General features: G+C 50.3%; 2 protein-coding genes and 2 long non-coding RNA genes across 5 annotated transcripts in view; 2 read left to right on the top strand and 2 right to left on the bottom strand.

The window, feature by feature from the left end:
* Nucleotides 1-12,398, top strand: part of PELP1 (proline, glutamate and leucine rich protein 1) — a 19,091-nt gene extending 6,693 nt beyond the window's left edge. The window contains exons 2-17 of one of the 2 annotated variants that reach the window (XM_059148628.1): nt 1-23; nt 402-507; nt 4,598-4,747; nt 4,938-5,009; nt 7,728-7,814; nt 8,050-8,200; nt 8,321-8,450; nt 8,568-8,655; nt 9,077-9,165; nt 9,244-9,360; nt 9,464-9,611; nt 9,755-9,914; nt 10,191-10,246; nt 10,379-10,585; nt 10,683-12,146; nt 12,244-12,398. The exon at nt 1-23 is cut by the window's left edge and continues 42 nt beyond it. In XM_059148628.1, the coding sequence (XP_059004611.1) occupies nt 1-23; nt 402-507; nt 4,598-4,747; nt 4,938-5,009; nt 7,728-7,814; nt 8,050-8,200; nt 8,321-8,450; nt 8,568-8,655; nt 9,077-9,165; nt 9,244-9,360; nt 9,464-9,611; nt 9,755-9,914; nt 10,191-10,246; nt 10,379-10,585; nt 10,683-12,146; nt 12,244-12,336 (3,141 nt within the window). In that variant the 3' untranslated portion in view covers nt 12,337-12,398. The remainder of the gene's footprint in view (nt 24-401; nt 508-4,597; nt 4,748-4,937; nt 5,010-7,727; nt 7,815-8,049; nt 8,201-8,320; nt 8,451-8,567; nt 8,656-9,076; nt 9,166-9,243; nt 9,361-9,463; nt 9,612-9,754; nt 9,915-10,190; nt 10,247-10,378; nt 10,586-10,682; nt 12,147-12,243) is intronic. The other variant, XM_059148629.1, reaches the window with a different exon arrangement.
* A 30,922-nt stretch (nt 12,399-43,320) lies between these two features.
* LOC131816255 (uncharacterized) lies at nt 43,321-49,354 on the bottom strand. The gene is made up of 3 exons (XR_009347988.1): nt 49,306-49,354; nt 48,873-48,961; nt 43,321-43,449 (listed from the first exon to the last, which is right to left on the bottom strand). It is a non-coding gene; the product is annotated as an uncharacterized LOC131816255 (long non-coding RNA).
* Nucleotides 49,355-51,337: 1,983 nt separating this feature from the next.
* LOC131816378 (uncharacterized) lies at nt 51,338-57,136 on the bottom strand. Its single transcript, XR_009348032.1, has 4 exons — nt 57,049-57,136; nt 54,224-54,397; nt 53,076-53,149; nt 51,338-51,450 (listed from the first exon to the last, which is right to left on the bottom strand). It is a non-coding gene; the product is annotated as an uncharacterized LOC131816378 (long non-coding RNA).
* Nucleotides 57,137-65,664: 8,528 nt separating this feature from the next.
* Nucleotides 65,665-69,958, top strand: part of LOC131815658 (proline-, glutamic acid- and leucine-rich protein 1-like) — a 12,646-nt gene continuing 8,352 nt past the window's right edge. The window contains 1 exon segment of the mRNA XM_059147433.1: nt 65,665-66,678. Coding sequence (XP_059003416.1) covers nt 65,665-66,678 — 1,014 coding nt within the window.

Raw genomic sequence — 69,958 nt, 5'->3', positions numbered from 1 at the left:
CGGCTCGGTTCCATCAAAACTCGGTGAGTCTTTAAGCCTCATTTTTCCAGGGGGTGGTTCCTCAAGAAGCAGGCTGTCCATCTGTCCATCCATCCATGGTCAGCACCCTGTGGACTCAAGGGGCTTCTTGTCGAGAGGGTGGAGGGTTTCCTTCTTCCCGTGGGCTCCCATGGGGTGAGCTCCGCCTGCCCCGGCCCCAGCTCATCCTACCTGGGACCACCTCCATTCCCAGCGTCTTCGCTGCTCGCATCTCACCAGAGCCCTCCAGGCATTTCGGGAGTCGGAAAGCACTGAGGGTCTGGAAGGGGCATATGCTCTGGCCCCTGGTGCACCAGCGTGGTGACTGGTGTTCTCGGGAGCGTGGCTGCCGCTGTGGGCTGTCACTGGCTGCTTCCCTGCAGGTTTGAGGGCCTGTGTCTGCTGTCCCTGCTGGTGGGAGAGAGCCCCACGGAGATGTTCCAGCAGCACTGCGTGTCCTGGCTCCGGAGCATTCAGCAGGTGCTGCAGGTAAGGGGTCCTGCCCCCGCCAGGACAGGGGCAGGAGAGGCAGGGTCCTGACAGCAGGGAGCACGAGCGTCAGGTGTAAACATGGTAGTAAACTTTCTGATGTTTTTATCCAGGGGGTGTTTTGATTCATTTGACCTTCACACACTGGAACCACTGATGGATTTCACTTCCTCGCTAGCTTTTCTAACAAGCGATATCGCGAAAGTTCCTTTTTCCGGGTGTTTTATTTTTATGTATTATTTGCTTGGGTGTTTTTTTGTTTTGTTTTGTTTTTTGTCTTTTTTTGCTGCTCCCTTTTCCTCTTTCAGCATTTTCAGTTTTTTTCTAACCTGCTTTGATGATCTCCCCACTTCATTCTTGCGCAAGCACATTCTGAGCACGGGGGCTGAGTGGTCCACGGGGGCTGGGTGGGGGCACCGTGGTCGGGTGACCCTGGCCCCCGCTGGCATGGTTCTCAGAGTCTAGCACAGGGCTTTGAGGGACTTTCCAAGAAGTAAATGTCTGCAGGAAATAAAGAAAAACAACACAGCATAATTTTACTCAGAAAATGCAGCATGTGAACCATGCCCAGTTAGCTGGTACTCACGTTTCCAGAGCATGTGTTCAGAGCAGGTCAGTAAATTGCACTTACCTGACAGCCGCCGTGGAAATCCGTAAATCTGTGTACCGGCGGGAGACGTGGTGCAGTCCTCCCGTCTGAATTCCCCCATGGTCAGAGCCTTGTCCTCCACACGGCCCTGGCAGTTCGTCGTCCTTCATTTGTGTGACTGCAAGCGTGTGTGATGGCGTTCGGATTGCAGCCAGGTTTGATCAGTCTCTGAATTTTTAAGCTACTGAGAACAACTTCAGGGGGTTGTACCGAGTAGGTGCTGAAGGCCTCAGTATGACAGGAGTCTGTCTGTCCAGTAATTCTCTAAATACACTGCTGACTGTGTGATCAAAGGCCGTGTTTTGTCTCTGGCCAAACCTTTTTTTTTTTTTTTTTTTTAAGATTTTATTTATTTGGGACGCCTGGGTGGCTCAGTTGGTTAAGCAGCTGCCTTCGGCTCAGGTCATGATCCCAGCGTCCTGGGATCGAGTCCCACATCGGGCTCCTTGCTCCGCAGGGAGCCTGCTTCTCCCTCTGCCTCTGCCTTCCACTCTGTCTGCCTGTGCTCGCTTTCACTCTCTCTCTCTCTGACAAATAAATAAATAAAATCTTTAAAAAAAAAAAAAAAAAAAAAAAAAGATTTTATTTATTTATTTGACAGAGATCACAAGTAGGCAGAGAGGCAGACAGAGAGAGAGAGAGGAGGAAGCAGGCTCCCCGCCGAGCAGAGAGCCCAATCCGGGGACCCTGGGATCATGACCTGAACCGAAGGCAGAGGCTTTAACCCACTGAGCCACTCAGGTGTCCCTCTGGCCAAACCTTCTTTAGGAAAATTTTCATCGTTCAAGTGCGGCTGACATGCAGGGTTGTGTTCGTTTTGGTGTGCCCACCGTGGCTTGAGGGTTTCTGTGCTCTTCTCCGGGGTGTAGATAGGAAGTGTTCTGGCTTTGCAAACCACGTATGCTTTTTGTTGCATTTTCTTTCTTTTTTTCCTTTCCAACTGTTTAAAAATATAAAACTCCTGTTCTAGCTTGTGGGCCGTGCGAAAATAGGCTGTACAGACCATACAGTTGCTAATGCCTTTTGTAGCGGGAGAGGCTTTTCTAGAATAATCGCACAGCTGGGGGCCCGGCCAGCCCGTCAGGAGAGTGTGTGACTCCACTCGGGGCATGCTGTCTGGCCTGGTGGGGCGTGGAGCGGCTTACAGACAGAAGGGAAGGCGCCCTGGGTGTGGCGCAGCATGCCGCCCGGGACGTGGGTGAAGAGCACAGTCTCTGTGGACCAGTGGTTCATGGAGGGCTTCTCTGAGCTGATGGGGCTAAGAACGTGTTGATAAGTGTGCAAAAGCCCCGAGAGGACAGGAGTTTGGCCCAGTTGGAGAATTACCAGCAAGCTGGTGTGGCCGAGTGTGGTTGATGAGATGCCACTGGGGACGGGGGGTAGGGAGGGATGTCGGGACCGAACAACGTGTGGGGGCCTGGGGCATGTTAGGGAGCTTGGTGTTTGTTGTTGGAACACTGGGAATTCATGGAAGGTGGGTTTTGTTTCTTTTTTAGATTTTATTTACTTATTAGAGAGAGAGATTGAATATGAGTGAGGGATAAGGGCAGGGGTAGAGGGAGAAGCAGACTCCCTGCTGAGCAGGGAGCCTGACACGGGGCTTGATCCCAGGACTCAGATCATGACCTGAGCCAAAGGCAGACGCTTCACCCACGAGCCCCCCAGGTGCCCCTCATGGAAGGTTTTGAGTCGGGGTGAGGACGAGATGATGGTGGTGGTGACGTGATCAGATTCTCAGTTGGAAGTACTACCTCGGCTGCTGTTTGGAGAAAGAACTAGAAAGGAGCCAGATTGTAAGCGGAAAGACCTCGTAGAGGGGAAACCTCCTGGTAGCGTCTGCTACCAGGGAGGAGCAGAAAGGACGGGAGGAGGCTGCAGAAAGGATGAGAAGTTGAGTCCAGGAGAGGCTTAGAGGCAAAGTGGACAGGTCCTGATGGTGGAACAGGTATGTGTGAGACAACCCCGGATTTCCGAGCACCAGGACGGTCAGGCTCAGAGGGGAGGGGGGCAGCCTGGGGAGCCAGGCCTCGGCGACTCCCTTAGTGAGCATAGCCCTGAGCAGGTGTGAGCGGCAGCCCGCAGGCTCGGTGGGTTTGGGGGGCAGTGGAAGCTCAGGTGAGGGTGTACTCGGGCACTTCCACGGACAGCGTGGGAAGACGCGCCCCCCCCGGACACGGCCAGGTAGCGGAGGGGAGCCAACAGGACGGGGCACTGCACCACAGACGGCATGGCAGGGCTGTGGGTTGGGTGGCGTGGAGGGAAGGGGCAGGACCCGTGTGTGTGTCTCTGCGGCTCAGAGGTGGAGCGAGGTGTGGACGGAATGCTGGGTTTCCGATTGAGCAGCTCAGGGGTTCGGAGAGGGGCAGAGCACAGACATGGGTCGGGAGCGGGAGCACGTGGGGGAGCCAGGCAGTCCCCATGCTGGGCTCTCATGGGAGGGAATTGTGCAGTGACTTCGGGCAGGTGCGTGGGGCTGGGGAAGGGTATTTACAGAGGGGTGTTTCTCTGCGGGATTAGCGGGACAGGCGCTGGGGGACAGTCCACGCACAGGGTGACAGGATGGGGGAGAGGGCTGTGAGAATGAAGGGACGGTTTCAGGTGTGGCCGGGGACTCTTTCCCGTCCCAGGGCTTCCTTTGTCTGTGAAGGTGAGGAGGGGTGACCAGAGGGGGCATTAATGGGACCAAAATGCAGTGTCAGAGGTCCCTGTTCTCACTTTCTTTTTTCTAATTTCTATTTTATTTTTTAACTTGAATTCAGTTAGATAGCACACAGTATATCATTAGTTTGCAGATGTGGAGTTTGGGGTTCATCAGTGGTGTGGAACACCCAGTGCTGATCACATCATGCGCCCCCTCCATGCCCCGCACCAGTTGGCCCAGCCTTAGCCCTCCCCGAGCTTACTTGCTTACTGATGAGCTGTACTTGTTTCGTGGCTGCACGGCCTCGGGTCTGGCAGGAGGTCGGTGCCAACTCTGCTTCCCGTGTACACGTTGATTTTCCAGGGCAGTCCTAGATCCACTCTGTTTTTTCCTCCACGAGTCCAGGGTAGGTGCGAGCCAGGCCGAAGCCTACTCGGCGACATGGGGCGGCTGCGCTATGGCTGTGGCTGTCCCTGGGCGAGAAGGATGCTCCTCCGTTCCTAATGGGGGAGCGCAGTCAGGAGAACTACTTGCCATCTTCCGTTAGTCAGATCTGTAAGGCCTGGCTTTGTTTCTTCCCAGCACATTCAGGGCCTCAGATACCCGTGGTACTAAAGCCTAGACACGTGTCCTTTCTGTAGACACGCTACATCCCCGTGTCCCAGTGGGTAGTGGGTGTGTGGGCAACAGTGACAGTGCGGTGTTCCTCGGAAGCTCCATGCTGGCCTGCCCCTCCCCGGGCCACCGCCTCTTGGTGACTGCGGAGGCGAGCTCAGGAGCGTGGGGTTCGTTGCTTTTAGTCCCAGGACCCGCCCCCCACGATGGAGCTGGCCGTGGCTGTCTTGAGGGACCTGCTCCGCTATGCAGCCCAGCTGCCTACGCTCTTCCGGGACATCTCCATGAACCACCTCCCTGGCCTCCTCACCTCCCTGCTGGGCCTCAGGCCGGAGGTGAGACCCCTCCCAGCCCCCTGCCCCCAGCCCGAACAGTGCTCTCCCTCCAGCGGGTTGGAGTGCAGGGAGCAGGTGGGAGAGGGAGGAGAGGTAGGGCCGAGGACAGTGTGGCGGGGGATGGTGAGCCTGTGGGGTCCTGGGGGCGTTGGGCTCTGCGCCTCAGCCTGACTCTCTGTTCTGCCCATAGTGTGAGCTCTCAGCGCTGGAGGGCATGAAGGCCTGCATGACCTACTTTCCTCGGGCCTGTGGGTCTCTCAAAGTAAGTATTCCCCGAAAGGCCTTTTCCACCCACGTAACCCTTGCTCACTGTCTTAGCTCAGAGCCCACAGCGGAGGATTCGGAGCACCCGTCTGCCGAGCGCACGGTCCTGTCCCCGCGGCTGGCTCTCTGGGCTCACAGGGAAATTGACTTGCCGGTGCTCAGTGAAGATCGGAACCCGCGTCTGATGCCAAAGCCCTTAACCCAGACTCCTTCCCCTGTCTGCCTTGTCCGTTCTCCCATCCTGTCTCACTTGCTGCCTACGGCTCTTGCCGTTTCCTCCAGGAAGTCTTCCTGACTGACTGCTTTTCTGTATTAACACGTAGTTTCGACTAAACTATGTCATGACCTGTACGGGGTTTTTTGCTTGTGGTTTTTCTGTTTTATTTTTGTTGTTGTTTGTTTGTTTGTTTTTTTGAAGGTTTTATTTATTTGACAGAGAGACAGTGAGAGAGGGAACACAAGTGGGAGAAGCAGGGTTCCCGTGGAGCAGGGAACCTGATGTGGGGCTTGATCCCAGGATCCTGGGATCATGACCTGAGCCAAAGGCAGATGCTTAATGACTGAGCCACCCAGGCGCCCCTTTGTTTGTTTTTTTAACCAAAGTTTTACCGAGTTCTGTAAACTCTCCCTTTTTTCTAAAATGCTCTAAGGGAATTGCTTGCGTGCCGCAGGCTGGGTCCCTGTGCCTGAGCTTGCTTTTGGTCGGTGGTCAGGGCGAGGCGTTCCTGTGGGGCTTATTGGTTCAGCTCCCAGTGGGCATGTCTGTCTGCCTGCACCCCCCCCCGCCCCCACCAACCTTTGGGTTCAAACCGTTGGGGCCTCTGGGATGCCCAGTGTTCCCTGCACTGGTGTGTCTTGGTTGTCCCTATGAGCGTGGAGGAGAATTCAGCCTTGAGTTTCTGAGGCCAGGCCCGAAGTTCCAGGGCACTTTGTAGAGCTCTAAGACCTTTTCCAGATGTTGCTACAGGGCGGGATGGGTGTGCTTTTATTTTGCTAAGAATAAGGTGTCCTGTGGAGAAGGGCCATCTGCGGAGGGTTCTGGCTTTGTGGGCTGCCAGCGTGTCCGTGGGAAAATGCAAGGCTCCCGGGCGGTCTGTACCTGGAGGCTCTTGCTGTGGGGACAGGACAGGATAGGTACTGTGGGAGTGTCTGTCCTTGGCTTGGTGTGGAGGATCCCAGGGCAGCCACGGTCTCCCAGGTTCTCCCAGTCTGGGCTGCTGCGCCCCTGCCTTCTGAGGCTGGGAGGTGAGTCCGCAGGGCCTCTAACTTTCCTCGCCGAGGAGATGAGTGCTTTGTGGCCTGAGACATGGGGGCCATGTCCCATGGGCACACTGCTTGCTCGCAGGTCAGGTGGAGTGTCTTGCGGGAGCCCCCACTCCTGTGCATCTCCTAGGGTTGTGCTTTGCCGCACTTCCAGACATGGCCCGCAGCCTGCCCTGTGCCTTGCTCTCTGCAGGCGGAAGTGGGAGCAGGAGTGGACCGAGAGGGCAGGGCACTCTGGGATCAGGCCTTTGGCTGCCCTCCAGGAAATGTCCTCGGGGAAGCGGAGCAGTCAGGAGACATGTGTGCGGTTGCTGTTGGTCTGAAGCATACCGAAGCCTCCCGCATTGCTGGGAAGGTGCCCTCCAGGCACCCCCCGACCCTGGGAGTGGTTCCAGGCCTTGTACCCTGGGGTCAGCGAGAGCAGCACTTGGCTGGCTGGCTGTGAGTCCTGAAGGGTGACATGGGAAGCCCCACGCAGTTCCCGCTGCGGGGCAGGTGTGGGGGAGGTTGGGAGGCTTGGCCTCTGTCCGGAAGTGCCTCTGTGTGTCTGCAGCCCATGGTTCCTCTGTGAGTTCACCATCGTGTGCAAGATGCCCCGTACTCACTGGGTCTCTATTCCCCAGCCTGGGGTCCACGGCCTCTGTGTGCTCCCGACCATGCGTCTCCCTGCTGGTCCTACCCTGTGGGTGTCCTTCCTCTCAGCCCTGCTGGCTGCCGGCCCGCCCCCGGGGCTCACGTCTCGGGTCCTTCTGATGCCCTCTCACTTCCCCTGGAGCCGGGGGCCCCGTTTCACACCTTCCCGACTCTGATGAGAACGTGCGTTCTGAAGAGTGTGATAGAGTCTCGTGTGTCACTGTTAGCAAGTTAGATGCGGAGATCGTAGCTCTAACAGCGCCTAAAATTCCGAGTTAGTGATGTACGACGTAGACCAGTGTTTCCAGATGCCTGCGAATTAGAACCAGAGGTGGAAAGGCGTGATTTCACCTGGTGGCAGGCAGAGATGTTGCTGCCGCTGCTGGGTTCTCTCTGTCCGCGTTTGTAGTTATCTTACAGGCTAGTGAAACAGAAAATGTTTCTTGCCAGCTATGTTTGCAGGCCCCCTGGATTCTAGGTGGCTTTGCTGCGGCCAGCTGAGCGGTGTTTGCCTATGGCCAGGCTGCTCTGACCTGTGCTGACCAGCGCACCCCTGCCTGGGGCCTCTCTCCCTGGCTCACATCTTCGCCTGGTCGAAGCTGGAGGAACAGGACTGTCATTTTGCAGAAATGGGCCTGAGGGAGCCCCGTGTCTGTGGGGCGGGACCGGGAGGTGAACTGAGGACGAGGGCCGACTGTCAGCAGGTCTGCTCACAGGCTGGGCACTGCGGGTTCTGTGTCCGCAGGAGACAGAAAGCTGGGTTTCCGTTCTGCTGCTGGCAGTGGACCAGAGTGTTCCTCTCTGGCCCTTGACTCACCAGCCTCTTCCTCTCTTTCCCCCGACCCAGGGCAAGCTGGCCTCGTTTTTTCTGTCCCGGGTGGATGCCCTGAGCCCCCAGCTCCAGCAGGTAAAGGGAAGAGAGGGAGGCGGAGAGCTGGAGCAGAAGCTGGAGCTTCTGTTATCTCTTGGCTTTTCTCTCTGTTGCCGCCGTCGGATCGGGTTCTCGCTTCCCGCCTGTTTCGTGCACAAGATGCCTCGTTGTCCTTTCTGCTCCACTCTGAGCTGTCTTGGCACGTGGGGGTCGTTGGGCTGCGGGGCTGGGCCGGGGTCCCGTCTGACCGCATCCGACCTCTCTCCTGCAGCTGGCCTGCGAGTGCTACTCCAAGCTGCCCTCTCTGGGCGCCGGCTTCTCGCAGGGCCTGAAGCACACAGAGAGCTGGGAGCAGGAGCTGCGCAGCCTGCTGGCCTCCCTGCACAGCCTGCTGGGGGCCCTTTATGAGGGCGCAGAGACCGGTACGGGCCGGGGGTGGGTGGTGGGGAGGGGGAGTGGGTAGTGGGTTTCCACCTCCACAAGGAAGGCAGGAGGGGTGGACGAAGGGTGTCAGGGTGCGACGTCCTTGTGTTTCCGTGCAGCCCCCATGCAGTATGAGGGCCCTGGCGTGGAGATGCTGCTCACGCCCTCGGAGGACGGGGACGCCCATGTCCTGCTGCGGCTGCGGCAGCGCTTCTGCGGACTGGCCCGCTGCCTGGGGCTCATGCTCAGGTGTGTGGGGACCAGGTTCCGGGGCCATCCTCATCGGGACAGGGTGGAGCCGGGGGACGGGGGGCGGTCAGGCTGGGGAGCCCGCACTGAGGACTGGTCTACTCTCCTCCTCTTTAGCTCAGAGTTCGGGGCTCCCGTGTCCGTCCCTGTGCAGGAAATCCTGGATGTCATCTGCCGGGCCCTCAGCATCAGTGCCAAGAGCATCGTGAGTGGAGCTGGCGCTCTGCATGGTGTTCTCTGGCTGGACAGGGGGTGGGGGCAGTGCGGGAGCCGCCACTCCCACAGCGGCGTCTCCTGAGGCTGTCCTGGCCAGCCCCCTTTCTCTGGCCGGGTGCCACCGCGGTGCTTGTCCTGATATGTGCCCACTGGGGCACGTTGGCTCCAGTTCTCAGGACGCATCCAGCGGGTGCTTCCCCAGGGTGGGGGTGAACCTGGGGCTCAGCGGGGTCATGGCTGAGAGGTCCAGCCACGCTCCCTGTCGTCCTCTCCAGGTCTGTTTTAGAGGACGGGGTCTTTCCTGGTGGGCCAGTGGGGCGTGCGGGCCCCTTTCTGTGTGCACACATGTCTCTATGTCCCTCTCTTTCTCCGCGTGGCCGCTCCCCCACTCCTGCCGTGTTTTCCCGCAGAGCTTGCTTGGAGACGGCCCCCTGCGGCTGCTGCTTCTGCCTTCTATCCATCTGGACGCCCTGGACCTGCTGTCTGCGCTCATTCTCGCGTGAGTGGGAGAGGACGGGGTGGTTGGGAGACGAGGACGCACCGGGAGCGGAGCTCACTGTTCTTTCTTCACTCTCAGGTGTGGAGGCCGCCTCTTGCGTTTTGGGGCTCTGATCAGCCGCCTGCTTCCCCAGGTCCTCAATGCCTGGAACCTTGGTAGGGATACCCTCTCCCCAGGCCAGGAGAGGCCGTACAGGTGACCGTGAGGGCGGGCGCGTACCGGAGAGCATGGGCTGGGAGTTCCGAGGGCGTCCCCCTCATGGACTGCTCTCTGTCCCCCCCACCCCCCACCGCCATAGCACCGTGCGGGCCAAGGTATATGCCGTGCTGGAGCTGTGGGTTCAGGTGTGCGGAGCCTCAGCCGGAGTGCTGCAGGGGGGCGCCTCCGGAGAGGCCCTGCTCTCCCACCTGCTCAGCGACATCTCCCCGCCGGCCGACACCCTGAAGGTGAGTGAAGGCCCTGCTCCTGGCCCAGGACTCTTGTGCGGCACGCTTGCTGGAGTGAGCCTGCCTGCCAGACGCTGTCTCCTGCTGCCCTCCCGCCTCCTTGTTGGCCCGGGGCCGGCGACTTAATGTCTGTCCTCCACCAGCTGCGCAGCCCGCGGGGGAGCCCGGATGGGGGGCTACAGTCCGGGAAGCCCAGCGCTCCCAAGAAGCTGAAGCTGGACATGGGGGAGGCCGCGGCCCCGCCTAGCCACCGGAAGGGGGACGCCAACGCCAATAGTGACGTGTGTGCAGCTGCACTGAGAGGTGGGAGAGGCCGTGCCCTGCGGCCCTGGGCGCGGGGCAGGGTGGTGTTGGACGTGCAAGAGTCCTGCCTCGTCGGTGCTCTGGGCCCCGCTGCTGGCCCTGTAGCCTCTCGCTCGGCTCTGGCTGCGTCTCTGCTGGCCACGGCCTTGTGTACCCTGTTACAGAGGGCTGGAGTGGGGTGGTTTGCCTGCACCAGCCGAAGTGGGGGCTCAGTGTGGGCTGCGAACACCCGACCCACAGCCAGCCTGCCCTTGTGACCCCCCTCTCCTTCCCCAGGCCTCAGCCGGACCGTCCTTATGTGTGGGCCCCTCATCAAGGAAGAGACTCACAGGGTCAGTGGGTACGGGGGCGCTATTTGCATGGGGGCCACCCCCAGGGGTCAGGTGTCAGCCCTGGGAGCCAGCGCTGTGGGGGGATTGGGTGGTCTGAGCGCTGTCTCTGAGTGTGCTCCGTGTTCTTTCCAGAGACTGCACGACCTGGTCCTCCCCCTGGTCATGGGGGTCCAGCAGGGCGAGGTCCTGGGCAGCTCCCCGTATACCAGCTCCCGCTGCCGCCGGGAGCTCTACCGCCTGCTGCTGGCACTCCTGCTGGCCCCGGCTCCCCGCTGCCCGCCTCCCCTCTCCTGCGCAGTGCAAGCCTTCTCCCTTGGCCAGCGAGAGGACAGCCTTGAGGTAGCTGCCCCTTGGCCCTCCCTACCCCCTACATCTGAAGCCAGGGCCTCCCCTTCTGGTGCCTGATGCTCACACCTGCCCTTGGCCTCTTCCTCAGGTGGCATCTTTCTGCTCGGAAGCGCTGGTGACCTGTGCTGCCCTGACCCACCCCCGGGTCCCTCCCCTGCAGTCCATGGGCCCTGCCTGCCCTACGCCTGCTCCAGTCCCCCCACCTGAGGCCCCATCTCCATTCAGGGCACCCCCCTTCCATCCCCCGGGCCCCATGCCCTCGGTGGGCCCCATGCCCTCAGTAGGCCCCATGCCGTCGGCGGGTGCCATGCCCCCGACGGGCCCCTTGCCGCCAGCGGGCCCCCTGCCTCCGACACGCCCTGGACCTCCAGCCACAGCCAACCACTTAGGCCTCTCCGTCCCAGGCCTGGTGTCTGTGCCCCCCCGGCTCCATCCTGGCGCAGAGAACCATCGGGCAGGCTCCAACGAGGACCCCGTCCTCGCCCCTAGTGGCACTCCTCCACCCCCCATACCCCCGGATGAGACTTTTGGGGGCAGAGTGCCCAGGCCGGCCTTTGTCCACTATGATAAGGAGGAGGCATCCGACGTGGAGATCTCCTTGGAAAGCGACTCTGATGACAGCGTGGTGATCGTCCCCGAGGGGCTGCCTCCCCTGCCGCCCCTCCCCCCCTCGGGCTCCACACCCCCGCCTGTGGCTCCAGCCGGCCCGCCAACTGCCTCCCCTCCCGGGCCGGCCAAAGAGGAGCCCGAGGAGCTTCCCACGGCCCCGGGGCCTCTCCCGCCCCCCCCGCCCCCCCCCGTACCGGGCCCCGTGGCGCTGCCGCCTCCCCAGCTGGTCCCTGAAGGGACTCCTGGCGGCGGAGGACCCCCCGGCCTGGAGGAAGACCTGACGGTCATTAACATCAACAGCAGCGACGAGGAGGAGGAGGAGGAGGAAGAAGAGGAGGAGGAGGAGGAGGAGGAGGAGGAGGAGGAGGACTTTGAGGAAGAGGAGGAGGAGGAGGAGTATTTTGAGGAGGAAGAAGAGGAAGAAGAGGAGTTCGAGGAGGAGTTTGAGGAAGAGGAAGGAGAGTTGGAGGAGGAGGAAGAGGAGGAAGACGAGGAGGAGGAGGAGGAGCTGGAGGAGCTGGAGGAGGTGGAGTTCGGCCCCACAGGGGCACCGGCAGAGGAGAGTGGGCCCCCGCCGCCGAGCCCGCCCCCGGCGCTGCCCCCTGCCCAGTCCCCGAAGGCGCAGCCTGAGCCCGAAGGGGAGCCCGGGCTGCTGCTGGAGGTAGAGGAGCCGGGGGCCGGGGAGGGGCCGGGGGCCGAGGCTGCCCCCACGCTGGTCCCTGAGGTGCTCCCCTCCGAGGGAGAGGGTCCGCCGGACCCGGAGAGCGTCCCAGCTGGGCCACCTCCCCAGGAGCTCGAGGAAGAGGAGCCTTTGGCTCCCCCGACCCTGCTGGAGGAGGGGACTGAGAGCGGGGGTGACGAGGTGCCGGTCCCCCCCGAGACACCTGCCGTGGCAGATGTGGAGGCGGAGGCCGAGTCAGAGACGGCCGCCCTCCCCGAGAAGGTAGGCGGGCAGGGGAAGGGGCTCAGCTCTGGGACTGTCCTTTTGTGTGCCTGTGTGTGTGTGACCGTTTCCAATCTTACGTCTTTTTGCCGAAAAGGTGCAGGATGACACGGCCGCCATGCTGGCTGACTTCATCGACTGTCCCCCTGATGACGAGAAGCCACCACCGGCCCCGGAGCCCGATTCCTAATCCTCTCCTGCTCCCCTTTCGGTTTCTAATAAAGTTCTGTCGTGGGAGATCACCTGCCGCCCGCCTCTTGAACCGCTGCGTTCCTGGCCTGAAGCCCCATCGCCTGCGGGCTTCCCAAGGTACTCGTAGTGCTCCCTGTGCTTTTGCACAGCGGCCCGTGCTCCCCGGCGGCCCGACTGCCCTGCGTCATCCCACCGTCCGCCCTCGGCGCTGCTGGCGGTTGAGACCACGAGTAAGGAGCGGGGCTGCTTGTCAGAGCCTAGGATGGGTGTGTGGGAGGTCAGAGCACTGTGTGTCCCAGAGAGTGAGAGTGTGTAAATATGCGTGCTCCCGTGTCCCCAAAACCGTGGGCTGGAAACCATGTGACTGGAGGTAGACAAATGTGAAAGGTACGGAGGTATGAGCCCTGTTCCCGGGTTGGGCCTTCTTGTGACTGGATCTGCGCCCCCCCGCCCCTCCCCCCGGGAGCTGTGGCCACGGCCCAGCTGGTGTCTGGTCCTTGCAAACACGTCACGCCTCGGCCTCTTTGGGGGCTCTCGTGTGTGTGGGAGCAAGACGGGCTTCCGTCTGCTGTGGCATGAGCACAGGTCTGTCTATTGCGGCATGAACACAGGCCGGAGATGTGGGCAGGGCAGCTCGTCTTCCCGAGTGTACGTGTCCTGAAGACCCTTGTTAGTGAGGCCAATTTTTGGCAACTTACTCAGGTTTACAAAACTTTTCCCCCAACCTGCTATCTTGAAAAACCCGAAGCCTGTGGAAGGGCTGGAAGAAGAGTGTGACCATCACATAGACTCCCCGGTCGCAGACGTTAGTCCGCGTTCGTCTCTGTGCAGCTGTACTCTGTGTAGACCCGTGCGTCCGTGTGCACACGCACCTCTGCCCGTAGCAGTGTGCTCACATCTGGACCTACCTTTTTTTTCATAGCATCGTGTAAAAGTCTGTTTGCAGACCTGGTCCTTGTCCTCTGAATTTGTTAGCGTTCTCTGCTGAGATTAAGGTCGTTTTTCTAGGTAATCACAATACCACCGTCAAAGCTGTGGTAAGAGCCCAGGAGCAAGGGTGGGCGCCCTGAGACGGGTGCGCGGGCGTGGACAGGGACGTGCCCACTGGGTCATGTGCTCCTGCGGGGACGGGTGACCGTGTGGGGACAGGGATGGGCGTGCAGGGCGGGGCTGAGGGGGCTGGTGAGTGCGTGGGGCAGGTGTGTACCCTGGGACAGGTGCGCAGAAACGCGCGGCCTTTCCTTCAGCTTTCCCGGGGAAGGTGGTGCCTTACCACCAAGGATAGACCCATCTCATGGAGTCACGATGTGGTTATTCATCAGACACTGAGTACCGGCTGCATCATGGCTGCTGCTTTCTCCTTAATCTGGGTTTTAGAAATGCCTCCGGGTCACAGGAGATTCTGGAGGAGCACATAGGGTGTGGGGCCAGCCCCCCATTTCCTCTTCCAGTTGTCTTGCGTGGTTAGGGCACAGTATCGAGACTAGGGTTTGCTGCTGATACGGTGATGGGCCGTTTCACTGGCAGCAGGCAGGGCAGTGCACGAAATGCAGAAACCCTCTCCCTCCAACCCTCCGGGGCTGAGCTTCCAGATGCTGCGTGGCAGGGCAGAGAGCAGATGGGTGCTGAGAGTGAGCAGGTGCTGGGTTTGCAGCAGGGAGAGGGGAACTGGGCTGTGGGGGCGTGTTTTCAACATTTGATGAGAATTTTCAGACCTCGAAAGTGCAGGATTCACACAGTGCACGCACGCACCCACCGTGTTCCTGCACCTGGGCACGTGTGTGTGCGCACCTTTGTGTGTGTGTGTGCATGCTTGTGTGCGTGGGTTTTAGGTAGGAGGGTTTGGGGGGTCTCCCCGAGATGGGCAGTGAATGAAGGGCTGGCAGGAGGTGATGTGAGGGCTGTGCAGGGCTGGGGGGGCTCCCAGCGTCGCCAGTAAGACGTCCTGAATCGGGAGCCCTCTCGGGGTGCGGAAGGTGGCCAGTAGGATGGGCAAGGGGGATGGGGTCGGGTAGGTGGCAGGCTGGGAGCAGGAGAGGGTGGCGAGGGGGTGTTGCAGGAGGCATTGGGCAGACCACATATTAGGGGTTTTGTTTGTTTTGTTTTAAAAATGTTCTTAATTTAAATTTAGCTTAGTTAACATGGAGTATTATTAGTTTCAGAGTAGAGGTCCGTGATTCATCAGGTGCGTGTAACACCCTTGTTACAGGTGCCCTCCCTCCATGCCCGTCCCCCAGTTACCCAGCCCCCCAACCTCCCCTGCGGCAGCCCTCAGTTTGTTTCCTACGCTTAAGAGCCTCTTATGGTTTGTCTCCTCTCTGTTCTCATGTGATTTAATTTTTCCATTCCTTTCCCTGTGATCCTGTTTTGATTCTTAAATTTCACGTGTGAGTGGAATTCCTTCCTTGCGGTGGTGGCGGATGCTCTGGTGGGCACACTGCCTCCGTACCCGCTCACCGGGCAGCGGGCATCTGGTGTCTCCACAGTGCGGCTGTTGTGGGTGTTGCTGCTGTGAACATTGGGGGGCAGCTGCCCCTTTGAATTAGCGTGTGTGTGTTTGTTGGGTGAGGACCCAGGAGAGCGGGAGCTGGGCATAGGGCAGCTGTTTTCAACTTTCTTCGGAACATCCATCCTGTTTGCCGGAGCGGCTGCCCCAGCGCGCGTCCCCACCAGCCGTGTGTAAAGGTTCCTCTTCCAGCGGGAGTTCTGTCGGCCCGTGTGACATCTCTCGGAGGGTGAATGCGAGGGCGGGTCAGGCTGGGGACACACAGAGGCCAGGCTTCGGCTAGACGGTGTGGGAGTGGCTGGAGCCCAGTCGGGGTGTGTGTTGGGGGGGAAGCAGGTGGGTTTGCAGGTGACACACCTTGTGGCTTCTCAGCCTCCTCCCTCTGCCTGCGGTGGCGGCCGGCGCTGTCCTTTGCTTCCGCTGTGTGCCCAGCGAGTCTCTGCGCTGCTTCCCTAGCTCTTGCTGGCACACAACAAGCAGGCATGTGTGTACAGATCACGTGTGCACACGGGTATGGATGTGGGGTCCAGCAAGCGTGTATGTGTGTACAGAGGTGTGCACGCGAGTATTGATGGCGGGATACAGATCTGACTGTACTGTTCTGTCCCCATGGGATCTATCAAACAGTCCATCTTTTCCTGGTTTGAAGCCCCAGCTTTGCTAGATTTCTGAATTTCTGCCTGGGTTTGGGTCTGTTTCCTGATCTCGTGCTCTCTTCCTCTGATCTGCGGGAGCCCGCTTCCTTACTGTGGCTGTGGTCGGTTCCAGGGTCTAGTCGTGGGGCAGGTAATTAGAGCATGTTTGGCTCGACCTTGGGCCAGGTCACCGTTCTGGGCTAGAACGGCTTCATGGTTCAGAAGAGGGTCGGGCAGAGGAGCCCCCCGGGTTTCTGGATTGATGCCTGTGGAGATGGGGGAGCGCTTGTTCTCAGCGAGCTTTTCAGCAACGTGCCTCCATGCTCGGCGGCCAAGGGAGAGTGTGCTGACCAGACAGCAGGACAGTTGATTAAATTTTCCAGGCGGTTAATGATCCCTCGCGGACAGTAGCGATCAGCGCTGTGCTCTGGACCTTGCCCGAGATCCCTGTAAGCAGCTTGGGTCTGTGAATTACCTTTTCACGGGAGCACTGAGCTGGAAGGCTAGCGTGTGCTTGCCTGGGAACCGTTCAGAGGGATCAGGAGTTGGTTGTTTTTGGGTCCCTCTGTGGTTAGTGGACAGGGGGATGTCAGAGGTGGCTGGGGGAGGCGGCGCAGGAGAGCCTGGCTCCTGCGGGTGACTTTGGTCCAGGGCTGGCGCAAGGACAGGTGAGGACGGAAGCAGGAGTCGTGGGGATGCGCGCACATGGGTTCTGGGGCCGCGGGAGGCTGTGTCGGGGTTTGGGCTTTGTTTGCCACCGGCCAGGGTTCTTCTAAAGTTGAATCTCCCCGAGAGAAGTGATGAGCTCTGTCTCCCATGAGCTTTGGCTCAGAGATGGTTCAGGGAGTGTGTGGTGGTCTCCGTGGAGGCTGGGGAAGGTGACTTCGGGCCATGGCCAGCAGCAGGGACCGGAGCTCAGGCTTTCCCAGCATCTGAGCGCCCTCTGGCGGCTGCCTGGGCCTGGGCTGCTGCGGGGGCGGGGTCGTGAATGCTTCATTTGGGGTGACCCTTGCTAAAGGCTGGCTGGGCCTCACCTGGGAGCAGTCCCTGAGTCTGCTTGTTCTCAGGAAGCCCTGTGACTGGCCCAGGCCATAGCCTCCCTCCAGTGTCCTTCGTGCTGACTGTTCTGTAGAAATGGGGTGGGGTGAGGTGGGGTGGCTGGGAGCTGGGAACTGTAGCTAATCCCCAAATGACAGGGCCTGTTGCCAAGGACGGAGTGGTTTTGCGTTATGAAATGCCTAGTGGTTTTGGCCTAGAAGCAGGGTGGTAGGCATTGGGGAAGTAATGCGTTATTTGAGGTGTTTCTCTAAAGGAACCCACACTCTGGCAGTATTTGAAACCCCGAGCGAGCAGTGTCTCTAGGAGGCCACGCAGCCAGAGCTGTAGGGCCCAGCACGGGAGTGTGGGGTCGAGGAGGGCAGAGAGATCTGGGGGGACAGGCACACAGGGACGGAGGTGATGGAGGTGGTAGGAGGGAATGAAGTGGGGGGCGTCCAGAACGTTGTTCACACCTACATTTTAGGGTCAAAGGAGCCTTTAGCGGGGAGAGAAGAGACCACAGAAGGGCTGATGTCCTGGAAAGTGAGAGAAGAACTTCAAACGGGAGGGGGACACGGTGCGGTTGAGAAATGTCCATAGGGTTTGTCTGCCATCAGTGGGTTCAAGGAGAGCCGCCTCACAAGCCTGGTAGGGGCCCCGCTCCCCAGGAGAAGAGGGAGGGAGCAAGACTCTGCAGGGGGAGGGGAGAGGAGCAGGTGGTGTCGCGAGGGGACCCTGGGTTTGTACTGCCGCCTCTCCATGCGGGGCTGGCGGTCACCCGTCAGCTGCCTCGGTCCTGCTCACGTTCTCAGTGGCTCCCGTCAGTTGGGGATGGGCAGCCTCTTGGCCCCATCCCTGGGAAGGGACAGTTCCCGGGCAGAGCTCAGGTCTGGGCAGTGGCCACCGGTCACAGGGACAGAGATTGGATGTTTTCAGAGGCTTTGGACCTCCTGCTAACCCCCCTCTTGCTAACCCCCTGCTCCTGCTAACCCCGCTGCTGCTGCTCGTACTAACCCCCCATCCTGCTAACCCACCCCGCAGTCTTTTCTCACCAGGCCCTTACTCTGCTCCCCAGCCCACTCCACTTCGTAGCCCTCCTCACCAGCCGATACATATTCTTCACTATGACTGTTTGGAGCTCGTCTCCTCCCACAGAGTGTGAGCACCTCGAGAGCAGAGACGGCTGCTTTTGCTCTGTCCCCCGCTATCCCCAGCCCCACACCTGCTGCTGCTTGCGCCATGGCTAGTACTGTTGCACGGTGGGTGGTTGGGGCAGAGTCCCCGCGGGGCCCCCGGACACAGGCTCCAGTCCCCTGAGGAGCACTGAGTGGGAGATAAACAGACCATCCCTACCATGTGATAAGCTCCCCCAAAGGCAGGACGCCCTGCTCCAGCCCATCGATGTGCCTCGAGGGAGGGGACCTGAATCTGAGGTCTCACAGGGTGTGGCGTGGCCACGGATGTCATCAAGCCATCTTTGCTTAGCCGACGGAAGGGGCAGCCAAGTTTGCCCTGCCTGGGGTCTGTCCCTGGAATTGCACTGCCCCTTGTGCCCTGCCTGGGCCTTTGTTTCCTGGGGTCCTCTTGGTCCACAGCCCAAGTGCCTGGTTCCCTCTGCCCTTCACTCCCTGATTCTCTGCCTGGGCCCTACGAGGGATGCGTGGGGTCCCTGCAGAATCACTGTGGGGGCTTGTGGGGGGTGCTCCTCTGGGTCCCTGGCAGGATGTGCAGCCCAGAGTGATCGCAGATGGTAAGTGGCTGCAACCATGTGTGGCCTGAGTTCAAGAGGAACCACGCTTCCTTGCCCCTCTGACCCCTTCCAGGGTGTGTGGCGCTTGGGCTCCAGCTCACCTGTGGCAGGCAGCACAGTGCCTGAGCCCCGTTTTGGGGTCCCAAACACCAGGAATCTGAATCTGTTTACACTTGGACCATTCCAGTCCCTATTGGCCAGTCAGGAGGTTACCTGCGCTTTGCCAGGAGTCCGGGAGGACAGGGAGGATGCCAGACCCGTGGCCACAGCCCCTCCCTCTGCGCAGATCTCCGTCTCCCAGGAGAGAGGAAGGCACAGTGGGGGCCCCGAAGGAGGGCGGTGGGAGACAGTGCCAGCGGGCAGTGGTGCCAGCTTCTGGGGGCAGGCGTTGGGGGCAGAACGTGGAGGAGTCGCACCAAGCCCCCAGCAGTGGCCGTGGGAGCCCAGGGGCGGGACGTATGGACACTCACACTTGGATTATTTATAGCAAAGAAAGTACTTGACTTAGGAGGAATTTTTAGAACTTCTAACTTAAAATCTGAAAAATGGAGAAAAGGTAGCAGTATCAGTACCTTTCCGTTAAAGTAGCCACACAGTGATACCCCACCCCCCGCGCATCCTGCGTTTGAGAGTGAATTATATTGAATTGGCCTGCTTCTCTCCCCTTAAACACTTGCATAGCCTCAAATATTTACATAGTATCTCCTCAGACAGCAGTTGTCTGCTCAAATTTAGCAGTGGGGGGCGCCTGGGGGCTGGTGAAGCATCCTGCTCGGCTCAGGTCATGTCCCAGGGTCCTGGCATCGAGCCCCGCGTCCGGCTCCCTGCTCCAAGGAAGCCTGCTCTCCCTCTCCCTCTGCCCCTGCTCATGCTCTCCTGTAAAGGAATTAACAAAATCTTCTAAGAAAGAATTTAACAGCTGAAAGAACACTCTTACTAACATTTTGCCCCTGTTCGAATTTCCTCGCTTGTGTCCGTAATTAGTCAGTTTCAGTTGCTTGTGAATTTCAGCCTCTCACCTGCAGAGTCACAGGGGCTCTGGTCCCGCTCCCAAGTGCACCTCTGCTGCGTCTCAGGTCCCTCGGGCAGGTCTGCCTCCACCAACTCCCGCAGAGCAGTCTGAGCACCCGACTCCAGGGTTAGCCCTTACTCCTTCCTTCCTCTCCAGTCAGGAGCAACACGGTCCCGCTGACGGGAGGCTTATAGCTTGTGACTGGCGAGATGCCTGTTGTCAAGAACGCCGCGAATGCCCTGGTGGCAGAACTGACAGGCTCTCGGGCTCTGGGCATCTCTGCTCTCACCTGTCCACGTGGTCATGGTGAGGACGCTTGGCCGCCAGGGTGCAGACACATGCACACTGGCCCCTGCTTCCACGGAACACTGAGGCCCGCACCCCAAAAAGACCTCTGAACCTAGGGGTGACACAGGTGCTCTTGTAACAAGATGGTCGCCATGGGAACACGGAGGAGGGCTTGGGGAAGCCGGGAAATGTCTGGGCAGTAGGTGCAGGAAGAGAAAGTCTTAGCGGGCGTTCCAAATGGAAATCAGAAAACAGGAAGAAACCGCGGAGGCTGTGTGGGGGGAAAGCCATGCTATTCCCGATCTTCTGTTGTGACGTCTTTGTAATAACCTTAAAATATATCTGCATATAAATCTTAGTGTATATTTCATCAACGGAAGCCATTCATTCGTTCACTCATTCGTGGAAGCGAACTTACCGTTTCCTCCTGGAGTCCTTGTTCTCTGGACCCACTGTCAGTTACCCTGGAACCTTCCAAACCCCCTATTTACCTGTTACTCTGGAACCTTCCCGGCCTGTTATTTATTTATCTAGAAGATTTCATTGATTTATTTGAGAGCGAGCACAAGTAGGGGGAGGGGTAGAGGGAGAAGCAGGCTCCCCGCTGAGCAGGGAGCCCAGTGGAGGACTTGATCCCAGGACCCTGAGATCATGACCTGAACTGAAGGCGGACGCTTCACCGACAGAGCCCCCCGGTGTCCCCGGACCGGCCGTTTGACTGTTCTTCTGGAACAAACCTTCATCATCACTGGGAATGCTCTGCATCTCTCCTTCGTTTCCTGGGGCCCATGGGTTCCTCTTTCTTGGCTTATTTCCTTATTTCAGCGGAGCATATCCTCTTAGCAGTTTCTGGAGAAAAACTGCGTAGGACATGAAATGTTTTTACTCCTTGCCTGTCTGGAAATACTCTTATTTGATCGAATATTCGGTCGCGTACGGGGGTGAGACACTGTTTTCCCCTCGAGATCTTGTAGACATTTCCCCATTTTTCTTGGTTTCTAGTGTTGCCATTCAGAAGTTTGATGTCATCTCGAGTCACTTAGTGGCCTGGCATTTTCTTTTGAAGGTTTTAGGATTTGTTCTTTGATCCAGAATTCTGAAATCTCCCAGTGGCGTGCCTGGGCCTAGGTGTGTCCGTTCTGCTAGCATCTGTGGGTTGTGTCGATACGGAACTAACTCTTTGGGTTCTACAGAGTTTCTTTATATCCTATCCTCACCTTTCCCTGCCCTCTCTCACTCAGGAAATCTAAACTATTCTTCGTGTCTTTCTGGGAAATGTCATGACTTTTTCAACGCTTCTTTTAGAATTTTCATTTCTGCTCTCGTACTTTTATTTCCCAGGGCTCATCTCTATTCCCTGAATGACCCTTTTAAAGAAATTAGTTCTTGGGGCGACTGGGTGGCTCAGTGGGTTAAGCCTCTGCCTTCGGCTCAGGTCATGATCTCAGGGACCTGGGATCGGCCCTGCTTCCTCCTCTCTCTGCCTGCCTGCCTACTTGTGATCTCTGTCAAATAAATAAATTGTAAAAAAAAATTAGTTCTTGTTTTGTGGCTACAATATCTTATCTATTTTTTTTAATTTAAAAGATTTTATTTATTTATTCGACAGAGAGAGATCACAAGTAGGCAGAGAGGCAGGCAGAGGGAGAAAGAGGAGGAAGCAGGCTCCCTGAGCAGCACAGAGCCCGATCCGGGACCCCTTATCTATTTTTTTATTTTAATAATTCTTTTTAGGGGTGCCTGCGTGGCTCAGTGGGTTAAGCCGCTGCCTTCGGCTCAGGTCATGATCTCAGGATCCTGGGATCGAGTTCCGCATTGGGCTCTGTGCTCAGCAGGGAGCCTGCTTCTTCCTCTCTCTCCCTCTGCCTGCCTCTCTGCCTACTTGTGATCTCTCTGTCGAATAAATAAATAAAATTGTTAATAAAAATAATTCTTTTTAAGAGAGAGAAAGGAAGATGACAGGGGGGAGGGGGAGGGACAGAAGGAGAGGGAGAGAAAGAATCCCAAGCAGACTCCCCGATGATCATGAAGCCTGATGTGGGTTCCGATCTCACAACCCTGAGATCATGACCTAAGCTGAAACTAAGAGTCATACGCTTAAACCACTGAGCCACCTGGGCGTCCCATTATTTTTTTTTTAGAAGAGTTTCCTCAGCTCCCTCTTTTCTCTTTTCTCCAAGTTCCCCTCCCATGTGGTCTCTGTATCTCACCCCGGAAACTTCCCTCCAGCACCTGCTGGTGCTCGTCCCCCTTTCCCCTGAGAACTAGGGCCCTGGAGACGCTGACTGCAAACTCGTGGACAGCGCTGGGACTCTGTGCGGGAGGGCTTTGCGGAAGGGGACCAGGTGCAGACCTGCTTGGCTGGTGCCGCACTTTGCAGACTTGGCCAGGCTCAGTTTCCTGGAGCAGGAGCCCTCTCTCGTGCAGCCCGTGTGTTGGCGTTCTGGAAGCTTGGGTTGGGGGCTGGGCGTCCCCCCGGGCCGGTGGGTGATTTTCAACATAGAAGGCACCCAGGTTCCCAGCCGTGCCTGGTATGCCCAGGACGTGACCTTGTGGCCCAGAATTCATTGCTTGGCTGTCCAGATGCGGGGAGAGGAAGTCCCCTGTCCTTAAGGAATCTCAGCGACTTTTCTGTTGTCCCGGCCTCCTCTATATCTGGGTCTTCAGAGCTAATGGGTGCCTTTGATTTCGGAGCCTTTCCAGGACAGTCTGTGTCAAGAGTTGGCTTGCTTCTCGGGGTTTTAGAGCCCACCTCCGCCCCTCTCCACGGGCCCGGGTCACCTTTTCCCAGTCGGTTGTCACCGTCGTGCCTTGATTGCTCTCAGGTGGCAGAATCGGTTGACGTCTTTCATCTTTGGTTGCCCCTCTCCTGCTGTCTTTCTTCTTGGGGGTTTATATGTTTCAAAAACTCCTTCACAGTCGCAGTGGGGCTTAAGGGGGGTGTGTATGAAGAGTTGGGTCATCCGTTCTTTATCAGGAGCATTTGCAATATCTCTTTGGACCAAGAGGAAGTGCCCTGGTGGCGATCATAAAACCCGGCTTCCCCATGCCCAGTATGGAGTGGATGGATGGGGGGGATCCCTGGGGGGAACATGTTTCTTTTGTATGCCATGTGCTATGTTTGAGGGAGGCCGTAGAGACCTCTCCACAACCCTACTTCTTCTTTTTTTTTTTAAGGTTTTATTTATTTATTTGACAGACAGAGATCACAAGTAGGCAGAGAGGCAGACAGAGAGGGGGAAGCAGGCTCCCTGCTGAGCAGAGAGCCCAATGCGGGGCTCAATCTCAGGATCCTTGATCATGACCTAAGCCGAAGGCAGAGGCTTAACCCACTGAGCCACCCAGGTGCGCCCCCCCCCAACCCTACTTCTTGACCTATCCTCAGCTCTTAGCCTCGGGGAGGGGGGGCTGCCATTCTTCTAGGACTCCCTCCTGTCTGTGCTCAGGGACCACAGACTAGAAGGATCGCACTGTGCCTCAGCTAGCCGGAGTCTGGGAGCAGTGAAGTGGGAAGGGTTAGTCTGGGCTTCGGGAAACAAGGATGTCAGAAGCAGCAAGATAAAGCTTTCCTGTGGCTGGATGGATGTGCGATGTCTCCCAGGACGGGGGCAGGATGGCAGGAGGGAGCGCCACAGCCGGACCCCGGACACCTCCCCCCAGGAGAGGCTGTTCCCGGCGAACTTGTCCTTCAGGAGAAGTCTCGGCCCCAGCGGGACGGGGTGCTTCTTCCCTACGTGAAGCTCACGACGTGTTCTAGATCGGTGGTAGGCTGTCCCCGCGGTCCGGCTGGTGTGCTTTCTTCCAGTCCCCGAGTCTGCAGATCGACAGACGTGTTAGAAACGCTCCTGGCACAAAGGCCCCATCTCTGTCCTCGCAGACCTGTCAGGTGGTGACATTAGTCAGAAATCCCGGTGAACGTGTGACCTGACCTGTTCTTCTGGCTCCTCTTCCCAGGATTGTCGTCTGTCTTCTGTCAGGACATTGACAAGGGCTTTGCTGTCCTTCATTTTGTCTCTCAGAGTCTCGGGGCTCAGGTTACCTGGGATTGAATCCCAGGTAAGGTGTTTGCAGAATTCTCGGCCACGCGTTCCTGATGTCTCAGCCTCTTCCTCATTCAGTTTTAAACCCGCGCCTTATACTGAGTCCACAGGGACGCGACCCAACGGAAACCGCCTAATTCCTTGAGACTTGCTTGCAAGATTGTCGTTTTCTCAAGTTATGCCATGTGACTTGGAATTTCACTTAAAAAGACAACTTCCATTGGCAGCTTTCTCCTGGGTTCTGGAGTTTGCCCAAAACACCCTGTGTCTCCCTTCCCAGGTCACTGGGCTCTAAGGCTCTCAGAGGCTTGGTTAGAGCCTGCTGTGGCCAGCCTGCACCTTGTAATAGCACCTCCGGACGACTCACTTCCCAGTGACCCCCTGAGAGCAATGCAGCGGGGCCGACATGACGGTTCCTGCTGTCAGCGTTTTGAGTTGTGCCCTGACCGTGACCAGTTTTGTTCGCATAACAGACACGCACAGATCTTACCCACCAGGTAGAGCCAGATGCATAAGAAATTAATGCCTTCAATTCTCTGTATCTCGCCATTCCATTTGAAGATGAAAGTTCCATTCATATAACCAATGCCCGGACTCCACTCCCACGTTGAAACGCCTGGTAAACCACGCCACCTCCCTGAGCCCCACGCGGCCGGACAGCGGGGACCCCTCTGTGGGGTCTGTCACTGTCCTGCCCGCTGAGCCTCAGGCCGGCGTGCTTTCCTCGGAAAACCCTGGAGATGTCGGCGGAGAGAGTGTGAGGGCCTTGGGCCTCTGTGGATCCTTGTGAGCCTTGAACGCTCTTCGTGAACCCCCGGCCACGGAGCCCGGGGAGCCCACGGAGCTGCCACAGAGAGCCCCGGGCGGTCGAATGGCCCTGGTCATTCCTGCCCCTCGCATGAGCCCCGTCCGAGTCGCGGGGTGTGTTTCTGCGCATTCCAGACCCGGGAGGCCTGGTCACGCTCCGCTCGCTCCTTCTTGCGTTTTCGAGTTCCAGATGAAGTAGTTCCTTGTGTGTCGAGGTTAGCCCTCCTGTAACCACACAGCCCTAAAAGTTCCCAGGTTGTGAAGTTGGAGTTCACCTATGATTAAAAAAAAAAACAAAAAACCCCGTGCATCTTCAGCTTGCTCCTTAATTTGGTCTTTCCTTGGAATGTGTGACGATTGTCATCGTTTGACTGCCAATAAAGCACAGGGTCCGATTGCTTAATCATCTCCTCATCTCTTTTTTTGCCAAGACACCACACCGTTGGGTAACAGCGTGAGCTCTGCATTTAGCATCCTGTGGCCGATGAGTGAACTTTCTTTTTTCTTTTTAAAAGATTTTATTTATTGATTCAACAGAGATCACATGTAGGCAGAGAGGCGATCAGAGAGAGAGGGGGAAGCAGGCTCCCTGCTGAGCAGAGAGCCGAATGGGGGGCTTGATCCCAGGACCCTGGGATCATGACTGAACTGAAGGCAGAGGCTTAACCCACTGAGCCATCCAGGCGCCCAAGTTAACTTTCTTTTGATTCTGAAAGATTCAGAGCGAGAAACATCCCAAATCTCAAACTATAAATGCATTCTCCAGCTACTGAGACACAGAAGGATGTCGGTATCTGTGCGGTCAGCACTTTCTAGCCGCAGAAAGAGAAGAGGTCAGTAACTGAGCTCCCGCTGGTGTTGGCTCTTTCATCTGCTCTGTTTTCTCTGCTCGCCGCTGTGTCCCGGAGGTCTGCTAGAACCTCCCGCCCGTCCTTAAGGTTACGTTGCCTTGACCTGCCTCCCAGCGTACAGGTTTCGGATATGCGCGAGGTCCTCGAGACTCTATCGACAGCCCGTGGATGTCATCTCAAGGTGCCGTCCTAAGAAATTCCCTAGGAGGCATCCACTCAGCTGCTGACAGAGGACAGTCTTGATCCCTGTACCCTGATCCATGCTCTCTTGAAAAAATATTTTTCGTCGCTGCAAGCCTGCTACGCACATTCTGGCCTGGAGAGATGGGCGGGGACAAGACTGGGCACAGAGTTGCTGTGACCCCTGGACCCTACCTGCCACCGCCCAGTGCTTCTCCCTTCTCTCCAAAGGGCGGGACAGGACCCTTCCCGGAGGCCTTCCTTCCAGGGTATTATTTCCTGCTTCCTCCTGATTGATTGGAGACGGATTAAAGTTTTCATCCCTCTTCCCTGTGGTGTCTCCTTTGCAAAATATACTCTACACCGTCAGCCTGACTCTTGAGCGCGGAGATGATCCGCGGATACTGAGCAGGGGTTGGGAAATCGGCTGGCGGCTGACCTGAACACCAGTTGTGTTTCCGTTCTGTGTTTTGCGCCCCCCCCCCCCCCCACCACCACTTGATTCAACGAGAGGCTCCACAGGCATCTTGACATCCAGGATGAGGACACCATGGTGTGGACACATGCCCTGTTTGCCCCCAGGTGCCCTGTCCGGAGAGTTCTGTCCCGTCCTCAAGAGCTCGTTAGCCCATCCTGCGGCAAGGTCTGGGGGAGCGCTCTGCAGGCTCTCTGCTACCTCCTGTCCTGAGCTGCTGCGTCTGTGCCAACTGTCTGATTGCACAGTGATTCATCCCCCAACCCCGTGACCGCAGACCCTGGTGGTCACGTCACTTATCTGCTGCAGCTCAGGCAGTTGGCCCGGCTGGGGCTACCTCAGAACCTTCCTCATTCGCCTCATCTGGCGGTTGATACTGGCTGCTGATTGGCATCTCGAGTGAGGGCTGTTGACCAGAGCATCTACATGTGGCCCGGGTTCTGCATTCAAGGCTCTCCAGATAACACGGTGCCAGGAAGAGTGTGGCTTTTAACCTAGTTTTGGAAGGGGAACGGGGGGAGCCGGACCCAGCGTTCCGCGGGAGGAGTATGGGTGTTACAGAGGAGCACGCGGATGTGACGCGGCGGCGTGGAAATGTTCGGAAACAGCCTGGCACAGTCCACGCCCTGACACCCGCTGTCCCCTTCCACATGCGAAGTACTATCATCCCATTAAGGTAGCAGTCTAGAATCGGGCTCTTGTCCGGGTCTTGTCCCTAGACCAGGTGTCCAGATGGTCTCGCGGGTGTGGTCCTGGGTTAAGGATCAGTCCCGCTGCCCTCGAGCCCGCCGTGCCTCTTGGCCTTCCTCTTGGAGGTCATCTTTCCTTTTCCATAAATAGAAGCTCATGTTGGTAGGTGTGTCCTTTTCTTAGCCTGATTCTCGCCTATTGAAGAAGTTTGTGGGTCCAATGTTCTCTTTCCTGTTTGTACTGTTGTTGTGCTTTTTAGTTCAATCTCATGGAATCAAAAAGAAACCTTGTGGGCGTTGTAGGTATAAGCTGTCATGCAGCCCAGTAGACGATGTCCACATGCAGACCTCCGTGCTAACCCTTCCCTCTAGCTTGGACTCCTTGCCCTTGACGTTCTTAAAAGCTCTATTATTTTAACAGAGAAATTTTGCTGGACCTACCCTTAAGTTCCTTAAAAGGCCTTTGGCTGAGGTCCCACCTGGAATCTTTCTGAGGTTTTACCTTTATGTGACAGTCACACCTTCGTCTTCTTCTCGGGACCACATTTTCCTGAAAATGCCCCGAACTGGATCTCTGCCCACAAGACATCTTCTCGGTCGTGGTGATTATCTGGAGCGGATGAGATGAAGATATTTCGTTAGCGCCCAGCTAGTGCTGGATTGCTCACACGTAACGTTTTTTCTTGACCTTAACTTCTCTCCTCCTGTGTGTCATCGCGGGCAGGGAGGGCCCTCTGTGCGGGGGTCTCCTTGTGTCACACAGTCCACTAGAGGCGGTTCCCACCCTCCAGGGTGCCTTGGGTGGACGGAGTTCCCTCTATGACATAATGATACCAGACGAATGACAACACTTGCCCTCCTCATATAATCCCTTCCTGGAGTTCCCGCTAATACTTCTCTGACTTTAGGTCAAGCTCCTGCCTTCTTGAAGGCTTTAGGTTCCCGCCCAACCTCGGGTCCTGAGGCCAACACGATGCCTTGGGGTCTTTGTTTCATCAGCGTTCCACTCTTGGTACCAAAATCTGTTGTGGGCACCTGATGCTGGTAACAAGTCATCCCATAACATGGAGACTTGAAATCCTGACCATGATGGTTCTGGGGGTTACCAGTGCCTGGGAGTCCTCACGTGGAAACTCTCACGTAGTTAGAGTCCAGCTGCGACCAGAACCGGGGTGCTCTCGAAGGCTTCCTCACACATCCATCGGCTAAACGTGGGTGTCCTCGGGCCCACGGACGTGGGCCTTTCTGCGTGGCCTGGGTTTCCTCGCAGCATGGCCGCCGGGTTCCCAGAGAACCAGGTGGAAGGGAGTGCCTGAAATTTTTATGACCCAGCTTCACACGTCACCGAATGTCATTTCTTTTGTACCCTCTTGTTTGAGGCAGTGTCGGGGGGTCTTCTCAGGAGCAAGGAGGTTGAACAGAGTGAGCACCTCGGTGGGACTCAGTGTGGCAGCCGTGGTGGGAAGTGCAGCCCGTCCCAGTGTCCGTGGTGACCGCAGGCTGCGTCCTTGCTGCCGGCCGCACTCAGGGCCGTCTGTGCACTCGACACCCAAAGCACATCCATTGTAGAGTTTGAGTTGTCCTGAATTGAAAGGGGTCATTATAACAATGACGGCTAGGAAACCATTTGAGACAGTGACTTTCTTTCATTGAGCTTTATTGAACTCTCTTTACGTAATGATGCCAGCATACTTTTTCAAATGAAGAAGTGAAAAATTACAGTAAAAGGAAAAGTTTTGAATTCATACTTCGCATTCTTTATTTTTTGAACCTATGCTTTTCTTCTTAGAAATTTGATTTTTTTTAAAAAAATGAAGCACTTTCTTACATTTTGTTGTCCCATACCTAATGGCCTTCTCCGTGATGTCTGTGGTCAGTGTTCAAGGAACCATTTAAAACTTGGCGCTTTTTTTGTGCATTTAAGGCTGATTCCAGCGGTTTGCAGAAATCTGTTTCTGATGCATCGTACTTAAAGCTTCCCCAGAAGAAACAGACGATTCTGGAAAGAAAAGCTGCAGGACTGAGCTAGTCCTCTTGTGTGTGTTTATTTTTGTTTGTGTTTTCATCAAAGTGTACTCAGGGGTTGGAATTAAACCTTAAAAAAGTTGTCTCAGATGTTTGCACAGTTTGACCATGGGTGCTCTGGAATCTGGGTTGGAGACACAAACCATGTTGGAAGCAACCTTGAGCCCCAGATTGCCACCGAATTTGCTCTTGGAATGAACATGTGCATTCGCTTAGTGTTAACTTACAACCAGGAATTCTTAAAATTTACTTCCATGTAGAATACAGCATCGGTTGAAAATGAGTAATAAAAAGCCCTTAAGTGTCCAAATACGTATTTTTTTTTTTTAAGATTTTATTTATTTATTTGACAGAGAGAGATCACAAGTAAGCAGAGAGGCAGGCAGAGAGAGAGAGAGAGAGAGAGGGAAGCAGGCTCCCTGCCGAGCAGAGAGCCCAATGCGGGACTCGATCCCAGGACCCTGAGATCATGACCTGAGCCGAAGGCAGCGGCTTAACCCACTGAGCCACCCAGGCGCCCCCAAATACGTATTTAAATAACAACTTCATTGAGATCTAATGCACAGTTCAGCCCCTATCAAGTGTCTGTAATTCGGTGTTGTTACGTATGTTCACAGAGTTACACAATCATCACTACTAATTTCAAAACACGCTGCCTCCCAAAAAGAGAGCCCAGATACCGGTTTCTTCCAAACAGAACCCCCTCTCTGGTTTCTTCCCCCCACGCTTCTTCCTTTCCTCTCAAACCTGGGAAACCATGGTTCTGCTTCCTTTCGCTGTGGATTTGACTCAACATTTCACTTACGTGGATTTTTTGGTCTGATTTCTGTCACTTGGCACCATATTTTCAACACTCACCCGTTGGACATGTGTTATTACAACTTAACAATAGCTTCCAGCAAGTCCTAATCACCGCGGGAAACTAGAGCACCCCGATGACCTGGGGAGCCGGTGAAATCAACAAAGGCGGCTGACTGGGCCGGGAGCCCGAACCCCAGGAATGATATGTCACCGGGACCTTCCCCGCTGACTTGTTCGCTTGTGTTTATGCTGACACTGACCTGAGACTGACTACATGTGGGACTGCGCAGCGGGGAGGGGCAGCCAAGATACAGAGAGAAACACTTGTCCTCTTGGCCATAGAACTAAGAAGAGAAGCTCCCTCAAGCCCGGGGGTGTGGCAGTGACGCTCCTTCTTAAAAAATTTTTTCTTTTTCTCTCTTGGTTTTGGCCCAGTGTGGCTGGTGTCGCAGAGCGCGGTGAGGGCCCCTCACATTGAGAAAACCCACATTTGTGGCCGGAGGAACTGGAAAAGGGAGACTGTGATAGCGGAGGATGGTGAGTCTCGGTGACTTTCTGCTTTGTTTTCTCTCCCCTCTTGGCACCGAGGGCAGCCCCGTTGTGCAGATCAGCACAGGGGATGGACCCCTGAGGAGAACCCCCTTCTTTCTAGCCAGAGCATGTAACAGTAGGTCCCTGGAGGGTGACGAGGTCAGGGAACATCCAAGGGAGAGAGCGCCCGAGCAGAGGGAGCCCTAGTTGTGTGTGTGCATTTACACATATCCTGGCTGCTTCGCAGAGCTGCCGTGCGTAGGGCAACCCCAGAGCGGCCCAGCAGAGGTTTTGGGAAATCAGTTAGCACTGACGCCGTAGCTCACAGACGGCGCGGCAGAGCCTGATTCCCGGGCCCGACCAGGTCAGTTGTCTGCTGAATCGAAACACCAGTAAATACCAGCGTCCTCCGGAGGATTTTCACAGGACCTGGAGTCTCACAATGTCTAGGGAACAATCTGAAGTCTCAGAAAGATGAAATGTGATGCAGAAAATATATCTGAATAACAGATGAATATGCGCCAAGTTTATCAGATGACAAAAGTGGAAGGTTCAGAAGGCTCCGCAAGCCCCAGACCGGGTGAACTCAGTAAAACCACGTCCTGGGTCGCCTGGGGGGCTCAGTCAGTTGGGTGTTTTGCCTTCGGCTCAGGTCATGATCCCAGGGTCCTGAGATAGATTCCTGCATTGGGCTCCCTGCTCAGTGGGGAGCCTGCCTCTCTCTGCCTGCTATTCCCTCTGCTTGTGCTCTCTTTCTTTCTCTCTGACAAATAAATAAAATCTTCAAACAATCAAAGTCCCAACAAGAGATTATTGAAAATCAAAGATTAAGGGGGGAAAAAGCCCCTCTTTAAAGTTGCCAGAGAACAAGGACTTAGAGTGACAGTTGGAATGACTGTGGGTTTCTCATTAGAAGCAAAGAAGCCACAAGACTGTTGAATGAATCCTTCAAGTATGTAAAGAAAAGACCTATCAACCCACGGTTCTATTTCCAGCGAAAATGCTTCAGGAATAATGGCAAAAGGAAGATACCTTTATTTTTTCAAAAATATTTTATTCTTGGGGCGCCTGGGTGGCTCAGTGGGTTAGGCCGCTGCCTTCAGCTCAGGTCATGATCTCAGGGTCCTGAGATCGAATTCCGCATCGGGCTCTCTGCTTGGCAGTGAGCCTGCTTCCTCCTCTCTCTCTGCCTGCCTCTCTGATTACTTGTGATCTCTCTCTGTCAAATAAATAAATAAAATCTTTTAAAAAAATTTTATTGTTAAAAAAGATTTATTATTTTAGAGAGTGAAGAGAGAGCCTGGGGACAGGGGCAGTGGGAGACGGAAAGAATTTCCATGAAGTCTACTGAGCGGGGATCCCATCCTGGATCCCAGCATGGGGCTCAGTCTCACAACCCTGAGATCATGACCTAAGCTAAAGCCAAGAGTCAGACTGAGCAACCCAGGTACCCCTAAACGATTTTATTTATTTATTTATTTTTCGATTTTTATTTTTTGTAGAGATTTTATCGGAGAGAGAGAGACAGCATAAGCAGGGGGAGCTGCAGGCAGAGGGAGAAGCGGGCTTCCCGCTGAGCAAGGAGTCTGATGCGGGGCTCTATCCCAGAACACTGGGGTCATGAACTGAGCCAAAGCCAGAGTCCCAATGGACTGAGGCATCCAGCTGTCCCTAAAAGATCATATTTTTAACGCAATCTCCACACCCAATGTGGGGCTCACACTCATGACTCTGAGGTCAAGAGTTGCACGCTCCACGACTGAGTCAGCCAGGTGCCCCAGAATGAATACATTTTTAGCTGAAGGAGAATGATGAGAATTTGTTGTCACAAGACCTCTTCCATAAGGAATGAAAAGGGAAGTTCCTTTGGGCTGATTATCAATGACACCGGAGGGAAACGTGTAACTTCGGGAATGAAGGAAGAGCAACAGGAATGGTACATATCGAGGTGATATATTTAACTATAGTCTTTCTTTCCAGTTATTAAAAACACGTTTTGGATGTCTGAAGCAAAAATTTGCACATTGTCTGGTGGGGTGTAGCACGTAATGTAGATGTATATATGATAAGTAAAACATTAAAGGGATTAAGGGACTTATGTGGTTGGAAGCCGCCTATTTTTACTTCAAGTGGTAAAAATACTAGCTCTAAGTAGAATGTGAAAGGTTAGAGATATCTACTGTAATTGCCACAGCACCTCCTAAAAAACAGTATGAAGTGAGACGGCTCGAAAGCCAATGGGTAAATTAAAATAGTAAAAAATACCCAGATACCCTAAAAAGACAGAAAAGGGGGAACAACATTAAAGGGAGAACAGAAACAATAAAATTATAGACTTGAATTCAACCATACTAATAATTAAATGTAAATGGGTTAAAATACCAGTTAAAGAGATGATCAGACTGGATTTTAAAAAGACCCAAGTATAATCCACTTATAATAATTTTGCACTTTAAATATAATGACATAATAGGTAAAAAATACAGGAGTTGAACAAGATACAGAAGGAAAGTACTAGTAGAAAAATGGAGTGACTATATTAATATTAGAAAAACTAGGTTTTCTGATAAATGAATTCAGTAAGGTGGTGGGATCAACATATAGAAATTGTTGCATTTCCATATGCTAATAATGAAGCAGCAGAGAGAGAAATTGAGAAAACAATACCATTTACAATTGCATCAAAAGTAATAAAATGCCTGGGAATAAACTTAGCCAAGGAGGTGAAAGACATGTACTTTGAAAACTATAAAACAAAGATCGAAGAAATTCAAGACAACACAGAGAAATAGAGGAACATCCCATGCTCATGGATCGGAAGAACAAACACTGTTAAAACATCCGTACTACCCGAAGTCATCTGCAGATGTAATGCAATCCCTATTCGTATGCCACCAACATTTTTCACAGAACTAGAATGAACAATTCTAAAATCCATATGGAACCATAGAAGACCCTGAATAACCAAGGCAATTTTGAAAAAGCAAAGCAGGGGCGCCTGGGTGGCTCAGTGGGTAAAGCCTCTGCCTTTTGCTCAGGTCATGATCTCAGGGTCCTGGGATCGAGCCCCCGCATCGGGCTCTCTGCTCCACAGGGAGGCTACCCCCCCACCCCCCGCCCCCGGCCTGCCTCTTTGCCTACTTGTGATCTCTATCTGTCAAATAAATAAATAAAAATTAAAAAAAAAAAAAAGGAAAAGCAAAGTTGGAGGCATCACATTCCAGATTTCATGTTATACTACAAAACTGTAGTGCTTTTTATGTAGTGATCAGTTTTACCCATAGAGCAGAAATCAGCAAAATCATAAAACAATAAAGAAAGAAATCAGAGAAACTGAGAGCTGGTTCTTGGAAAAGATCAATAAAGTTTATAAACCTTTAGTCATGACCTAGAAAACAAGAGATAAGTGACCGGTTAGCAGTATCAGAACTGACACTGGAGACATCACATTGAAACATCAATGGCTGGCATAGGCAGTGGAGCATGTGACTCTTGATCTCAGGATTGCGAGTTCAAGCCCCACATTGGGTATAGGGATTTTTAAAAAATTAAAAAAAAAAACAAACCCACAACTTTGGGGTACCTGGCTGGCTTGTTGGTTGAGCATCTGACTCTTGGTTTCATCTCAGGTCATGATCTCAGGGTTGTGGGGATTGATTCCCACATCGGGCTCGACACTCAGTGCAGAGTCAACTTGAGATTCTCTCTCCCTCTGCCCCTCCCCGACCCAGCATTTTTTTTTCCTCTCTAAGATAAATAAATCTTTCAAAAAAATCAAACAACCATTCCTCACACCTCATACAAAAATGAACTCAGAATGAATCACAAACCTAAGTATAAAATACAAGATATGACATAATGCTTCTAGGAGAAAACATAGCAGAGAGTCTCTTGGCCTTTTGTTAGGCAAAGGCAAACATGATACACAAAGGAAAAGAATGATAAGGTTTACATCCCCATAATTATAATTATTATAAAATAAATAAACACATCTGTTCTGCGAACAACACTGGTAAGAGATGAAAAGGCACCCTTGTTCCTCAGTTTTCATTGGCAGAACATATTTGCGGACTGGGCATCTTATGGAAGACTGACATCTAGAATGTATGTATGTATGTGTCTTCAGACTCAATCATAAGAAAACAAACAGCTCGACAAAACGTGGGCAACAGGCTAACAGGAACTTCACCGAAACACATAGATGTCAAATGAGAACCTGAGAGGACACTTGGTGTGGTGCGGTGCATCATTAACACCATGGACATGCAAAGTAAAGGCACAGAAGCACATGATCGTGCACCTGCTAGAAACCCAGGCACCCCCAGCCCCATCTCCCCTGGGCAGCCCCATCTCCACCGAGAGCAGGCGAGGGTGCAGAGCGACTGGAATTCACACACTGCTGGGGAGAGACCATTTACTGAAGGACTGTGGCCAGAGGGACATAGAAAAGTAGAAGTCTGGTCTACAGCCCCTGCAGCCAGCGGTTCAGGAAGCCAAAGCACCTCCTCTCAGCAACTGGCCCAAACAGTCAGGATATGGCCCGTAACGACCAGCATCTCTTGAGTTCTGCCCCTGCTTCCGATTTAGCCCCAACTGGAGAAAGACAAATCCCATCTGCCCCCCACCCCAACCAATCACACGGATGCCCCGTTTCTGGTTAGTTTGCCTACAACTTTCCCATGCCAGCTGCCTCCCATCAGAAGAGAGCTGAACCCTCCCTTCTCAGACTATAAGCCTTCCGTCCACACGGCCTGCCTTGGAGTCTCCACCACCTGCACATGATGGTGGTCTACTCCCTTGCAACACAGGACGCTCTCAATAAACAGCCTCTCTGGGGTGCCTGGATGGCTCAGTGGGTTAAAGCCTCTGCCTTTGGCTCAGGTCGTGATCCCAGGGTCCTGGGATCGAGCCCTGCATCGGGCTCCTTGCTCAGCAGAAAGCCTGCTTCCCCTTCTCCCTCTGCCTGCCATTCCCTTTGCCTGTGCGCTCTCTCTCTCTTGCAGTCAAATAAATAAATAAATAAAATCTTTAAAGATTTTAAATAAATCTTAAATAAATTTAGTGATTTATTTAAATAAATTTAAATAAATAGCAATCTTTAAGGATTTTATTTATTTATTTGACAGCAAGAGAGAGAGATCACAAGCAGGCAGAGAGGCAGGCGGGGTGGGGGTGGGGGGCAGGCTTCCTGCTGAGCAGAGAGCCTGATGCGGGGCTCAATCCCAGGACCCTGAGATCAAGACCTGAGCAGAAGCCAGAGGCTTAACCACTGAGCAACCCAGGCGCCCCAATAAGTAAAATCTTAAAAAAAAAATTGAAAGTGGACCTGGACTGGGGTACCTGGGTGGTTTAGTTGGTTACGTGTCCAACTGCTGATTTTGGCTCAGGTCACGATCTCAGATCGTGAGACTGAGCCCCTTGTTGCACTCCACGCTCGGCCGGGAGTCAGCTTGAGATTCTCTCACTCCCCCTCTGCCCCTCCCCACTGCCTACACATGTCCCATCTCTAAAATAAATAAATAAAGCTTTTTAAAAATAATGAAGTGGATTTGGAAGAGTTATAAACATATATTGCAAACTCTAGGGCAACCAATAAAGAAAGAAAAAAAAGTACAACTGATATGGTATGAAAGAAAGAAAATGAAATCATAATAAATTGTCAGTTAAAACCACAAAAGGCAGAAAAAGAGTGGAAGACAAAAACAGGAACATAGAACAAGGACAATGAAGAGAAAATAGTAACAAATGTTAGATATTAATCCAGGTTTATCAATAACACTTCTAACGTCACCGGCCTAAATGCACCAATTAAAAGGCAGATTTCAGAGCGGATTAAAACACACAACCCAAATACATGTTGTCTATTAGAAAATTACTTTGAATATAAAGACACACAGATTAAAAGTAAACAGATGGAGAAAAACAGACCATGCTACCGCTAACATGCTTACATTAATCAAAAGAAGGCCGGAATAGCTATATTAATTTCAGACAGAGCAGACATCAGTGTAAGAAAGGTTAGGGATGAAGAAGGGCCTTATGTAATGATATATTTATATTTACATAACTATAAATTCTCCAAGAAGACATAGCAATTCTTCCTTAACATTATGCATGCCCCTAACAAGGCGTCAAACTATACAAGGTAAAACTCACAAGTAGAAACAGGCGAAACCACTAACGTGGCTGGAGACTTCAACACCTATCCCTCAAAAATGGACAGATCCAGCAGGCAGAAAAGCAATAAGGACACAGTTGAACTCAATAACACCATCAATCACCAAGAAATAATCGACATCTACAGACAGCTTCATCCAACAACAGCAGGATACACATTTTTCTCAAACTCACATGGAACATTTGCTAAGATAGACTACATTCTGGGCCATAAAACACATCCTAACAAAATTAAAAGAGGTGTGCCTGGGTGGCTCGGTCAGTTAAACGTCTGCCTTCAACTCAGAGCCGTGCATCAGGCTCACTGCTCAGAAGGAGTCTGCTTCTCCCTCTGCTCCTTTCCCTACTTGTTCTCCTTCTCAAATAAATAAATAAGATCTTTTTTAAAACAAACAAAACAAAACAACCAAAAAATTTTTTTAAAAGAATAGAAATCAGTTTCTGTTTGTAGACTATAACGAAATTAAACCAGAAAGCAGTAACAGAAAAGTAACTGAAAAATCCCCAAATACAGGGAGACTGAAAACATACTTCTGAATAACAAATTGGCAGAAGAAGAAATCTCAAGAGAAATTTTTAAAGATTTTGAACTAAATGAATTTGAAAACACAACAATCAGTAATCTTCTAGCCAGGTTAACAAAAAATGGGAAAAAAAAAAAAAACCCAGAAAGGGGGATACAAATGACTAATACTACAAATGAAAGAAGAGACACCAGTAGGGATCTCACTGAAAAGGATAATAAAGGAATACTATGAACAACTCTATGCCTACAAATTTGACACCATAGATGAAGCAGACCTATTCTGTGAGAGACACATCTGCCAAAATTTACTCAGGAAGAAACAGGCAATTTGAATATAGGTCTTTATATATTAAAGACATTGAATCAGTAATTAATAGCCTTCTAAAACAGAAAGCATGAGGCCCAGATGAGTTCTCTGGCGAATTCTATCAAACATTAAAGGAAGAAACTATACCAAGTATCTATTTTCAAGCTCTTTCTAAGGATAGAAGCAGAGAGAATATTTCCTAATTCATTCTATGAGGCCATAATTACCCTTATGCCAACACCAGAAAAAGACATTACAAGAAGACTGCAGACCAGTATTTCTCATGAACACAGATGCAAAAATCTCCAACAAAATAGTAGCAAACTGAATTCAGCAATGTATAAAAAGGATTATATGCCAGGACCAAATGGGATTTATCCCAGGTATGCAAGGCTGGTTCGACATTCTAAAATTAATGTGATCTATCCCATTGATAGGCAGAACATCACAGAAAAAGAATTTGACAAATCCAACCACCATTCATGATAAAATCTCACAGTAAACTAGGAATGGAGGGGAACTGTCTCAACTTGATAAAGAATATCTACAAAAAGCTACCGCTAACACCATACTAAAGGGTGAGAAACTTGAAGCTTTTCCATCAAGATTGGGTAAAAATATCAGGATGTCTTCTCTCTCCTTTTTTCTTCTATTGATTTTTCTATTGGCCGTGGTTATTACAGTTTCATAATCTGAAGGAAGTCCTATTTCACTTACCACTTCTTTTCAACATAGCTCTTGAAGTCCTTGCTAATCCAGTAAGTTAAAAGGAAATGAGAGGTATGAAGCTTGGAAAGGTAAACATGAAACTACTGTTCGAAGATAACATGATTACCTATGTAAAAAAAATCCAAAAGAATTGATCAAAAAACCTCCTGGAACTAAGTGACTAAAGCAAGGTTGCAGAATACAAGGTTAATATTTAAAAATTAAATTGCTCTCCTATATCTCAATAATAAACAACTAAAATTTGAAATTAAAAAAACAACACCATTTATATCAGGACCCGCCAAAATGAAATATTTAGGTATAAGTCTAACAAAAGTCATATAAGACCTGTATGAGGAAAACGACAAAACTCTGATGAATGAAATCAAAGAACACATAAAGGGAAAGATACTCTATGTTTTTGGATAGGAAGACTGAATATTGTCAACATGCCAGTTTTTCCCAACTTGATCTATAGATTCACTACAATCCCAATGACAATCCCAGCCAGTCATTTTATGGATATGGACAAACTAATCTAAAGGTTAAATGGAAAGGCAAAGGACCCACAACAGCCAACAGAACACTGAAGGAGAAGGACAAGGGACTGACACTACCCAACTTCAAGACTCACTATAAAACTACAGTAATCAGGACAGTGTTCTACTGGCAAAAGAACAAACAAATAGATCAATGGGATGGAATACGGAGACCAGAAAGAGACCTTCAAATATTTAGTCAACTGATTTTGACAGAGGAGCAAAGACAATACAATGGAGCAAAGACAGTCTTTAAAAAATAATGCTATAATAAGTAGACATGCAGGGGCGCCTGGGTGGCTCAGTGGGTTAAAGCCTCTGCCTTCGGCTCAGGTCATGATCCCAGGGTTCCGGGATCAAGCCCCATATCGGGCTCTCTGCTCAGCTGGGAGCCTGCTTCCTCCTCTCTCTCTTTCTGCCTGCCTCTCTGCCTACTTGTAATCTCTGCCTGTCAAATAAATAAATAAATAATATTTAAAAAAACCCAAAAAACAAAACAAAAAAAATAAATAGACATCCACAGAACAACAACAATAACAAAATGCATCTAGATACAGACCTTTCAAAAAAATTAACTCAGGGGGCACCTGGGTGGCTTAGTCGTTAAGCATCTGCCTTTGCATCAGGTCATGATCCCAGGGCCTGGGACAAAGCCCTGCATTGGGCTCCTGCTCCACAGGAAGCCTGCTTCTCCCTCTCCTACTCCCCCTACTTGTGTTCCCTCTCTCACTGTGTCTCTCTCTGTCAAATAAATAAATAATATCTTTAAAAAAAAAAAGTTAACTCAAAATGGGCCACAGACCTAAATATAAAAGAAAAAAATAGCAAATATTGTAGAAGACAACATAACCTAGAGGACCCTGGGTATTGTGATACCAACACCAAACATGCAATCCGTGAAAGAAATTTATTTAATGTTTGAATTAATCATTAGTGATGAACTTATTGAAATTAAAAACAACTGCTCTGTGAAAGACCATATCAAGAAAATGGAATATAAGCTACAGACTGAACAAAGATATTTGCAAAAGACACATCTGATAAAGGACTGTTATCCCAAATATACAGAGAACTCTTAAAGCTCAACAAGATCACAAACAACCCAATTTAACAATGGGCCAAAGATCTTAACAGACACCTCACCAAAGAAGTTATACAATGGTGAATCAGCACATGAAAAATGCTGAACATCAGATGTCATCAGAGAAATGCAAGTAAAAATGAGACTCGACTGCACATCTACCAGAACAGCCCATTGCAGAGCACTGACATCACCAAATGCTGGTGAGGATGTGGAGCAACAGGAACTCCACTCATTGTTGGTGGGAATGCAAAATGGTACAACCACTTGGAAGAGTTTGGTGTTTTCTTACAAAACTAAACATTCTCTTAGCATACCAGCCAGCAGTCATGCTCCTTGGTATTTATCCAAAGGAGCTGCAAACTATGTCCACACAAAAACCTGCACACCGATGTTTATAATAGCTTTATTCTTAATTGTCAAAACTTGGAAGCAAATTTTGTCCTTCAATAGGTAAATGGAGAAACTGTGGTACAGAAATGTAGAGACAATAAAAAATACCGGTGGTTTCTGAGGGACAGGTGGGGAGCACAGAGGATTTTGAGGGCAGTAAAAATGCCTTGTATATTGGGGCGCCTGGGTGGCTCAGTGGGTTAAAGCCTCTGCCTTCAGCTCAGGTCATGATCCCAGAGTCCTGGGATCAAGCCCCACATCGGGGTCTCTGCTCAGCAGGGCGCCTGCTTACTCCTCTCTCTGACTGCCTCTCTGGCTACTTGTAATCTCTGTCTGTCAAATAAATAAATGAAATCTTTTTAAAAAATGCCTTGTATATTGTAATAATGGATAAATGCCATTATACCTTCCCCCCAACCCACAGAATGTTCAACACCAGGAATGAATTCTAAGTAGACTATGGACTTTGGGTGACTGTGATGTGTCAATGTAGGTTTATCCTCAGCAACACATGTACTGTTCTGGTGAGTGATGCTGAGAACGGGGAGGCAAGGGATATGTGGAACCTTGTACCTTCCTCTCAGTTTGGTTATAAACCTAAAACTGCTCTAAAAAAAATAAAATCTTTGGGGCACCTGGGTGGCTTGGTCGGTTGAGTGTCCAACTCTTGATTTCAGCTTGGATCATGATCTGGGTCATGAAATCGAGCCCCATGTTGGGCTCAGTGCGGAGTCTCCTTGGGATTCCCTCTCTCTCCCTCCACTTGCTCTTACTCTCTCTAAATAAATAAAATGTTTTTAAAATATAAGCATGATGTATTTTACAATAACAAATTTTTAATAAAGAGAAGGGTGTGTGGACACCTGCCTTTGGCTCAGGTTGTGATCCCAGGGTCCCAGAATCCAGTTCTGCACTGGGCTCTTTGCTTGGGAAGGAGCCACTTCTCCCTCTGCCTGCCTCTCCCCCACTGCTTATGCTCTCACTCTCTTTTTCTCTTACAAATAAACAAAAAAATATATTTTTTTGAAATAAAAAATATAAAATTTAAAAAACAGGTCGGCCAACTATAACAAATGCCGTAAATACATCAAAAAGCTGAAGACTGAGAAATAACCTGAGATTTGGAAGCACAGAGACCTTGACAGGAGTGGTTTTGGGAAAAAAAATCATCAAATACAGTATTTACACAAGGAAAAAAAAAACAAAGGTAACTAGAATAAGACAAAAGATGTGAATGTCCTTTATGTAGGAAAATAGAAATATCTATCAAAACACATTAAGGAAACCTAGATAAGTAGAGAAACGCATACTCTTTTTTTATTATTTAAATTCGAGTTCATGTATAGTGTATTACTAGTTTCAGGGGGAAAATTTAGTGGTTTATCAGATGGCTAAAAGACCTAGTGCTCATTCTATCAAGTCCCTTCTTTAATGCCCATCACCCAATTACCCCACCTGCCCACCCATCTCCCCTCCAGGAGCCCTCAGTTTGTTGCCTAGAGTTAAGAGTCTCTTATGGTTTGCCTCCCTCTCTGTTTTTATTTCGTTTTTCCTTCTCTTCCCCTATGATTACCTATGATTTAGTGAGAAACACCTTTTCTTGATTTGGCAATTTAATATTGTAAAGATCATTAACTGTTCCTGTATAGGTCTTACAAAACCAAGCAATCAAATTCACATCAAAATTGCCAAATGTTTTTTTGTAGGATTTGCCAAGCTGAAATTAGACTACATGGGGATAAAAGCGGTCAAGAGTAGCCAGGGTGATTCCAAAAAATACTAAAATGCTCTCTACCATCACCCCCCCCCCCGCCCCGCCACACACACACACACACACACACACACACACACACACACAGACACAAATTTAAAAATGATTATAATACAGACAAATAGACCAACAGAATAGAACACCTTAAAACAAACCCAATTCTTTATATAAACCTAACAGGACAAATCCAGTCTATCAACAGAGAAAGGACAGAATGTTCAATACTAAGATCCCTACCTTATTCCATCTACAAAAGTGAATTCCAGGTAAAGTTAAAGATTTAAAGATGAAAAAAAAATTCTTTAGAAGTCACCATTATTCCATTGGGGCAGCATGGCACAAACTACTGATTGCCTACAACTTGTCTGTACCAATATTTTATAGATCTGAAGTTGAAAATTTCTAGAGCATCCATGTGGAAGAAACTCTGATTCGTATCAGACATCTGTTACAATATACTTTGAACAGTGAAAAGATAGAAATTATCCAGGTCGACCTCAGCAAAAAATGGAAAAACGTGTGGTTAAGTTGTATTATAAAATATAGCTATACTGTAAATTTCAGATATTAAAATGAACTGCATACGTATCTAGATATGTATCTAGGTATGTAACAGAAACATGAATAAAAAACCAAGCTATAGAAACGTTCCTTATACCATTTACTTAAAACTGTAAAAACACAAGAACACTGTACGTCATTTATAGATACAGGATATGCGGAAGTATAAAAACATCTACAGTAAGAATTAGCCTCTGGCAAGAGTGGAACAAGGTAAAGGACTTTGGCTGTACCTATACAGCATTTCTCATCCTTCAGAAAAGACATCTGAAACAACATGGCTGAACACTGACATAAATAAAATTAGAATGGGGGTGGATTTGCGTATCTGCTGTATTATTTCCTGCTTGAAATGCTGCATAATTTTTAAAGTCTTACTTCCTTTTTTAAAATAGAAGAAAACCACCGTATGTTGGAGTTTTACAGGGAACTCCCAGCTGTCGGAGCACCGATGGTGAACCGCCCCACCTTCTCCTGCAGCCTTGTCCTGCTCCCCCTTCCCCAGTGGATACATCCCCAAAGCGCATGCTCTGGGGATGACGGCCTTCACACCTGGCATGATGCCTAACAGTAGCAGCTGTGCCATTGGTATCTGACAAACTACTACACAGACCTCTGGACATGAATTTCTCCAACCTGCACATGGTCAACTTGATACTATTCAATCATCGAAGGAACCCAATTTCTAGTTTTTCTGATCCCGTTCCTTTACCACCAAACCACAGTTCCTTCTTTCTTGATGGTTTTCTCTAACTTCTTTTTTGTAGGTCTTCTGGTGCCCTTTACTGCTCCTCAGAGCCCTCACTGTATTTAGTCAACTTGGATTCTGCTTCCTTTATAAGAATTCTCCCCATGTATTTGTGAAACTCATTCCTGACCTCATGCCAGTCTCTTCTGAAGGGCATCCAGACTGGTTTTAAATTCCCTTGACTCTTAAGGTGGTTTTTGCAACAGAGGTCTTCCTTTAATTCTGCTGACTTTCCTATTTCTTTCTGTGTGGATACAAACAGAATTTGAGATCATTTCCTGCAAACTTCTCATCTACCTTCAGAATTCAAAGTTACTGCTTCATGGAAGATGACTGAGCCGATTTTAGAATGGTAGGTATATAGTTCTGATAATTCACACAACTAAATAAAGTGCCCCTTTGAAAAGGTGCCCTGCACGAGAGAGCATGATATAAAGGTTAAAAATAAATGCTAGTCTAGTAAATTAAGAAATATAATGTGCACAAGTAGAAAAGATTCTCACATGAGTGGTCTGATGAGATGTGTGGAACCAAAACAAAGTCATCCGTGTCACAAGAAGAGTTCTTGCTACTAGTCCTGGCAGAATCTTTGGACACTTGTAGATAGTTGGGAGGACCCAATGGTGGGGAGGATAAGTTTTCTTCCTGAATATGCTGCATATCTGAAAGGGACTAAAATTAACCACATAAAATTAAAACTGGCCTAGTAATAAAATGCACATCAGAATAGCCCTTAGACTAAGGAATACTGTCTTCATAAAAGTGGGCATAAAGTTAATTCCATCTTAAAATTTTGGAAAAAAGAAATCTCTTTGGAAAATCTTTCCCTTAGAAAAGCACAGTTTAAAGTGTCTTCATATAAAGACTTCTATCATTTTTTTTACAAAAATGATACTTAAAAAAATATATCCTACCACTTATCACGTACATGTCTCCCTCTCCTGAAATTTCTGAGGTGTGTTTTCATCATCTCAACATGCCCCGTTTTGGCTCTTGGCCTAGCAAAGCAGGTACTCAAAAACTATTCACTCGATGACTAAAACACTATGTCCAGGGACTTTAGACTAACAACATCCTGCACACATTTTACAAAGTTTTAAACCTCTAGTGAAGAAAACATTATAAACAGGAAAGCAAGAGACCACGTTATGCAAAAAAGTAAATAGATCCATAAGGATAGCTACATTCAAGCCTAGAGATTTATGTTTGCTCACAGAAAGCAAGATCTGGAAAACCTTCCAGGCTGTGGGTACATTCCTTTTGTTCTTCTCTTGTTACGAGGAGGAGTGGGTTTGCAGGAGCTAGGACAGGAAGGAAAGGAAAGCATATACAAGGTATACAAGCAAATACACAGATGTAAGCAGTTGTATGTCCTGTGGCATTTGCCTAGTTCAGGGACTCAAGTGACACCTCTAATTAAATGTCTTGGTTACACAATGGTTATCTGAAACAATGAACTTCCTAATTTATTATGGTAAGTCCTCTATGACCTTGTTTAACCTTCGTTTCTAGTTAAGAAAAGGAAAAATACTACAGAATGCCCTTTGATCTTAAACCCATGTCCTAAACACCCAATTCACTGCTAGGGCTCCTTCGAATGTCACTGTGCAATGAAATCTGTATCAGATCTCCTATCATGTATGTGTGTGTGTGACACATCATCACTTTTTAAAGAGACCTTGTGTGTCTAGGTAATAGAGGGAAGAGACAATGGAAAGCCTAACATGACCAACCGTCTACCTTGGACTAGACCCCACTGGGTGCTTTCCATGTCTTTCCTAACCCCAGTCCTGTTCTGAAACCCACGTCATACATGGATACAAACAACTCAGAAGCTTAGGAAATTTGCCCAAGATCACACAGCTAAAAAGTGCTCAAGCTGAGGTGTGATTCCAAGCATCTAACTCCACAATTTCTTTCCAGTGGTTTAGGCAGGCCCTTTCTCAAGCTCTTCCATGCCTTCGTCAAACCGTCTGCAGCCACAGCATCTGAGTGGAAGGGACCTTCTCCCTGCTGGTCTCTCCACCGTGTGCTCTAAGTCCGGTCCCCTCCACCTCCTCAGAGACCTGGACCAGCTCCCTCTGCCCCTTACGGTCTCACCCTCTCCCTTTCCTCTGGTTTTCTTCCCCTCTGTGCATAAACACATTCCATTTTCTCACACTTCAAATCCCTGCAGTCCTTTTAATCACCGTCTTCTCTCACTTCTTTCCTTTGTAACGATGTCTCTCGAAATTATCAATCTTCACTGACACAAGCTCCTCACCTCCTACGTATCGCTCAACCCACCATAACCCCTTTCTGCCTTCTCCTGTGCAGTCACACGGTCTTCACCAGGCTGGCCAGGCTTCCCCCTGCCCCGTCGTGTTACCCGCGCTCTGCTTCCCCCGCGCTGCAGACCACTCGATGCTCAACCCCTTCGTTCAGTGAACCGGCTTCTCCTCCCACTTCTTAGTCTGTTCTGTGGGTGCCTGCTTCTCTTCCATCCCTTAAAGGAGAGGGATGGAGTGTGGAGTTCCCCAAGGTGCCACTCTGGACCCTCTACGCCTCACATTTTTAAAAAATTCTGTTCAGTTAGCCACTGCACCGTACGTAATTAGCGTCCGATGCGGTGTGCATCACTGGTTACATGGAACACCCAGTGCTCATCATGGCCCGCATCCTCACATTTTTATCCGCACCGCAGCGACCACTCTCACCCTCCAAGTACCCCCTCACCTCTGCGGCCTAGATCTCTCCAGTGAGCACTGGACTAACTCACTACCTTCCTGGTCCAAAGCGTTGCTCCCCGCGCTCCCTGCCGGAGTGACCTCACCATCATCCATCCGTTCGGTTTCCCGTTCAAGCAGCTCCAAGCTTGGTGAACTCTACCTTTCTCTTACCTGGCCCCCACCTTCCCTGCAGCTCAGGCCCTCGTTCTCGGAAAAAGAAAAAACAAAACAAGAAAGGTGCAACAGTCTGTGGGTTCTCCGTGCTCTAACAGAGCGACCACTCTACTCTCTATTGCTCTCAAGCCCCGGCTTCCACCCTGCGGCGGCGTACAGCACACCTCCACCTAAAAGCACTCTGATGGCTCCCACAGCCAAATCCCGTCAAGAGACAGCAACCCCCTGCCTCTCTAGCTGCACCTGCTCCTACGAATGCCACCAGTACTCTGTGTCCCCCAGCCTGGACTGCTCCGAGGAGCCTCGTCCACAGAACTTCCAGCAATGATGGAGACGGTCTACATCTGAGCGCACGGTGTGCTGGCGACCCACTAGCCACAGACAGCTATTGAACACTTGAAATGTGGCTAGCCTAAGTTACAAAATGTTAAATTTCACTTAATTTTAACAAACTTAAGTGGGCCGAGAGAGGCTCCAGAGTTCCTTTAGGGCGTCATGCTTCCGGAACTTCATGAATGAGAATTCTTCTGCCTATAATACCATTCTTTTACTAATTCACCTTGCTAGGTCTTTCTTCAAAAGTCAGCTCAATGCCCTCCCCTGAGCAGCCTTCCTGAGTTCTTGCTCTGATTTCATGCTCCCCATTCATGTTCCCACAGGCAATAATGAGACACACACATAAGCTTCCAACAGTGGTTGCTTTATCTACCTCATCCCCACACAACTAAATTCAAAGCTCCTTAATGTAAGGGATCTGGTCGTTTCATTCATTAGTATCAACCAGAACCTTACACAGACGAGGTGTTTAATAAATGTTATGAAACCAAGAAACATGATCTAAACAGCATTTAACCTATAGCCTCTATCGTAACTAAAAGACTGACTTGGATTTTTTTTTCCTTTCAAGATTTCTCTGGAATCAAGTAGCAGCTGGGTATTTGTGTGAGAATGTAAAAAGAGAATGCTGTATGTGCATGCCTGTGTGTATCAACCCTCCACATGAGTCCACTCCAGTCGTAGGAAGAAAGGGGAGGCATGCATAAAACCATCTTGTTTTTGGCAGTTTACATTAAAAGCAAGGCCTATTAAACCATCTCATTTCTCACTATCTGGAAATTATACAGATTCTGGATTTCCTTTTACTCCTCAGCTTTCCTTTTTCCCTTTTTATTTCCATTTCAAAGTGCCTTTTTTTTTTTTTTTTTTTTTTAACGTCGGCTCCACGCACAGTGTGGAGCCCCACACGGATCTTGAACTCACGACCCTGAGACCAAGCCCTGGGTTGAGATCAAGAGTTAGATGCTTTATGGACTGAGCCACCTAGGTGCCCAACCATTAGCTTTTAATAAAAGCCTTCTAAAAATGGTTTTCCCACCAAAGTTTCTAGCATCTAAATATGCTTCCTCTCTCCCCCTGGCATGTCCTCACCTCTCTTAGCACTCCATCTCTTGGCCAGCAGCCTGAGCCGAGCTCTGAGCGCTCTCCCCTTCAATGCTGCCCCACACAACAGAAAACCCCAACTGGCTCTCCCAGTCAAAGCAATCTCCAAGTCAATGAACCTCCTACTGGACCCCCTCTTTCTCATTCCTTGGTCATCCTACAAACAGGCTCCTCTCTTCTTGCTCTCTCCCAGCTCTTCTCATAATTAGATTCTTCCTTGTGGTTCCTTTCTCAAGCATCAACTTCGCTTTTCACGTCTCATACTGCATCAAATATAGACTTCATAATAATAGCTACAATTTGTCAAGCACCCCCCAAGGCTGCTGTTCATGAAGCCTACCTTACAGAGGAGGGGGCCCCGGCTCAGCGCTGGAGCTGAGCTGCTCCAGGTGAATCATGAGCCAGTGGCCTGGCCAGTGCTGAGGCCAGATGGGCCTGACCCCAGATAAAGCCAACGGTCTCTCCATGCCAGTACACTTCCTCCACGTTTCTCCCCAGTCACTCCAAATCCAGTGTTTTCTAATATTCCAGATTGAAGCAGGAAATCCACAACACTTTGTTTCCCCTCTTAGCTTTTAAAAAAAAATGTAGGGGAATATAATGTCTTATTATCCCGTCTGCTTTTTCTAACTTAGTTTAAGTCTGGAGGGTTAGGCAAAAAGGTTTTTTTTGGTCTGTTTGCAATCGGCTGCTTCAGCATCTGCCTTAGCCATGGGCTGTTAGGTTTTCCTTGAAAACAATAGTCTAACAGCAGTTGCCACTTACTGAGTACTGTGTACCAGACATTATAGTAAAATGCTTTTGCTCATTTACACTTAAAAGAACCTATGAAATAGGTCAATTACACTCGCTTTCCCTAGGAGAAACAGGCTCAAAGAGATTAAGTCATTTGACCTGGCTAATGCAGCAAGTACGGGGTGCAGAAGCTCCCTGTCCCATGTTCTTAAACCGCTAAGGCGAACCCACTAATTACACAATCACTTCCTCTTATGACTGCCCCACCCTCCACTGGCAGAATTCAAGAAATTCACCTCTGTCAGGCTAATCTGGAAAACAGTCACCAGAGCTGAACCAAGAGCCCTTGGAACTTCAGCTGATGGGAAAGCCTCAAGGTCACAGCCCAGAGCAAGGAGTGGGGGAAGGGTCGGAAGACAGCAGAGTGAAACCTTGGGAGCACAGAGCAGAAATTCTCAGGATCTAGAAGCACTTAGGCTGGAGGAAAGAGAACCACAGAGAAAATGGCCAGGGAAGCCCAGAGGAGGGAGGCGGCTGGGGTGGAGCAAGTCCTGAAGGGCTGGGAACTGGCATTCAGGGAACTGAAGTGTGAGGAATGTGGCTCCAAGGTCACTCACCACCAATGGAAATTCTACGTACGATAAAAACCCAGACGGATGCGATGATAGTTGGAGAAAATGAAGTTACTACCTCCCTGCCTCCGATGGGTACTCTGCAGCTGTCATCCTTTCCAACCCACGGGGCATCAAAAGTTGCGAGTACGATACTTGCTGTTGAGAGGAAAATGGCCCGGGGGGTGACATTTCTTGCTGAAGCTTACACAGCTACAGAGGGCAGAGTGCAAATCTAGGTCCATCTGACTCAACAATAATGTTCTCTGTCCAAAGCTCAGCAGTAGCACTGGAATGGGCATGTCAGAATGTAAGTTCTAGTAAACACTGCACATCAGAAGGGAATCCACAATGTATCCCAGGCTCCCTTAGGGACAGAGGCAATAGCACTCACTCTGAAATTATAGTTAATAAAACCGAAACTTACTGGTGGAGAGGCAAAGCGACAGGATGGAGAGCTGCCACAGGAGCTGCCAGAGACGGAGCCAGCATACACGGGCACTGGAACTGGGCAGGCTGGGGGGAGAAACACAGGTGAAGAGAGATGTGCGCTGCAGAGACTTACACAGCTCGTCTAAGAGACGACATCGCTGTGCTGACCAGATTCATTTACCTACTTATTACAGCTCCTGTGGGTAAAACTAAACCTGCAGCAATTACTACAAATATTTCAACTGGGACTTGGGAAAAAAAATGACTGGAGTTCAATAAATAAAGCTCAATGAAATCTTGAGAAGCACAATCAAAAATTAATTTGTGACACAAAATACTAATTTTTCCTTTAAGTCCGTCTGCCTTCACTCTTCAAGCAAAAATGCAAAAATAAATAAATAAATAAATAAATAAATAAAGGTACTCACATTTTTTCACTGGAACTTGTTCAAGAAAAGGATGGCTAAAAAATGCTTCTGTAATGAAAAAGGAGAATGCAACCCTTAAGCTCAGGTTGAGTAGCAGACGGGTTAATCTTGTTGATGTATTGAACAGTGTTGAGATCAAAAATAATTATTATTAACTTCTTTGTGTAGCCTCCATCTCCTTCCACTGTAGAAGCCTATGATTTTTATAAATCCTCTATAAAAATTATCAGATTATAAATAAATCTTAATCCACGAAAAATTTAAAATAATAATTGTGAGTTTTGCAAACACGCATTCCCAACGTGGCAGGCTCCACGAAAGCAGGCATGTTCGGGGACCCGCCCTGTCCTCCTGCAGGGGGCAGGGGGCTGTGAGCAGGCCCCCCAAAGTGTATACAGAAGCATGGCTGGGGTTAACTGTCCTAGAGGCAATCCAGGCAGCTGATTTATATAATAAATCCCATCCTTCTATGCCAGAAGAGATATTCCTGCAGCTGGTTTCACGTTTTTTTAAAAAATCTGTAAGTCTGATTTAATTTCTTTGGCTGTCTACCAAGGATAAAACCTACATAATAAGTCTGCTAATTAAAGGTAAAGAAGTCAGGAGGACATGGCCGTTCATTATTTTACTTTAGCTTCCTGTGTGTTTAAAATATTTCATTAATTCTTTAAAAACCCATAAAGCTAATCTCCTGTCCCAGACCTGTATGCTAGTAAATCTCACAGAGCTGGCAAGGAGTGCGGCGTGACACCAGCATGGGATTTAAATGAGGAGGTGCAAGATCAGGAAAAGCTTAACTCAGGGTCAGGCTAGCGTGTCTTCCACTCTGAAGGGCCCTGGGGGTCTTACTGAAATAAATCACCAAAAGCCACTCAGTGTAAATATCAGTTGCAAGACTGGCTAAGGAATAGAAATGTGGAGGGTTTTGAAAAAATATATATTTTCTACCAGAGATAATTTTTGGAACAAAAATTACTATACATATACATAAATTCTGGTTTGACATATAAGATTTTTAATGCTAATTTTTACAATGAACATCATAGGGATGAAACAGAAAAGAACTGAATGTAAATGCTCTGATACCACATCCCAAATCCATTGCTATGGCAGGGAAAATATACAAATACTTCATATATAATCTAGTATTTTAAAACTATTATTGATGAGTCTATTGTTTCAGTATTGACCCCCATTTCTCATGGTTACAGAGCAACTCTCAATTTAATTTCTCCCCCGGAAAGATAAAAATATTTACCAAGTCCATTTGCTGAAATTTAGTTCCAACTTTAGAAAACTTTAAGAAAATACATGTTCAGACTATTCACCTTGTCCCCTATATGGAAACTTCCAGAGCTATTGTCTACTGAGGACATTTGCTAGGACAACAAAATGAGTGCTTCACATACCAGTTTAAACCAGGCGGGCACTGATTTTACAGCTTTTTTACTCTGCTTACTCTGTTCCAGTTTTCAGGTTCAGAAATCCTCTCTGTAACTGGGCAGTAGGAACTCATCACGATTCGTTCTGGAGGGCCTCTTTCTGACAGGACGTGAGGGGAGTGGAGAAGAGGGAAGAATAACCCCAAATAATGTCCACCAAAACTAGACCATCAGTCTTCTCTCACCCAGCAGCGCCAGGACCAGGACGCTGGAGGCGGTTTCCGCTCATCTTCCGAGACCAGGCCTTGCGCTCATGTGGAGTGCAGGGCCTCCCACACCCAGGTAAGCAGGAAGCATGGAACATCACTGTTCACACCACTTCCCACCAGGGTGTCCGTCCTGTCCCTGGCTAGTTGTCACCAGCCTGGGGAACATAAAGCGAGCTTTATGCCCAGGCCAACGACAAAGGGAGGGCAGATAAAAAAAGGAAAAGCAAAAGATGTTCTGGCTCACTATAGCAGTTTCTGCCTGTAACAAAATCAAAACAAGTCACAAGGGAACCAAAAGCACCGTTTTCAAAGTATGCCCTGTTTTCTTAAGTCAAAGGCAACTGCAAAATGAGAAGATCCCAAACCTGAGCACAGATATAAAGTCAGGCTACCTGAAAAGGTGGTTTTCCAACTAGGCATTGATATATCACTGTTCCTATGCTCCACAGGTCTGCCTTAGCATCATAATGTTGAGACATAATAACTTCAGGAGCCTGGGGATAAAAACATACCAGACACATGCATGATGTTATTTATCTTACTAATATTGATAAATTAACTGGTAAAGTTCACGCTCCTAACAAATGCTAAAATGAGATCGCACTACGACACTTCCCTAATCAGGTGATCCTGCTGTGAGCTTAAACCACATTCGTATACTGGGATTTACTGGTAAATCTCAAGAACAACACTGCATGAAAAGAAGCAATGTATAGAAACAAACATTTCTATGTATTACTATGGGACAGCAATGCAGTAAGAGTATTAAGGTTATAATAAAAATACACACCAGCTACAACACAGAGGTGACTTCTGGGGTAGAAGAGTGGGATGTGGGAAGAGGGAAAGATTTAAAGACTTGGGCTATTGCTGAAATGTTTTACTTCTTTCTTGGGGGAAAAGAAAAGATCAAGGCACATATGGCAAAATGTTACCTTTGTTAAAAATGGACAACAAGTACACAAGTGTTTGCTGTATTACTCCCTGTTTTTCCGCTCATTTGAAAGCTTTTAAAATACACAAACTATGATGAACATACAGTAAGGACTGTCTTCAAAGCAAAGGCATTTGTCTTCTCTGCTGCTCTGTTACAGCTCTTTTCCCACCTCTTACTGGATGCTGCTTCTTAAAAATGCCAGTAATCTGGACAAACATTAAACAGAAATGTCAAACACACTCAAAACCAGGGAAACTTTATTTTCCATTTGTACCATTTTTAGCTGTCATCGCTGGTAAGCTTCTCACTGACTTAGATCAGAGGAAATCCTTACTGACCGAATGTCTCAACATTATGATGCTAAGGCAGACCTGTGGAGCAAAGGAACAGTGATATAGCCCATTTACACTTAGAACTGAGACAGGTACATGCATTTACTTGGCAGAATTCTGAAGCTCCAGAATTAAGCTACTTCCAGGCCCGATGCTTCCCACTGGTCCGGAATTTTCATAGCCTTCCCTTTTCAGACATGACAACATCCGTACGGAAGGATGAAGACGGAACTACAATTTTTCAGCTTTACCTCTAACACTAACTGAAAAATCTTCTGTGACCCAGAGATCTTGTCAAGAGAAACAACATGAAAAGATGAGCATGTTCTCCCTGAAGATGAGGAAACGCCCAAGAGGGTTTTGTTGTTGTTGTTTTCTCTAATATCATACACCAAGTACAGCATGACCACGCTTCGTCAATTTTCAATTTACTCGAACAAGGGATTTTTTACCACTCATAATTAGTTTTTTTAAAAAACTTAAGCTAAAAGAACTCCATGCTGGGTGTGGAGCCTACTTAAAAAAAAAAAAAATAAATCAGCTAATGGGTAAAAGTGACCTTTATAGTCCGCTATTTTAAAGCAAAAGATGACGTAAAGTATTATCAGTAATACAATCACTGTTAGTAATACAACAGTTTAGGCTACACATAAAATCACACCTGAACTAGAAACCAACATCATACTTAAAATCCCAGTGCTAATGGCACCATACACAAGCAAGGACAAAAAAAACTCACTCACATTCACAGACCTGTACCCCTGGAGATAAAAATACATTATATGTTTATAAAAAATTAAAAAATTAAACTAAATTAAATTAAATTTGGAAAAAATAAAACCTCACTCACCATGTACATTGGGGACCCACACAGCGTTGCAGCCATCATGTTACTCTGCAGGTAACGGGCAAACCCAGAATCCGCTAGTCCACAAAATAAAAGGGAGAAAAACAATACATACCTTTACTCACACTTCACATAGATCATACCTTCAAGACACAAGAGGGCACAAAGGAACTGTGAGAAATTTGTCGCTTATTGGGTAAGCCTGCCTGCCAAGGAAGAAAATTTCTACCTCAGTTTCAACAAGCTAAGAGCGGGAAGTGATCACCAACTGTACAAGTCCCTGCTCTGCCGGTTTCGTACTCAGGGAGCGAGCACCAAGCTTTGTGAGAGAAAACGCTAATTGTAATAAACAATTCATTAATACTGCTCTAAGTATCAGTGCCAGGTGGAGAATTAGAACTTCTTTTTTTCCCTGTTCCAGATCCATATGTAAAATACATAAAATCAGAAACTTCATTTTTTTAAAGATTTTATTTGAGAGAGAGAAAGAAAGAGAGAAAGACAGAGAGTGAGCTGGGAGCGGGGCAAAGCGAGAGGGAGAAGCAGACTCCCGGCTGAGCAGGAAGCCCAGCGCAGGGCTCCATTCTTGGACCCCAGGATCATGACCCGAGCCAAGGGCAGACACCCAACCAACTGAGCCACCCAAGTACCTCCAGAAATTTCTTTCCATACTGGTAAAAAAAAGAAATTCTAAGCACACAAAGAAATGCTTAAAAAAATACCTAGGATTACAAATTGCTTCAAATAATTGCTAAAAGAAAGAAAGAAAGAAAGAAAGACAGACAGACAGTTTGGTTGATCTAAATGGTCTCTTAGATCCCTTGTGTTACAATTCTATGAGCTGTGAAGAGCCCGGTTTCTTCATCTGCATCTACGACGACCATACATCAGCTTCCTTCTGACGAGAAGCAGAACAGCGTTTAGTGCTGGGAGGTGCTTGGAGTTCCTAACATGGGCCCCTCAATTCTGAAACTAGGGGTAGGCTGCCAGTAATATACAGGGTTCCCATATCCAAATGCACCTTGCTGAAGTCAATTAAAATTTCAAATGTGCATCAACAAAACCCATCATTCCAACAAAGTTGAGCTAAAATTTTCTAAAACTACAGTCTCAAGGCTGTCCTTTGCATCAAACACTACATGGCCGTTTACCTATTTTGATGCGAATACCACTGATGGTGGATTTTCTGCGATTCGCATATGACAGCAAGATGTTCTGGGGTTTGAGATCCCTGTGGATTATTCCTTTGCTGTGCAGAATCTGCATGGCAGCTGCGATCTGATGCAGAAACACCCTAATAGTATCTTCACTGAGAGTTCCTTTAGCTGGTAGAAAAGGAATCGCATAAATATTTAAGCACACAAAATCAAATACCATCTGCATCTCCCATCAACAGAATCAAGTTAAGAACAGAGAGGGAATGAGGGACCGGGAGTCACATTTTTTTTTCCGTTTTACTCTAATAATTTAAGTCTATGAAAAGAGAGCAGACACCTCAAACGTTTCACTTGATCTGCTGTAAAGAGAACTGCTATAATTTGCATCTCTTGTTTTCGCTGGTGTTTTTCTTTCCCGTTTTTTTACCAGTGAAGGTGCCCACGTGACTCTAAGCACAACAGGTACCCTGCAAACAGGAGGCGCCCCGGCAAACTAAAATAGAAGTGCCCCCTTGTCATCAGCCAACAGTCTGGGATAAACGTCCAGATTTCATTCCGGGCATTATGTGAGCACAAATTAAATGCAGGTGGGGTCAATGAATGGAGACTGGGACCTTTTTCCACCACTTGTAGCTGTGAGGGGTCTGCGCTCCCACAGGGCTCTCCCTCGTCTTTCCTGCTGCAACACTCCTGTCCCACCACAGTATCTCTCATCACTAGGCACTTTTAAGAAGGAGCACTTCTACTTGTTTTCAGTACCTTAGAGAGACAGTATGGATGTTACTGGAGGGTAGCCCTAAGACAGTGGCCACTCCAGTGTGTCTGTGTGTATGCCGGGGCATACGTAATGTTAACAGCTTGATCGGGAGTCAGGTTGCCTCTCTCCAAATCCCAGCTCCTCCACCTCCTCACTGCATGACCCCGGGTGATGAACCCTCCGGGGCCTACTTCCTCATCAAGAAAAGCTGGAAACAGACTAACCCATGGTGGTGTTGTAAAAGTCCAACAACATAGCACCTTTAGTAATGAAGATTTTAGAAAAAGCATGGCACACATTAACTATTCAAATATAGTCAGTACACAAAGATAAACTTTTTATTACAATGAATCTAAAAGTCACAAGTGGGATTCCTTGAATCAACATTAGGGATTTAATATCCATGACCCTCCCTACTAAATCATTTGTGAACATACTTCTGTATGTGAACATACAACTCTAGAATATGATCTACATAAACTTTCCATATGTAATTAAGAAGATAAAAATAATGTTATTCTTGGAACAAGTGAAATATTAGTTTTAAGATCATTTTAGACATAATATAATGACATTTTATGTCCTGAACATCTTCAAATAAGGTAAGTCCCATGGTTTATAAATAGTTTTTTCTGTTTTACTTTTTTTTTTTTTTAATCCTTTGGGGTTATTTTCTTGATGTTCATTGAAAACAAAAAGAAATATAAATACACTAAAACATATAAAAAGTGGTATCTTCCATATGCCATCCATTGGAAATAAGCACTGCTAAAAGTATGGAGCGTATTCTTCCAGATCTTAGTGGGTGGGTCAAACCAATGATTAGATCTTTATTTTTGTAATGTTTTACTTGTTACTTTGCAAAAATTAGAATGAACACTTTTACATTTCATTCATTTACATTTTCATTCTAGGGCTACTTTAATGACTGCAGCTGCTCGACCTTGAATTTTTGCCTCATTACATACAATTGAGTATACTTAAAATTTATTTGCTTCAGAGTCCAAATTCTAGCACTGTTCTTGGTGTGTGGGGGGTGATGAGTGATCCAGTCTAAGCTGTTTTTGTACACAAACTATAGTAAACATTCACATAGTTCTATGAACATGGAATGCATACTTCTCAACACAACCCTATAAACTGAATTTCCCATAAAAACTAAGTATTTCAAAGGCACGGCCAACATCAAAACTGTTCCAAATAAATAAATTCTTGAGCAAGTTAGCCCAGAGGGAGGAGACTCAGCACAGCGGCCACACTCCATGAATCCTGCCAGAATGCATGTTAAAGTACGACTTGTTAATTAATTTAAAATGTTTTTAACTTACAATCCATAGAATCTGCTTTCTGTCTTTTGAAAATGTGAATGGCATTTTACTTATCAAAGCAAATTTTCTAGTAGCCACATTTTAAAAACTAAAAAGAAACAGGTTTACATAACATATATTTAATCGAATACACCCAAAACAATTTCACTTGTAATCAACATAAAATCCTCAGAGAGCTATCATCGCTTTCTTCCTTGAAATGTTCAAAATCAAATACATTCACATTTGCATGTTGTCTTCGGACTAGCCCACACTTTAGGAGCTCCGTAGCCCCATGACATTGGTAGCTGTCTTACTGGGTGGTTTAACTCTGGAAAATTCCTTGAGGTCTGGATTTCTTTTCTATGTCTTTACAAGTGTTTTCAAACAATAAGGGATTCCTTTAAGGACTGTGGCAGAGAGGGACCAGGAGCGGTTCAAGGACTTGAGCAAAACCACCGCAGTCAAGCGCTGTGAAGGGGGCCCTGCTGTAAACCAGCTTGCCTGACTCCAGTCCTCAAGCTCGTGAAGGCCTCACTCACGGGTCTCCTGTCCTAACACTCCTGCTCTGTGATATCAAATAGGAGCTCAACAGAACGCTGGAAACTGCTGCGGAAGCTAACTTAAGCGACACCAGCAGCAGCGCCTGCATCAGCCCGGAGGACTTCTGTTACTGAGGGAAACTGATACTGATAATGAGGGCAGCGAACTGAGATGGAGCCACTCAATCTGACCCCGGTGGAAGGTGCTTTTACCCGGGAACTCGAGATTCTCGGAGTGGGCAGGCAGAAGCAGGGTGTTTTCTAGCTTGAACTTCTTTCCGCCAGTGGTCAATGAAGGTGCCTGACTCACCGCATTCTATCCACTAGCAACTGACATTGGCGGGGGGAAGATATATATATATATATATATATATATATATATATATATATATATATATTAAGGATTAAAAAAAAGAATCTTGGTTGGAAAGAATACAAAACTTCACATGCAATAAACTCCCAAATTCAAGGTAAGGGGGTAAGCACGGGAGCGGGACTAGGGAAGGACTCAGGCTGGGCTTCCACTATTGATACGTTTTTTTTAACTCAGGGGAGGGACACCAATTTCCTTCCTTCAGTCACTCACTCCCTCCTCTCCTTCTGCAACAATCAGCCAAAAACCAAGCTTCCAAACACTGTCTCTGTCCCCAGTGCCTCCCCAAGGCGTGCTGGCTCCGGAGGGGTCCTGCCGCCCTTGCTCGGCTACTGCGGAGGGCCCACAGCAGGCAGGGCAGGCAGGACAGGCCCAGGTAAGCATCGGTCCCCTCAGTGCAGGAGCGCGAGGGACCAGGTGGGGTCTCAGCTTCCCTGGGGCCTGCCTCTCACCCATCAGGACGAACAGGTCGCCCGCTCTCTCCTTCTCCGAGGTGGCAGTTGCAGTGCCCAGCCGGCCAGCACTGATGTATGCGGACCGCTGAAGCTCTGCTGACGGTGGACCGTGTGGCGTCCACGGTCGTCAGCGTCCTAGGGTCGCCGCTGTCCCCTATGCACCCAGGCCCGCCGCCACCATGGGCAGCAAGGAGCTTGGCGCCCAGGGGCCACCTCACCCACCGCCACACCAAGCAGGCACAGGGGCAACGCTCCCAGGGCTCTTCCTATTAATCTCAGTGCAGTTTTTGAAAGTCAGCGATGTTTCAGATTTCAAAGATTTTTCAAAGCTCACTTTCAGTTGCACTCCCTAATTACTAGGTGAAACGGAACATTTTAATTGTGTTCTCGTAAACCGTCCACACCCTTTTTTAAGTCTTAAAACTGAACATGTTAGGGGAGGGTGGTCGCGTCCGCCCTGACTTAGTTCTCCCAGGGAGGCGAGTGGCCTTTCCCTCGTGCATTCTCAGACACTCTGAAATTTGCGTCTCCCTTCATGGAACAAGACGGTGACTTGAGGGAAGCCGGCCGCGCGGCCTTGTCCCTCCCACATAAGTACACTGGACGTCTCCCTTACACTTCGACGCGTCTATGTCCATGGATGAAGATGTTCAGAGGAGGACGGTTTTCCCCAAGAGTTGTTCCTTAGAGTTCAGGGCCCAGCACGGCACTTTCACTCTGCTTCCAGGCATCCGTGTCAAAGCGCTACTGTCTCCCCGAAACAGGATGTCAGGGCAGAGGTGCATCCTGCACAAGCCGGTTTCTCGGGGTCGAGGGTATGGGCCCTACCAAGTAACTATGCTCTCGCCTGCATCTGGGAGACAGCTTCTAGCTTCAGGGGAAAATGTTAGTTGATGACCATCCTCTCCATTGTTCTTTTGGGGAGATGAGGGATTTGCACTTTCCTCAACGCTTCCGGACATCAGAAATTCTTCTCTCTTCACAGGACCAGGTGTGGCGTGCTCACCAGACTGGTTTCTCCAAGGTAAGCCTGTGGTACTTGCCTTGCATTTGCACACACCCCTTTGGAAAGGCCTCTCTGCTCAGTGTGCCTTGAGGCTGTAAGCCTGACGGAGGGTTTTCCTACCGTGTTGTATCTTTGAGCTAGGTGTCTAGCACAGTACTCCCCTCATGCCTTCTCAGGCAGGGTCAGGCTGACCACTAGGGTTAGGCTTGAGAAGCTGGAAGCTGTCACGCACCTATCTGAAAGGTGTGGTGAAGAAGTGCCCCGAGGACCGAACGGAGAGCTAGAGTGAGGGTGAGACTCCAAGTGGGCCCCAGCAAGTTCCTCTTAGTCTTCCCGAAGCGGCGGTGTGTTCGCTAGCCTCCTGGGCCGCAGAAACACCCCCGTGCTTGATGCACCAAAGGTTTCTTCTTTGTTTGCCAGAGTGGCCTGGCCTTGCCAGATAGTGTCCCAGATTCACCTTTGGCTCACAAGTAGGCTTCTGGACAGGTCATGGCCATATCCAGTGCAAGAGCTTGTGTGCCATTCCTATAAACACCAGGGGCCCGTTGCGTAGCCCTGCAGAGTTCCTACCATGAGGGCTGGGCAGAGGGTAAACATTAAGGTGAGACTCGGGATTCAGCTGTGGCCTCGGGAATGTGGAGGTGTAGGGTAGGGGGTGGGAGGCGGGTGGCACCTAGTGTGGCCAGGGTTCAGGTTTATGGCTGGAACCCTGTGGGCCCACAAACCCTGGGCGTTGTCAAGTGGCCCGGTTTCCTTCTGGGCTCCAGGACGGTGAGTGTGGCTTGAATTAGAGGAGCCCTTTCCACTGGGTCCTCAGAACCAGGCACCATCAGACCCACAGCCAGGGCTAGGGTTGGGGTTACAGTCTGGGAGAAGTTTGAGCCAGTGGGAGTGTAGAGCCCTGCCCTGCAGCCAGAGTCGAGGGTAAGCCTTAGGGTGAAGCTCAGGGCTAGGGTGGTGTCTCAGGGTCTAGGATTGCGGTTCAGGATTTCACCAGAACCATGCTCTCAGCCCCGCTGGGTCTGTTGCCCATGGCTTCCTTGGTTTTGTGTTCCTGGGGGTTTTGCCCTGAACTGGTCCTGGGTCCCAAAACCCTTTGATTCTCTGCCTAGCCATTTGGGCCCTCAGAGGGCCAGAGCCAAGCTGAGGGTAAGGTGAGAGGCAACCCCCGAGGCAGGAAGGTACCTGGCTAGTGGTGGGGCTGAGAAAGTTTTGAGGGTTGGTGGCAGACCAGCAGTAAAGTGAGTGTCTGCCTTCTGGCTTGGACTTAGGCAGATGCTCTTAGGGTTCCTGAAGCTTCGGGTTTCCACTAGCATCACGGTCTCCAGCAACATCATGGGACCTGCTATGTCCCTTGGCTCAGACCATCCTTGCTCTTGCCCACGGCTCCACTACCCACTTCAGACTCACCACCAGGGATAGGGCCAGGTGAGGGAGGCAGAAGTCTAGGCCTAGGGTTCAGTTGTCAGTTCTGAAGGTGTTAGGGGTCAAATCGATGGCAGTGCAGCATCCTCTCCCGAGGGCTGAGTGGACTGCTAGCTACTGGGTGAGGTTTGGGCTACAGGTTTGGCCTCAGGGGACACTCAGAGGGTGGTGTTGATTTGGGAGATCCGCTGGAGTCCTGTATTCTGGCAACACTGTGGAGGGCGTTGCCTGTGGCCTGGTTTCATCACATGCTCCTCACTAATACGTCTGGCATCAGTCAGGCGAGTCACATCCTTTGCACACTCAGAGCTGGGGTCTGGCTTCCACAGTCAGTCTTGCAGTCCTTGGCCCATGGTTCAGATCGAGTTTGGGAGACAGCAGGAGCCGGTCCCCAGGCAGCATGGCCACCTGCTCTGAGGCCATAGTTAAGGAAGAGCTTCCTCAGAGATCCACCGACCTAAGGTCAAGGCAGTTTCCTTAGACTTGCCCCACCACATATGGGTGCGATTCTTTCCTCAGTAAAAAGAGCCATGTGCACAAAAGGCCATTGACCTTCTAGCTAGTTTGTGGGAGATGAGAGCATGGCACTCTCCTTAGGCCTCTAGGCAGACCTTTGAGAAGGCGCCAGTCTCCTTGACACGCCCTGTGAGGGGAGGGTGGTCACCTTTCAAACAGACTTCTTTCTAACAGGGAGGCAGATGGTTTTACCTCAGGCATTCACACACACTCTTGGAAACTTGCTTCCCCCTCACGACACAAAATGGTGACTGGAGAGAGCTGGCTGCCTGGCCCCGCTCTCCCCCATCAGTATGCGGGGTGTTTCTGTACCACATCCCGGCTTGGCTCTTCATGGAAGTTGTTCTAGGGAAGATGTATTTTTGCCAAGACGGTGTTTCTTAGAGTTTAAGTCGCCACACACCCGCTCAGCTTCCAGGCACCCGTGTGACAAGGCTGTCTCCCTGAAACACGCTGTCAGATGAGGGGTGTTGGATACACTGACAGGTTCTGCGGGGTGAAGCCTTGGGCCCTCCATGTATGGGAACCAGGGCCTGCATCTGAGAGAAGGCTTGTGGCTGTAGGGGAAGTGGGAGCTGACGGGGCCTCCCCACCATTGCGCCTTCCTCTATGCTTCCAGGGTCCAAAATGTTTCTCCCTTCCCCGGACCAGGTATGAGGGGCGCCACGGACGCGTGGCCATGAGGTCAGCTGTTTGCACTTGCCAGGCGCTTCCATCACCGTCTCGAATAGGCCTCTGTGCTCACGGAGCCTGGAGGATGTTTGCCTGAAGGAGGGCCTTGGTACCGCATCCTTGCCACCAGACAGGTACGCAACACGCCTCTCTCCGAAAGGTGGCCCAGCAGGGTCCGGGGGCTCTCTTCTAAGGTAACGCTGCGAGAGTGGGGTGGCTCTCAGAAGTAGTCTTGTGCACTCTGAGCGGGAGTCTGTGTTCTGCCGTAGGTCCGGAGGCTGTGCACCGCTTGTTAGTTTGGCCGCCAGGGGACAGCAGGTGCCAGTGCCTCTGCCACGTGCCTGGTGCGCTGAGGCCAAGTTTGGGGGCCGCCTTCCTGGAGTTCCTGAGACACCACGACCCGGGCCCTTCCTTAGACTTCAGCAGCAACACACGGGGCGAGTCTTTCTCTCCCCAGGAAAGAGCAATGGTCGGCAAAGGCGGCTCAGCATCGGGCTTGCTTCCTGGAGTTAAGGCCTTGGCCCACTGCTTAGGCTAGGCTGAGGTTTGAGAAGGCATCCTTCTTGGAGCCATGTTGTATGGGGACGGTGGCCGCCTTCCACACAGACTTCTTTCTCACAGTGAGGCAGAAGGCCTTTGCTTCCAGCGTTCACACACACTGTGGGGAAACTGACGCTTGCCCATTTCCGACTCAAGGCGCTGACATGGGAGAGGCCGGCTCCTTAGCCTGGGCGCTCCCCCTTCAGGAAGTGGGCCGATTCCTCTGTCATCCACGCTTCTCTCTTCGTGGATGTTGCTTGGGGGAGGACGTTTTTCCCTGAGTACGGTGGGTTTTTTTTTTTTTTTTTAAATGAACTATTTTTTAAATTTAATTTCTTTTCAGTGTAACAGATTTCATTGCTTATGCACCATACCCAGTGCTCCATGCAATATGTGCCCTCCATAATACCCACCACCAGGCTCCCCCAACCTCCCTTTTAAAACCCTCAGGTTGTTTTTCAGAGTCCATAGTCTCTCATGGTTCATCTCCCCTTCCAATTGCCATCAACTCCCTTCTCCTCTCCATCTCCCCATGTCCTTCCTCCGTGTTATCTCTTATGCTCCACAAATAAATGAAACCATATCCTAATTGACTCTCTCTGCTTGACTTACTTCACTCAGCATAATCTCTTCGAGTCCCGTCCATGTTGCTACTAACGTTGGGTATTCATCCTTTCTGATGGAGGCATAATACTCCATAGTGTATATGGACCACATCTTCCTTATCCATTTGTCGGCTGAAGGGCATCTTGGTTCTTTCCGCAGTTTGGCGACTGTGGCCGTTGCTGCTATGAACATTGGGGTACAGATGGCCCTTCTTTTCACAACATCTGTATCTTTGGGGTAAATACCCAGTTGTGCAATTGCAGGGTCATAGGGAAGCTCTATTTTTTTGAACCCTAAAGCCGCGTTCTTGGAAGGTGTCTAAACAAGGGCTTCCAACACAAACCAGAAGAGGGCAGCAAAACACTAGTCACTACACTGTGTCCCTTGCTCTGGGACTGGAAAGCAGCTGCAGGCTTTCCTGCCTCTTTGGTTCTTGTGCATTTTTTGGATTAACATGATTCCAGGACCTGCAGCAGGTGCACACATCTTTAAGGAACACACCAAGCCTTTTGTTTTTACCATGATATTTGTCAGCAATGAGATATCAGAGGACATGGCTAATTATTCACACCAGGTGGAAAAAATAACCAAAACCCCACTCACAATTAATTTTACTAAAGATCCAGTGAATTGAATCATATAAATAAGATTGAATCATATAATTAATTGAATCCTATAAATAAGAATACAGAATGAATATCTTACTGAAATTACCAATTTTAAGCTTATTTTCTCCATGTATATTGCATTATTTACTAAATTCTGCATTCACAAAAATACATGTAGTGTTCAGACAGAATGATATTTGAAAAGGAAGTGATCAAAGGGTGTCTCCACTAGTTATCACAATTGACAATTGCCACCAGGAACATGGCTTCTTCACCCAACTGCAGGCAACAACTGGACATTTATTAATTAGCATTTAATGTGCAAAAATAGAGCTGTTCTCTCAAATGTAATGTGAGATAGTTATGAACACATGTTAAAAATTTTAAGATTCCTGAATAGGAAGGAATAGACTGACCCATAGGAAAAAGGTCATTCGTGTTTCTCTTCTTCTTCTTCTTCTTTTTTTTTTTGTTTAGATTTTATTTATTTGAGAGAGAAAGATTGAGAGTGCACGCATGAGAAGGGGGGAGGCGTACAGGGAGACAGAGAGGCATACTCCATGCCAGGCAGGGAGCCTGATGACTGGAGCTCGAGCCCAGGACACTGAGATCATGACCTGATTCCAAGTCAGGTGTTTAAAAGACTGAGCTACCCAGGAGCCCGTGTCTCTTTAAACGGAGAAATTACAAAGAAGTGTTTCCTTTAAAATGAGCTAAGGGGCAATAACGTCTGTTTCCACCAATGTTATTTGCTATTGTGCCGGAATGTAGGTGAATGCAATGTTAGGAACCAAACAGGAGGAATCAAAGCTACAACAGTGATGCAAAAACAGGTTAGGTCCTTTTTTATTTCCGGCTTGTTCACTCAAGGTCATGTTAGTGAAATGTAGCAATAGCTCATTTCCTCATTACTCTACACTGTGCTGTCTAATGATTCACATGTCCTCGAGTACTGATATAAAATTGCTTTGTGTCTGCCTTTGCTAGCTTTTAACTACTTGCGCAACTTTCGGCGGACATGAGCAGTAATCTCTGTTGGTCTGTATCATAGGAGGCGTGCCGTGTATGTTTAAACTTTAGATCCTGCCTTTTCCACTTCTGTGAGATTTCAGAAGTACTGAAATATTGGTAAGGAAAATCCTAGATTTCAATACCGGGAACTGTAGATTCCCCTGCTCTCACAAGGGAGCTGAGCTATCACTTTGCAAGGACCTTACCAAGTATCCACAGATGGTGAACAAGTTTCCAGTTCTCCCACAGGACCGCTCTAGGCATGGACAGTATGTGGCCCGCAGAGGGGCCTCAGGCCAAGCGCACAGCTGCCACAGGTGGACCTCAGCAGCGGGGCGGGCTCCGTCCTGCTGTGACCGGCCTCAGCTGAGGAGTCCGTGAAAGGACACCCCCTGCCTTGGGTGAGTGGGCTCATGGCAGCCCTGAAGCCCCAGATGGAAGGCAGGGACATTGGGGGATTTCTGAAATGCAACTTGCGACATACATCTACTGCTCTAGGAAAAAGCTTGCCTATCTTCAGGAGAATTCCAAGTTTGCACAGAAATGAATGGAACTTTTGGGAAATGATGGAAGGAATGACTGCATAGTTAGCTTTGAGGTCTGATACAACGTGATACAACATTTCTTAGTGTGCTGCTGGGCTCCATGGGGCCTCTTGCGATCAGGGTAGCCCGGGAGACAAGATAGGAAGAAAGAGTCTTTTCAAAAAAATGTTTCCCTCATGAAAGTTTATCGTCTGGGACACCTGGCTGGCTCAGAAGAGGAACCTGTGACTGGGTCTCAAGAGTTGTAAGTCTGAGCCCCACATTGGGCTCAATGTCTTGAGAAATGCCTTGATGGGACAATGGAGTCCCACATTTAAATTTTAATTTTAATTAAAATTAAAATTAAATTAAATTAAATTTAATTTAATTAAATTAAAATTAAATCTTAAAGACAAAATATGGTCTAGAGGATGTACAATGAAAAGTAAAGTGTCCCTTGTTCCCACCCAGAAGTAGCCAGGGGAGATGGCTGGCACCCACTGTGCCCCCATTTCTCTTCCTCAGTTCAGCCTTCAAGCCCAAGAGATCTGTGAACACCCCAAGTGTGGGGAACGAGGGAGTGGACCCCTCCACAGCACCTCTGCAGGCCTGATTCATGACCCGGGTGATGACCCAACAGAAGCTGTGTGAGTGCACAGGGGGTTCCTGCACGTGTGCTCACTCCTCAGGCTCCAGGTTCTAGAGCTGTGTCCTGGCAACAGGTCCCGCATTGTGCTCTAGGCCTTTGGCTGCGACTTGGCAGCTGAAGGAGAGCACTGCGAGCCTAGTTCGCTATCCTCAGCGTCTAGCCTTACCGGACTGCTCTATGGGCACCTCCTTGAGCAGGCCGTGCCCCTCCCCCCATCCCCGGGCTCTGCGGGGCCCCCACCTGGCTCCCTGTGGCCACAGACAACTCTTGGCGCCCAGGGCTCGACCAGCGGTCCACGCCCCGGGGTCCAGTCGCAGGCGATCCTCCATGAGTTGGCAACCATGCTCCGTCCTAGCAGCTTTCTCCGGGATCCTGGAGACCCTGCGCCTTCTTTTTCTGGGACTCCTCACCACCTTATGCAGGTGGGGCTGCCGGCTGAAGGCGATGCTGTCAGCTCCTGGATCGCAGGTGTCCTGCCGCCGCAACTGCGAGTCCATCGTGGACACGGTCACCCCCTGTGTGCTGCAGAAGCCGTTCGTCACCGGGCTGCGGCCCTCGGTACCCAGGAATGTCCATGATGTCTCCACAGCGGAGCGGGTCGGCAGAGACCCAAGTCGGAGCGGCAAAGGGTTGGCCCAGGCCCAGGGTCCTCACAGAAAGGACCCTAAAGGCACTGGGACCCCACAGAGGGCATTTAGTCCCCTGGGGGTCCACGGAGGCCTCTCTTCCTTTGTGCCCAGGCCTGGGCCTCTGCTGAGAGCCGTCACCCAGGAAGAGAGCTCAGAAGACCCATACAACAAGAAGTCCCCCAGCTCCCAGAAGAGCTCCTGCCCCACTCGAAATGCCATTACCAGTTCTTACAGTTCCACCATGGGCTGCTACCCGGTGCAGAGGAGGAGGGGTCTGGCCACAAGTCAGGCCGCGTGGCCCCCGAGGTCCCCCAAAAAAGTCAGCCAAAAGAGCCCCTTGTGTCCTGCTGGAGTGCCTGCACTTCGCCAGAAGAACCAGCCGGAAAAGGATGCCGATACCACCACCAGGCAGAAAACAACGCCGAGGAACTGCTCATCCCCAGCTGACTGTTCCAGGCCCGGAAAACGCAAGGTTTGTCTGCTGCCACACAGGCGAGGGGAGCCTCTGAGGCTGCCGTCACCCCCTCAGCCGGGGTTTCGAGTGACTGCTGAGGACCTTGACCGGGAAAAGACAGCTGCTCTCCAGCGCATTCAAGATGCTCTTCGAGGGGACACAGAGGCCACCTGCAGCTGTGGCCCAACTAGCCCATCCAGTGCCTTGGCCCTGCCTGCTGCAGTGGCTGCTCCCCTGCCAGCCTCTGACTCCCAGGTCACCTCTGTGGACTGCTCAGGTTCTTCCCAGCCTCTCCTCTTGGGGTCTCACCCTGGCTGCAGTGGGAGCAACGTTGCATCTATCCAGGACATCTCGATGCAGTCCGGGGACAAGATGGTCTCAGTCACAGTCCCCACAGGGCTGCCTGCGCTGCCTGGGGGGAGTGGCAACCCGGGATCCACTGCCCAGGCCCCATTCGGGGCTGTTGGTGGGCAGTGGCCCGGAGCCAGCCCCCTTCACAGCTCTCCCCCGCATGGACAGCCAGCAGCTCAGGCTCCAGTCCCACTCCAGGCCCTGAGCATAACAGTAGTCCAGCTGTCCTTGGGCAGTGGCACTCAGGCAGTTTATGTGGTTCCCTTACCTGCATCTGCCTCCTGGGGCACCCGTGCCAATGCCCAGCCAGGTTCGGCTACCTCCCCTGCTGTACTCGCCCCTGGCGCAGCCGCTGCCCCTGGCTTGACAGCAGCCCCCCAGGTGCCTGGCGCTGTGTCTCATGCTGGGCGCATTAGCCAGCAGCCCCGCCCCCCAGGGGGCAGCACAATGCAGGTCCCCATCAGCATGGGGCTTAACGCAGCACCCCCAGGTTTTGGGAGAGGAGATGCTGTTGCAGATCTGTGCTCCAGCTTTGGGGCTCTGAGCATCGCAGCAGGAATGAGCAGGGCCCCAAGTGGCCCACAGGGCTCCAGGGCAAGCCTGGGCCCGAACACAGGGGGCCGCCCACACCAGAGCACCCTGTCGGGGACCGCTGGAGCCGGCACGACGAACCAGCCTGTGTCCGGAGCCCCGAGTGCCCCTCCCTTCAGTCACATCCCCAGGCACCAGAGCAGGAAGAGGTCTAGATCAGATGGCATTAGCTCTGCCAGCAAGGCTGCCTGCGGGGATGGGGGCGTCCTGGCCTCTCCTCCTAGTGGCCCCGCCTTTCTGGTCAGCACAGCCCAGACCAGCCTTGTCACCAAGACCCCCTCATTCCCTGCCCAGCGATTAACTAGGTGCAAAAGGGCTGCACCCTGCAACAAACCATTTTCGTCCACATCACAGCCCACTGCTGCTGCCCCTGGCTTGGCAACTGCCCCCCAGGTGCCCGGTGCTGTGTCCCATGCTGGGCCCAACAGCCAGCAGCCCCGCCCCCCAGGGGGCAGCACAATGCCGGTCCCCATCAGCATGGGGCTTACCGCAGCACCCCCAGGTTTGGGGAGAGGAGATGCTGTTACAGATCTGTGCTCCAGGTTTGGGGCTCTCAGCATTACAGCAGGAGCAAGCAGAGCCCCAACAAGCAGCCTTGCTATGAAGACCCCCTCATTCCCTGCCCAGCACCGGAGAGGACGCAAAAGAGCTGCACCGGGCAACAAGCCATTTTCCTCCAAATCACAGCCCGCTTTCTTGGAGCCCAAGAGGCAGAGGCTCGGCTGAGCCAATAGCTTCCTGGTGAAGTAGCCGGTGTTGCACTTGCTTCCAGATGACACCGGTGCCAGACTAGTGTGGAAAGGGAGACACAAATCAAGCCCGGTCCTGGAGCAAAACCGGGCTCCCGGCCTGCCACCCAATGTTGGGAAAACTTCCCAATCCCTGACCCACCATTTTTTAAGGAAGGTGGGGGCTTGAGGCCTCATCTGTGATCCCAGGGGCCATGGGCCTTGGGACAGTACATGGAGATCCGTGTCCCTTTGGCCTCCAGTCCTACAGCTCCTGGGACTTCTGCCGCTGCCCACAGGTTTCCCCTCTCCTCTCCCCATGTTCTTCGCAGAACCTTTAGGTAGTATTAATTTCATTAATTAAAGCCTGTTCGAGTTTTTCTGCATAGCTCTCCTGAGTCTCTTCTGTGGGTCAAGTGGGCAAAAGTTGGGGGCCGAATGGGTGCTTGCATGGGAAGCCAGACACCATCGTTTCCAGGTTCCCGTGGCCCAGCAGAGTGGGTAGAGCTAGAAGGACGGACCCTTGAAGAGTGAGAGTAGGTTTTCCATTTCGGGGATGGGCCTGGGAGAACACTGGCCTGGGGAGAGCAAAGTGGGGAGACTCACCCTTGCCTATTGGAAGCGCTGCTCCTCTCCCACTGGGGACCCCACGGAATCTTTTTGCTTCACAGCCCTAGAACAATGTAAAGAAACTCCTGGCCTAGAGTATGGGTCTGGCATGAAAGATTGTGGCTCAGGGCACAGGAGGACAGCTTTGCCTTGAGGGTGTGACAGCTCCCTGAGCGCTGAGTGACATCCCACTTCACACAAGCACCAGGCCTCCCTCCGTGCATCTCTTCCCTCTGCCAGGCATTTGGGGGCCCCTTCCCGATGGCACTGGGGAGAAGAATGAGGAACAAACAAGTCACCTGGGAGAGGGAGGGAGCAGGGACCACGCTGAAAGGACTGTCACCCCCAAAACTCTCAGTCCCGTATTTATTAGATACAAGATCACAACCAACAAAGGAGGAGTTTATACATTAGTCTTGGGTCTTGTAGGTCAACCAGAAGGAATGGGAGGCCTCCGTCGACCACAGTCTTGTAGGTAAACAGAGTAGGCTGTGCCTGGCCCAGCGGCTTGGATTTTTGGCTGAGCAAGTGCACATAAAGGGATTATTCTAACAGCAGGCTTTCGTGAGGCAGGGGAGACAATGGAAAAGGGAAACAGGCGATGTTCCAGCCTGAGCTGCTGGGCTTCAGGACGTGTATCCTCCTCTCCACCCGAGGCCTGCTGCTAGTTCAGGTTTTCTCAAGGTCATCGTCAAGCATGCTTGCGTGACCAGTACCATTTCTCATTAGTGATATTTTAAGCAGCCTATCATTCTGAGGGATGGTTACATTCCCCCCCCCCTTTGTTAATGGAGAAGCAGCAAAATCCATTTTGCAAGTTCTTGAACCATTGGTCGTCAGAAAGATGTTCGTGAGCATCTGAGGACTAAGCGTAAAAAGACTATAGCAATAAAAAGTGTCATCCTTCCACCTATAATGCCAGCACCAGTGTTTTGATTCAAGCAAAGGGCTTTACATCAGACAGAATATCATTAATCCTTTGTGCGAAACTCACTCTTGGAACTGATTGTAAGGATCGCAAGGAATGCCCTGAATAGTATCATGAAGCTGTTTAATATCCACAGTTAAATTACCACCATAATGACTAGTAATATGGTGAAATCTTGTTCCATGGTATTTCTGATTTATTATAGGTGTAGGAGTAACACAGAAGGAAGAAACGTTCTAATCACACGGAAGGTGAAGGCTTATATTTGAAAGATCTTCTCTCCTATATATATTACAGCTTCTTTTACATCAAAGACTCTTTCATGAAATCTTTGATCTAGGACTGTTTGTTGATTCCAAGCCTTGATAGCATTCCCGTGCCATTTTTGCACAAAGTGGGTGGTTTGTGCAGTCTGATGCAAGGCCAGTCCCACAGTGGCAGTGGTAAC

This window comes from Mustela lutreola, chromosome 15 (genome assembly GCF_030435805.1).
Source record: "Mustela lutreola isolate mMusLut2 chromosome 15, mMusLut2.pri, whole genome shotgun sequence".
Lineage (NCBI taxonomy): Eukaryota > Metazoa > Chordata > Mammalia > Carnivora > Mustelidae > Mustela > Mustela lutreola.
The sequence above is the reverse complement of the archived record's forward strand: the minus strand, read 5'-3'. Positions and strand labels throughout refer to the sequence as shown.